Source organism: Lontra canadensis, unplaced genomic scaffold (genome assembly GCF_010015895.1).
Source record: "Lontra canadensis isolate GAN:19392208 unplaced genomic scaffold, GSC_riverotter_1.0 scaffold80, whole genome shotgun sequence".
Taxonomy (NCBI): Eukaryota; Metazoa; Chordata; class Mammalia; order Carnivora; family Mustelidae; genus Lontra; species Lontra canadensis.
Window position 1 is genome coordinate 152,613 of NW_022631074.1, and position 72,089 is coordinate 224,701.

Sequence of the window (72,089 nt, forward strand, 5' to 3'; positions counted from 1 at the left end):
ATCTTTTTTTAATATTTGTAATTTATTGTGACATATCATCTCATTTTTAAATAAAAAAATAAAGATTTCATCTATTTATTTGAGAGAGACAGCCATAGTGACAGGGGTAGCAAAAGAAAGTACAAGCAGGGAGTAGAGGGAGAAGCAGGCTCCTACTGACCAGGGAGTCCTGGACTCTATCCCAGGATCCTGGGATCATGAGCTGAGCACAAGGCAGATGCTCAACTGACTGAGCCACCCAGAAGTGCCATATCATCTCATTTTAAATAAATATTCACATTTATATCTACTTTTGTAATTTACATTCTGTATTAATTTTTCTTTAAAAAACCCAAAACCTGAATATAATCTTGTTATTAAGTTTTTAAAAAATAATAATTTAGTTCATCTAGAGCTAAAATTAATTCTGACTTCTTTTAGTAAAACTTATTTTTGTTAACAGGTAAGTAAAATTTCAAAAGATAAGGCTGGGTGGACACTTTTATATTTTATTCAATAACTTTTTAATCTCAAGGTACCCCAACAGAGGGCTATATCTCTTAATGCACAGTAACCTGGAAATTGAACCTGTGGTTTCTTATTTCATCTAAGATAAGGAATAGGGCTGTCATATATATCACCTTCAACCTGCCTTAGCACAAAGGATAAAGGTTATATCCTCTTGGAAATGAAAATGTCAAAAATCAAAGTTAGGTTCAGTTATCTCTAAAGAGAGATTTCTACAAATGGGCAATCTACAGTAGTGAAATTCACATAATAGAATAATAAATAGTTCTGTTTTTTAAATCATCACTGAAATAATCACTGAAAGGGTATATAATGCAGTATAAATTTCAGAGGAATAATTTAGAATGACAGCACATGGAATTCACTAATAAAGGAACTATTTATTCAGAGAATTATCATTTAAAATACATGGACATGACTTTCCTTTTCTGTATATACTTTTGATTAAAAGCATAAGTATAAGCATGACTACACAAAAATTTGATTCCAAAAAAACAGTAAACTATCAGTTATTTTTATCTAAGGATGTCTACAACAAACTGTAATTTTTTTTCTATTTTAATATTGAGTTAAGATTTTAAGAAATTATTCAACTGTTAGTTCACTTCAATCATGGGTCTTTTTTTGTTTTCTTAGATGGAGTCCTAGAAACAAAGGAGGTAGTGCCTGATGCCTATAAGCGCTCAATAATTTTGTCCTTTGCCTTATTGACCTTCACAAATCATTTGTATATCCAGAGTGTCCTCTTTCAATTAAGATAGTTATTTAGATACTCAGCAACCACAGCGGTTCCTGTATCTTCAGATTAGCCTAAAAATTACCACAAAATTCAAAACAAAGAAACAGAAAAAAGGAGGAGAGTTCTACAAGGTCCCTGGGTATATCAATATTTGATAGAAATAAATAAAATGAGTTGGGATGTGGAAACTTACAAACTTATGGATGCCACTGGCACAATGTGAAATACTTAAGAGTACCTGGAGTCTTGGATATTTATCTCCCTGCCTAGGATTAGCTATAATATGATTGTGGTGTTAAACCTGGTTGGTTTTTCTTTTTCCCTCCTTGATTTAATTGCTTAAGCAACAGTGGAATTTTCATATTCTTGGGGGGAATGGCTAATGAGGAGAACTTGTATTACTTCTGATCTCAAGCAACTCAATACAATAAATACTCTACTGAACATATTATATATTTCTAGATTTACACTGAAGGTTAGGAAAAAACTTCAACTAGGCATTTATAGAAATTTCATCTGCAGTCAAGAAAGTGAGGCATATTAATATTAGTAATACTATATATAATATTAAAATATTAACATGCAATGTTAATATTAACATACACAATATTAAAATGTAGTCAGAGTGTAAGTAGATGACAAAATTTTGAATTCTTTAGAAAAATTAAACTGAAGTGGGGGGATAAAAAGAAACAAATGAAAACTGGGAAGTATTACATCTCTTCTAAATAATTTTATCATTTATTATAAACATATACATATGTTTTTCATCTCTAAAATAGTCCCTTTCAAAATTACACCCTCACATTTAAATTTAAAGTTGCAGAAAAATTAACTAAGATTATTAAATATTGCTGACTTTCAGCTACAGTTTTTTAATCAAATAACTAGTCAACTCAGCTAGTTGAGTGGATTAGGATACCTGTATAATATTGTATAAAATGTACTGCAAAACTATTTAAAACAAAGTTTCTATAAGATAAGATAAACATAAATTTCCCAGGAAATATTTCTGAAACATTGATCACATATACTGATCAAGGAATGCTAAATACCGACAGAATTTTCTAAAGGAATACACTATCTAATTATTGATATTTTCATGTCTTTCTTACTTCACAACTAAATGAACAATAAGATATTTTATGTTAAGGCACATTACCTGCACTTCAACTATAATAGAAATAAAGAAAACTATACTTGTTAATATATTTGGTAGGGTGTTTTTTTTTTTTCTATGACATGTAAACAATCCTATTTCCCCAAGCAGCATTATGTTATGAGATCAGACACCTTGATATTAAGACAAATTCCGTTTGGATTCCTAAACTATTAACGGGAATTAATTCTTTACCAAATATCAGGAGAGTATTAATTATTTGGCACAAATGGATAAACTAGGGAATTTGGATATGCAGAGATGTCCTGGAAAATAAAGCCATGAAGGCATTCCAGGAACTTCCCTATGATGATTTTCTATTAGAAAATATCCCTGGGGGTGCCTGGGTGGCTGAATGGGTTAAAGCCTCTGCCTTCAGCTCAGGTCATGATCCCAGGATCCTGGGATGGAGACCCACATCAGGCTCTCTGCTCTGCAGGGAGCCTGCTTCCCCCCCCACCACCCGCCGGCCTCTCTCTGCCTGCCTCTCTGTCTACCTGTGAGCTCTGTCTGTCAAATAAATAAATGAAATCTTAAAAAAAAAAAAAAAGAAAAGAAAATAGCCTTAGTTATTGTGAATATGAAGAATTGTTAATACAAAGTATCCAAGTAAAATTTTTCTGCTACGGGATTACTCCAACTGGCCTAGAAAGGAGCAGGCTGCTTTTGCAATCTATAAATTGAGCTTCTTACCTAATAAAACCATTAACTTTAAATGCTCATTTTATTCAGGAAATGCCAAAATAAAATTAATCTCAGACTCTAGAAACAATTCATTGATTGCCTGGAAATAAGACATGATTGGTTCCCTGAACATCTCAACTGACTACAATCCTGGAGATTTATTGTATCTAATTTTAAATGTTGTCTTAAGACATTTTATTGAATATTCTAAATAGATACACATCAAGCGTATTGTTTAGTCTTTCAAATGAATAGCTTAAACAGAAATCCACCAATATATAATCTTAGTCCAGTTAATGTTCCCACAATGTATTTAAGATTATATTTGGAAAAATAATGTTTTATAGATAATTATTAGATGTATAGTTTTAGAAGAGTATATTTAAATAATAAAATAATAAAATAGTTTACAAGGAGAAATTAAGCCAATAGGTTGTTCTTCTCAGAACTTCTCAGAGGACATATTTCTTTTCTTCAACAAGTGTTTATTATTCTTTATATTTATCATTGGTAAAAATGCCTATCTCAAAATACAATATAACCCACAAAACCCCGTTTTACTTCTGTTATATGATAATTGGAGATATGAAACTTTTAAAGTATTTTTTATCATTCGAACTAATCTTACAATATTTCATTAACAGAAGCTTCTTAATCATAAAGAAGCCAAAATTATATATTAAAAAACTTGAATCACTACAGTGATAAGAAAATACTCTAACTCAAGTACAACAGAGGAGAGTTTGCATACTTTTAAACAACGGTCATCTGTATTTTTGAGGATTATTTTAGTATAAAGATGAACATACAATTATGAATTTTCTATAGCTCACCATATATGCATTGGAACACAAATTTTCCAATATAAATAATACAGTAGTCACCCATAAAATACAAATTCACCCATAAATGAATTTGTATTTTACTCAAAAAAACTTGATGATGGGGGCAGGACGCCTGGCTAGCTCAGTTGGTAGAGCAGGAAACTCTTGATCCCATGGCTGTAAGATCAAGCCCCCCAACTTGAGTGTAGAGATTATTCAAAAAATCAAAACAAAACAAAACAAAATATTAAAAAACAAAACAAAACAACAACTCAATAAGGGAAGAAGGTAAAGTTAAAACAAAACAAAACACCAAACTATAGCAAATTGGAAAAAACAAAAAACAAACTATTGGCTTAATTTCTCCTTATAAACTATTTTATTATTTAAATATACTCTTCTAAAAATATACATCTAGTAATTATCTATAAAACATTATCTTTGCAAGTATAATCTTAAATACATTGTGGGAACATTAACTGGACTAAGATTATATATTGGTGGATTCCTGTTTAAGCTATTCATTTGAAAGACTAAACAATATGCTTGATGTGTATCTATTTAGAATATTCAATAAAATGTCTTATGACAACATTTAAAATTAGAAACCAGCTACACAGTCAAAAACTACTTTCTTAAATATTTCACATATATATTTTTTTCACATATATAGTTTTCTTCTATATAGGTACACATTTGTACCCTGAACCAATCTGAATCTTAGGCATCTTTCCTAGCCCCCAAGTAAATTGTGAAACTCAGGGGAATGAATACCCAGCAGATGGCTACCTAAACATAGCACTCAAATAGTTGAGTAGTTCCTTTATATTGCCATCTGCCACGCAGTCCTCTAAGAGACTGAATTCTTTCAACTATAAAATGTTCTGCCAAGATTTCACAATGCCCATAGTCCAAATAACAGGTAAGAAGAATTTTTCAATGGATGCAAAGTCTTTAAAACATTTCTTAATACAAATTTTCTGGAAAATTATTAATGTATTTAAAATTAATTAAATGTGTCACTATGTCAAACTTTAGTAGAACAACTACGTTTATATTTACATAGCCATCTGCTAGTATTTGCATAGTCATACCTCCTGGGTTACAAAAGCTTACTCCACAAAGATCACACTGTTTGTCAGTATGCTTGCATACCTGTCAATCAGTTCTGGTCTCTAAATACCCAGAAAACCAAATGTAAAGAAGAAGAAGAAAGACGTAGTTGTCTCAATATATCAAAAGTGATTGACAATTCCAGTCAATGGTAAAACAGAGTATTTTAGATTTCTTATGACACAGGAAATTACTATACATACTTTATAATTAATTTAAAACATTATAACAATTCCTAATATTAGTTTGTGCATTTTTTTAAATGAAGGGGACACACACACTTCTTTCAGTGTGAGTTAAGTGTTAGGAAAATTGCTGACTGCTATGAAAAAGTGTTTTTGGTATCTTATTGCACCATCTACTCACAATACATATATAATTATATTTTCCTATAACACAAGTATAAATGTAAACATATGCATTTATTCAGCCCTGTGGAACTAATCCAGAATATGATTTAAAGTTCAAATTTGCAAGCTCCTGAGCAACAGCAAGTGTGTGTGTGCATGTGGGTGTGTGTGTAAAGTGCAAATACTGTAATCATTTAGTATTTTTTTTTTCTGGGAAACCTAAATAATGAAAGGATAACAAAGGATTTGCAATGGAAATTGGAAAATAATTTTAACTAGATGGTAATGAAAATTTGACATAAAAACTAGTGCAATGTAGCTTTGATATCTGTATTAGAAATGAGAATAGGTAAAAGATCAATGTAAAGAAGGTAAAATAAAACAGTATGTTGAAATCAAAGGTGGCAGGATGAGGAAAAGGAAAGCCAGCCTATAAGAAAAATTTCAGAAATCAAAAGTTTATTCTATAAATATTACTGAAAGAATAAAACTCTAAAAGACTGCTCTAGATAAGAAAAGAAAAAAAATACATTATCAGGAATGAAAAAGTGAAATGAAAAATGAAAAAGAACCATCAAAATAGAGTCTTAGAAGTTAAAAAGATTGTGAGAATATCTGATGAGAAACTTCATCCAATAAATTTCATGTTTTACATGGAAAGAACGAAGTCTAAAAAACCCAATTACCAAAATAATAGATAAAAATAGAAAAATTAAACTATTACACATCTTTTATAGAAAATTGATTTATATCTATAGACATTCCACAAAGCAATTACGATTCTGAAGACTTTACTGGTCAATTTTTCCTAACACTTGAGAAATATATATCAATTTTAAATAATTTCTTCTAGAGAATAAATAGAGTAGTTTCCACCTAACTTTATGAGATCAGGAAAAATTCAGGCCTCATAAATCAAACTTGAAAAAGGACATTAGAAATAGACAAACTTACAGGTCAATATCTCTCATAAATTAGTCACAAAAATTCTCAACAAGATAATTAAAATTTAAATCTATACACATAGAATATTAATAAAAATAAGTCAATCCCATCAATATAATAAATGAAAAAGTGCATATTTCAATAGAACTATAGACCAAAGTAAACACTTGGTCATAAAAGGAATTGTAGAAATTTAGGAATGAGTGGTACATCATTAGTTTCATACAGATATGAAAATAAAGTATAGCTAACATCACACCTAGTTGTGAAATATTGAACAGTATTCCCCTGAGTTCATGAATAAGACAAAATTTTGACTATCATTATCTCCATTCAAGTTATACTGAATGTCTGTTAAAGCAAGAACAAAGTATAAAAACTGAAAAAAATGTGTATTTAATTACATTACAAATAACATGATTTTGTAATAAAATAACTCAAAAGAATCTACAACATTTAAAAAATAATGTCAATTTAGCAAAGTCACTGAGCAATGCTATAAAAAACATTTGCCTTTCTGTATTTTAAAAGCTAACAATTTTAAAGTTGCCTTTCTTTTAAAAAAACTAGCAAAGATGAAATATAGCTGTACATTAAAACTATAAAAGAATTGGTTGACATGATACTACATAAAGAAACCCTAAAGACTCTGCCATAAAATTACTATAACTCATAAATGAGTAAGGTCACAGAATACAAAATCAATACACAGAAATTTGTTGCACTTCTATACACCAATAATGAAGCAGCAGAAAGAGAAATTAAGAAAACAATCCCATTTACAATTGCACCCAAAATAATAAAATATGTAGGAATAAACTTAATGAAACAGGTGAAATACCAGTACTCTGAAAACTATAAAATGTTGATGTAAGAAATTGAAAATGACACAAAGAAATGGAAAAACATTCCATGTTTATGGATCAGAAGAATAAATATTGTTCACATGTCTGTATCTACACATTTAAATCAATCCCTATAAAAATACCAAGAGAAATAGAAATATTTTTACATAGAAAATAGAACAATCCTAAAATTTTTATGGAACCACAAAAGACCCTGAATAGCCAAAGCAAACTTGAAAAAAGAATAGCAAAACTGGAGGCATCACAACTGTGGACTTCCAAGTTATATTACAAAGCCACAGTGATCAAACAGTATAGTACTGACATAAAAATAGATGCATAGATCAAGGAACAGAATAGAAAGCCCTGAAATAAACTCCCAATTATATGGGAGTTTATTTATATGGAAGTTTATTTAGTTAACAAAACAGGAAAAAATATCCAATAAGAAAAGTCTTTTCAACAAATGGTGTTGGAGGGGGCACCTGGGTGGCTCAGTGGGTTAAGCCTCTGCCTTCGGCTCAGGTTATGATCCCAGGGTCCTGGGACTGAGCCCCACATCAGGCTCTCTGCTGAGCGGGGAGGCTGTTTCTTCTGCTCTTTCTCTGCCTGCCTCTCTGCCTACTTGTGATCTCTGTCTGTCAAATAAATAAATAAAATCTTATTAAAAAAATGGTGTTGGTAAAACTGGACAGCTACATGAAAAAAAAAAGAAAGAAACTGGACTACTCTCTTACACCATACACAAAAATAAACTCAAAATGGACTGAGGATCTAAAAGTGAGACCTGAAACCACAGAAATCCTATATGAGAGAATAGGTAGTAATTTCCCTGACATTGGTCGTACATTTTTCTAGATATGTCTCCTGAGGCAAGAGAAACAAAAGCAAAAATAAACTAGTGGAACCACATCAAAATAAAAAAGTTCCTGCCAAGTGAAGGAAACGATCAACAAAACAAAAAGACAATCTATTGAAGTGGAAAAGATAATTTCAGATGATATATCTGATAAAGGGTTAATATCTAAAATACATGAAGAAGTTATACAAATAAACACCCCCAAAACAAATAATCCAATTAAAACTGGGTAGAAGACATGGACAGACATTTCTCCAAAGAAATACACATGGCCAACAGACACTCATCACAGAAATGCAAATCAAAATTACAATGAACTATCACTTCACACTAGCCAGAATAGCTGGAAACAACAAGTGTTGGTGAGGATATGGAGAAATAGGAAACCTCTTCACTGTTGGTGGGAATGAAAACTGATACAGTCATTCTGGAAAAGAGATTGGAGATTCCTCAAGAAGTTAAAAATAGAAATGCCCTATGATCCAGCAACTGCACTACTAGGAATTTACCCAAAGAATACAAAAATACTGATTTGAGGGGATACGTGCACCCCGATATTTATTGCGCCATTTTTTCCAATAGCCAAATAATGGTGTTCAATGACAAGTGAATGGATAAAGAGGTGGCACATATACAATGTAATATTTTCCAGCCATAAGAAAGAATAAAATCTTACCATTTGCAATAACATGGATGGACCTAAAGAGTACAATGTTAAGCAAAATAAGTCAGCCAGAGAAGAAAAATACCACATGATTTCACTCATAAGTGGAATTTAAGGAACAAAACATATAAACAAAGAGGGTTGGGGAGGAAAAAAAGAAACCAGAAAACAGAGTCTTAACTAAAGAGAACAACCAGATAATTGCCAGAGAAGGGGTGGGCAGTGGGCAGGGGGAAGGGAAAAATAGATGAATGGGTTTAAGAGTATACCTGCTTATGGTTTGTTGGAAAAAAACAGAAAGCGAGATAAACCATGAGAGAGTGTTGACTGAAAAACAAACTGAGGGTTGCAGAAAGGGAGGTGGGTGGGGGATGGGGTAACTGGGTGATGGTCATTAAGGAGGGCACGTGATGTGAGGAGCACTGGTTGTTGTACACAGCTAATGAATCACTGAACATTACATCATAAACTAATGATGCACTGTATGCTGGATAACTGAATTTAGATAAACAAATAAACAAACAAATATCCTTAAGGAATTACATTAATTCTGGAAACTCCAAGCAGAACCTTAGAGAGAATTTATGTACAATTAAAAAGAATATTTTAAATCATGAAAAAATTAGTATATTTATCTTGAGCACTAATGTATGAAATTACTGAATCATTATATTATACACCTGAAACAAATATAATACTGTATGTTAACTACATTGGAATTAAAATTAAAAAGAAGATAATAATAACAACAAAAAAAAACTATGAAATATTAGGGAAAATTGAAGAAGACCTAGAGAAAAGGAGATATATTATATTCATATATTTATGGATTAGAAAATTAAAAACCTATATTTGTCAGGTTTCTCCAGAGAAACCAAAGAAGTAAGATATATATCTTATATTTATATATATATTACATGTACCTGAGAGAAAGAGAGGGAAATGAGAGTGGGGGGAGACAGAGAGGGAGAGAGGAATGGAGGAAAAGAGGGGGAAAGGGAGAGAAAGAAAAGGAGAGGGACTTCAGGGAATTGATTCTCATGATCATGGGGGCTGGCAAGTCTAAAATCTGCAGAGTGGGTTGCTGGTCTGGAGACCCAAGGAAAAGCTGATTTGCAACACAAGTATGATGGTGGTACTGAGGCAGAATTCCCTCTAATAATATTTGATTATAAGTATCCAGTGGTAATATTCTGCATTACTTTATTCCACACGACACCATGGACTATCAGTGCCCTCCTTACTAGTAGAAATAGTCATTAGTGACTTTAAATCTAATCAGATTAGAGAACCTATTCTGGAAACCCCAGAATCAATTCAGAAAACTCATTCTGATTCTGTTCCTCTGGAACCACTCTCAGTGGTTCAATGTAAGATGTCAATTTACTTCAGATTGTTATATAGGGTCAAAATGAGTCCAAATGGAATCACCATTTTTTGTTTATTGGGATGAAAAAGATAAGGAATGTTTGGAAAGAAATTTTATCAAAGGGGAAAATAGGAAGGCATATAAGTTTTAAAACAATGAAGAATCAAGAGAAAAAATCAGTTTGAGGAAATAATGTAAGCTAAAACTGGGTCAATAGTGTGTGACCATCTGGGAATAGGTATTGAGGTGTGTAAGGTCCAATTTTAAAAAACCTAAAACAATTCAGCGTGTACATTTCAATGAAAAAAGTATAATCATAAATCTATGTTAAAAGCAAAAAGTTGTGGCTCTGAGAAGGATTGGAATAAGGAGAAAAAGATATTGGGAAAAAATAAGCCGTATTATTCTTATATTGGTGAGATATATGGTAATCAAAGTCAGAAGTGACAAAGAAGATGGATACAATTTATTGATCAGTTTGAAAAATACTGCTTAAGAAGACCTTAAAATTTTTAAACTACGTGAATGTGTATAATGAGCAAAAAAAAAAAAATCAGCTATGTCTCACCTACATTATGAGATTTTCTGGTTAGAAAATGGTAGTATATTTTATAAGGAGTCTAATTAGCTTCACATTTTAAGTAGAAGAAACTATTATTGTCCCACACTACTTAGTAATTTTAATTATTACTGTTATAATTTCTGAACACTGCACTAAATGTAGATATAAAAATACAACCTATATATGATAATAGGAATAACAAAAATATTGATGGCAAAGGTGGCACAGAAAAAAATAATAATGATAAAGATAAGAAAAATAGATTCTCACCTCATTCTAACAATCAAATTCTATGATTAAAATTTAATTGTAATGTAAAACTTAAAATCACTAGAGAAAACTGTAATAAAGGGATAGTGATATATGGTGTGTCAATATTAAAATACAAGTATTTTTAATAAAAAAATAAACAAGGTGAATTAATAGTTATATTTTAGAAAGCCTGAACTTTCTTTAAATGGGTATGAGCTCTGGACATTTAAATGTTATAGATATGTATCACAGAATAATAACAATTATGAATAGATGTAACTACATATAATTTAGGTTTCTAAATATTGAAAATATAATTAAAATACATTCAACAACAAGAAGTATTTTAATCAAATTATGACAAAATGTTGATATTCTTATTAAAATGGGCACTCACAAATAAACTGGGAAAAAAACATTTGGCAAAAGACATTAACAGTCTATTTACAAAAGAGACTATATAGATGGGTACTAATATTAGAAATATTTTCAAAACACTGAAATAAATTTTAATGCAAGTCTGCTTATTAGGAAAATGTTTGCAACTGATAAAAGTTAAAATCATACAGATTGAACAAAAATGGCATTCTTGGAACTCCTGGGTGGCTCAGTCCTTAAGCATCTGCCTTCACTTAGGTCATGATCCCAGGGTCCTGCGATCAAGCCCTGCATCAGGCTCCCTGCTCAGTGGGAAGCCTGCTTCTCCCTCTCCCACTCCCCCTACTTGTTTTTTTTTTTTTTTAATTTAGTTTTAATTTAGTTTTATTTTTTCAGTGTTCCAAGATTCATTTTTTATGTACCACACCCAGTGCCCATGCAATACGTGCCCTCCTTAACAACCACCACCATCCATTCCCCCTACTTGTATTACCTCTCTCATTCTCTCTGTCAAAATCTTTTTTTTTTTCTGTCAAAATCTTTTTTAAAAAATGGCATTCTTAGGGTGTGCTGTCAAAAGAAAACATTTCATAAAATCTTAGATCTTTTATAATAAAAATTGTAAGTCTCTTACATTTCCAACAAGATTTATATAGGGTATGTACCTTGATTATTAAAAAATATATTGGCATTATACTTAAAATTTTAAATGAAGAATATTTCCTTAGGTAATACTCTGTCAACAAATATACATATATGTAGTAAAAAATAATAAAAATGGAAACATTAAAAAGTCATATCTAGGGGTACCTGGTGGCTCAGTTGGTTAAGTGACTGACTCTTGATTTTGGCTCAGGTCAAGACTTCAGGTGATGAGATGGAGCCCAACTTTACGCTCTGCACTCAGCTGGGAGTCTGCCTGAGATTTTCTTTTCCCTTCTCCCTCTGCCTCTCCCCCTGCTTTCGTGCAGTCTCTCTCTCTAAATAAATACAATCATAAATAAATAAAATGTAAAAAAAGTACTGAAGTTATGGATAAATTATATTGTACCTTGCCATTATCATAATTATTGTTTTGTTGTTCATTGCCAGATTTACTAAGCACAGTATACCAGTTTGTCAGCTATTTTTCAAAAGATTACTATTATTATTTAAATATTTTATTTATTTATTAGAGTGAGGAAGAGACAAGAGCAGGGGGAAGGGTAGAGGGAGAGAGAAGTAGACTCCCCACTGAGAGGGAGCCTGATCCCAGGACTGGATCCTGGGATCAGGCTCATGACCTGAGCCAAAGGCAAACCCTTAACCAAATGAGTCACTCAGGTGCCCCGCTCAGCTATTTTTTTTTAAGATTTTATTTATTTATTTGACAGACAGAGATCACAAGTAGGCGGAGAGGCCGGCAGAGAGAGAGGGGGAAGCAGGATCCCTGCTGAGCAGAGCCCAATGTGGGGCTCAATCCCAGGACCCTGGGACCATGACCTGAGCTGAAAGTGGAGGCTTTAACCCTCTGAGCCATCCAGGTGCCCTCAGCTATTTTTTAATACAACATTTCATTTATATAAATTCCATGCATGATATCTATCAATCCCTATTTTGCAAATAAGGAACAGTAGGACTGAGGTAGATTTTATTCTGGGATTATCTTTTTTCAAAACCCATGCTCTTTGTCTCTGCAACTTTCTGTTTTCCTTTATTTTCCAGATATTCCACATTGGTTTGTTAAAATAGATACTGCCTATTAAATATCAAACATCTATAATGTATTACAAATGGTCCTAGACTCTCAGCACATAGTAGTAAAGAGAGAAAAATTAACTAATAAAAGGAGGAATCAGGGTGCCTGGGTGGCTCAGTGGGTTAAAGCCTCTGCCTTTGGCTAGGGTCATGATCCCGGGGTCCTGGGATTGAGCCCCAAGTTGGGCTCTCTGCTCAGTGGTGAGCCTGCTTCCCCCCCTCTTGCTCTGCCTGCCTCTCTGCCTGCTTGTGGTCTCTCTCTGTCAAATAAATAAATAAAATCTTAAAAAATAATAAAAAATAAGAAAATAAAAAAATAAAAGGAGGAATCAAAAACCACTCAGAAAATGTGAATAAATGGAATGAAAAAGGACCCAAAGAGGAAGACTAATGTGTGCAATTAATAATGATGAAGATTTTGAAAATTACAGGTATCTAAAATAATAAAAATTTGAAGAAATAAATTACAGGTTTTTTTCTACTAATAAATTGCTATTGGCCCCTTCTGACTTACCTCTACATTCTTTCACTTCAGAAAGAGGCAGGAGTTAGGTAGAATTATAATTGATCATTTCTTCAGGACTGTCAAGGATAGAAGAAACTCTAACCCCACTGGATCCAAATACTTCTATTTTTATTGATTCTTTAGGCATATTTTGATGTTCCATCAAAGAAAAGTTTTTCACTGTGACAAAAAAATAACTTCAATGAAGACCTCCCTACAAAGAGCAAATGTAAACAAAGATGAGACTTCAAGAGCAACAACAGCAACAATAAAGCGGTTAAAAAAATAAATAAATAAAGACAGAAAATGGGAGCAGAAAGAATTGTACTTACCTGCTATGGGTATTTTAAGAAAATAATGACCAAACAGATAAAAAGTAAAATAGAATACTGTAAAGCTGAGTTGTTGAGGAACATAGTACTTCACTGTTAAGACACATAGTGGTTATTGCTGCAGTGTAAATAAACCTAAAACTTTTAATATCTTATTTGTATTCAGTACTACCTGAAATGGCCCTTTTTGGGGTAAAAATAAGCACAGAATCATACTACACTTACCTAATGGGAGCCTCAATGACATTGTGCCACTGAGTTCAAGTGCCCTCACAATTTATATAGATGTTAAGGAATATTCAAACACACAGCAAGGAGTACCAATTAGTATGTTAGGAAAACATACCAACAACAACAACAACAAAATAATGAACATAGTTCCAAAATGAACTTAGACTTTAAGCAAATGTCAACCAGTAAAAATTGCTTTGATTAATAAACATCAAGGACACAACACTAAAAATCTTAGCTAAAATCAGTCACTATAGTACAGGGAAGGAAACTGGAACCTAAGCAGGTGCAAAGATTCAGATATGAAATTTTGAGACTCCTTAATTTCTCTTTCTGCTGCTTTATAATTACTGAATAGAAATGCAACAGATTTCTGTACAATGATTTTTCTATCCTGTGACTTTACTGAATTCATTTACCAGTTCTAACAGATTTTTGTGGAGTCTTTCAGGTTTTCCACATGGAGTATGATGTCATCTACAAATAGTGGAAGATTTACTTCTTCCTTAATGATTTGGATGCTTTTTATTTATTTTTGTTGTCTGGTTGCTGTACATAGGATCCAGTACTATGTTAAATAACAGTGCTAAGAGTGGACATCCCTGTCTCATTCCTCACATAGAGGAAAAGCTTTCAGTTTTTCACCACAGAGGACAATATTAGCTGTGGATTTTTCATATATGGCCTTCCTTTATGATGCTGTGGTATGTTCCCTCTAAACCTATTTTACTGGGGATTTTTATAACGGATGTTGTACTTTGCCAATTTTTTTTTTCTGTATCTATTGAAATGACTGACCACCCTTTCTTTTATTAATGTGGTGTATCATGTTGATAGATTTATGAATATTGAACCACTCTTGCATTCCAGGAATAAATAACATTTGATAGTGGTGAATGATTTTTTTAATGTACTATTGGATTCAATTTGGTAGTATTTTACTAAGAATTTTTGCATCCATGTTCATCAGGGATATTGATCTGTAGCTCTCTTTTCTGGTAGACTCTTTATCTGGTTTTCTATCAGGGTAATGCTGTCCTCACAGAATGAAATTATAAGTTTTCTTCCCTTTTCTATTTGTTGGGATAGTTTGAGAGAATAGGTGTAAAATCTTGCTTAAATGTTGTGTAGAGTTTGCCTGTGCAGCCATCTGGCCCTGGATTTTTTATTTGTCGGGAGTTTTTTGATTACTAATTCAATTTCCTTGCTGGTTACCCATCTGTTTAAGTTTTCTATATCTTTGTGTTTTAGTTTAGGTAGTTTAAAATTTTCTAGGAATTTGTCCATTTTTTCCATGTTGTCCAATTTGTTGGAATGTAGTTTTTCATAAGATCTCTTATAACTGTATTTCTGTAGCATTGGTTGTTGTTTCTTCTCTCTCATTTGTGATTTATTTCTTTGGGTCCTTTCTCTTTTCTTTTTGATATGTCTGGCTAGAAGTTTATCAATTTTAGTAATTTCTTCAAAAAATCAGATCCTGGATTAACTGATCTGTTCTACTGTTTTTTTGTTTTAGTTTCTTTATCATTTATTTCTGCTCTAATCTTTATTAATTCCTTCCCTCTGCTGGCTTTAAGTTTCATTTGTTGCTCTTTTTCTAGGTTTTTGCTTTTTTGTTGTTGGTTTTTTTGTTTGTTTGTTTGTTTGTTTTTAGGTATAAGGTTAGGTTGTTTATTTGATACTTTTCTTACTTCTTGAGTTAGGCCTTTATTGCTATACAGTTCCAATCCCATTGACAATTACACCAAAAACAGTAAGATATCTAGGAATAAACCTAACAAAAGAAGTAAAAGACCTGTACTCTGAAAACTGTAACACAGATGAAAGTAATTGAAGAGGACACAAAGAAATGGAAAAACACCCCATGTTCATGGATCAGAAGAACAAATATTGTTAAAATGTCTACACTACCCAAAACAGTCTACACATTTAATGCAATTCCTATCAACATACCACTATCATTTTTCACAGAACTAAAACAAAGAATCCTAAGATTTGTATGAAAATACAAAAGACTCCAAATAGCCAAAGTAAACTTGAAAAAGGGAAAAAAGAAAGAAGAAAGAAAGAAAGAAGAAATAAATAAATAAATAAAGAGAGAGAGAGAGAAAAAAAAAAAGCTGGTGGCATAAAAATTTCAGACTTCAAGTTATAGTACAAAGCTGTGGTGATCAAACAGTAGGTACTGTAACAAAAATAGACACATGGATCAATGCAACAGAATAGAAAACACAGAAATGAACCCACAACTATATGGTCAATTAATCTTCAACAAAACAGGAGAGAATATCCAAGGGGAAAAAGAAAATCTCTTCAACAAATGATGTTGGGAAAACTAGACAGCAAGATGCAAAAGAATGAAACTGGACTACTTTCTCACATCATATACAAAAATAAATTCTAAATGGATTAAAAACCTAAATGTGAGACCTGAAATCACAAAAATATTAGAGGAGAATTAAAGCAGTAACCTCTTTGACATTAGTTGTAAAAACTTCCTTCTAGATATGTCTCCTGAGGCCAGGGAAATAAAAGCAAAAATAAACTATTTGGACTTCATTAAAATAAAATCTTCTTCACAGTGAAAGAAACGATTACCAAAACTAAACGGTAACCTACAGAATGGGGGAATATATTTGCAAATGACATATCTGGTACACACACACACACACACACACACATACACACACACAATGGGATATTACTCAGACATCAAAGAATGAAGTCTTGCCATTTGCAAGGACATGGATGGAGGTAAAGAGTATTACATTAAGCAAAATAAGTTAGTCAGAGAAAGACAAATATCATATGATTTCATTCATACATGGAATTTAAGAAACAGAACAAATGAGAAAAGGGGTAAAAAAAGAGAGAGGCAAATCAAGAAACAGACTCTTAACTATAAAGAACAGATGACCAGAGGGGTGTGGGAGGTGGGTATGTCAAACAGGTGATTAGGACTAAGGAGTGCACTTGTGATGAACTCTGGGTGTTGTATGGAATTGTCAAATCACACTATACTGTACATCTGAAACTAATATTACACTGGATGTAATATTTCACTGGAGTTTACTTTTATTTTTTAAAAGATTTATTTTATTTATTTGAGAGAGAGAGAGAGCAGGTGCATGGCCAAGTGGAGGGAGTGGTAGAAGGAGAGCATCTTCAAGCAGACTTCCTGCGGATTCAATCTCAGGACTCAGAGATCATGACCTGAGTGGAAACCGAGAGTAGGTTACTTAACCAACTGAGCCTCTCAGGTACCCCTTCACTGGAGTTTAAATAAGAAATTTTAAAAACATAAATTTGAAAAAAAAGAAAAAAAGGAAATCCTGTGACAAACCAAAAGACCCATATTTATCTTCATTCCATAGTTTCCAAAAAGCATTGGTCTGAGTCCACAGTCTGGGCATAAGACTATCCTCTTGGCATGCAATCTTTCTTTGTTTAAGCCAATCAAAACACAACTTCCTTTATATTTTACCTAAACTGCCCTTCCCCCTACGTCTAAAAACCCTGTCGCTTCCTTTGGTGAGATTACCCTTCGTCTGTGTTTTTCCTTTGCCCAAGCAGGAATCAAATCCATTTTTTTGTTGTTGTTTTGTTTTGTTTTTAAGAATGGTTTGATCATGATTTGACAATTTGAGAGTCGTCATAGATATTAATTTGAAAAATCTTTGCCCAATAGAACCTTGGAATTTTACATATGAGCAGTATAAATTCTAGTAGCTTTTTTTTTTTTCTTTAAGTCTTTTTCATTCATGGTCCAACTTATTTTGTTTCTTTCATGTTAAATAATTAATTTAAAGGTAATCTGAATACTAATCACTATTTACCTCTCCATATACTAAAATTAGCAGAATTAATTTTGTTCACTGAGAATTCAAAGACACTACTATGATTATTCCTCTGATTTTGGCTCTTTAGAGAGTTCAACAGATGAACTTCTGTTTTACTAGTAACAGTTTTTATCTTCCTTTATGTTCATTTTATATCATCAAGTATAGTTTTGTGGTTCTATGATTTTTTCGCCTTGAGTGTTGTAATTTTTATAGGGCTAAGATGATTCTTCATCATCATTTATCCAGTCCTGAGGAATACAGCAGGTATATGGGTCTTGCAAGACTGGTATGCACTCTCTGAAGCAAACATTTTGCCAAGTCCATGTGGAGATACTCTACCCTGAGTATAAAAGATAATATTTTGATATTATTCATTTATGTTTTCTTTTTTATTGGAAAAACCACCAATTTTATTAGAGTTTTGAAAGTGCCAACTTTTGCCTTTTTGACTCTATTTTAATTGCCATACCCTCTTTCTTTAATGTCATTAAAGAAAGAATATTCATTACTTTACTATTCTCTTTCTTCTATTTTCCTTTTATTCTTTCTTTGCATTAAATTCTGGGAAGAATAATTAATTCAATTATTTTCATCCTTTCAACTTTTTAAAAAAAGATTTATTTATTTGAGAGAGTGTGCGCATGCTTGTGGTGGGGAGAGGCAGAGGGAGCGAGAGGGTATCTTAAATGGACTCCATGCTAAGGGTGGAGCCAGAAGTGGGGCTCAATCTGAGTATCCTGAGATCATGATCTCAGTGAAAACCGAAAGTTAGATGCTTAACCGACTGCACCACAGAGACACCCCTCAACTTTTTTCTAATACGGACATTCGAGGTTCACTTTTTCTCCAAGATTACTTTTAGAAGGTACTCTAAGGCTTTACGAAAATATTTAATTACTATGTATTTATTAAAAAATATTTAATTACTATTAGGTCCAGATATGTTCCAATTCTCATTATTATTTCTTCAATATCTATGCATATGGTTTTATATCTTTCATATTTTTTTAAAAATGTCTCAACTATAATCTCTGAAAATTTTTATCCTCTCTTATTTCTTTTACTCTGTATACACATGTTTTCTAAGCCTATTATTTATGTATTTTCCATTTACTTGTAGTTTTCATCTGTTTTTATGGATTTTATTAGAATTATTTCTTTCTTGCCATTTTCCAGTTAGCTAGTATTTTCTTCATCCAACTGTACTTGGCTGCTGAATGCCTTCACTGAGTTATTTTTTCAGTTCTATCTAAAAAATTGATTACTATTTTATAAAGGCTTCCAATCTTCTACAAAATTTCTCAGTATTTTATATCATTGAACATATTAAGATTATTTACTTAAGGCCTTTGTCTCGTGAACCAATTACCTAACTCTCTTATGAATCTCTTTTATTTGTGACTTCTCTCTGTTCTTCATTCATGTGGTCCTTTTCTTCTTAGACCAAGTTTGTTTTTTTTACCATATATGGTGTTAAAATTATGAAAAACTGAAGTTTGGATGATAGTTTCCCTTTTGAGAATTTATATTTTAAATATTTTACTTATTAATTTGAGAGAGAGAGAAAGAGAGCACAGAGAGGCAGAGGGAGAGGAAGAAGCAGACTCCCCACTGAGCAGGGAACCCAATGTGAGACTTGATCCTAGGATCCTGAGGTCATTACCTGAGCCAAAGGGAGACACTTAACTGACTGAGCCATCTAGCCGCTGGAGAAATTATATCTTAATCTTTCAAGCTGGTTAAGCCCTGGTATTCAAGTATACCTGAAAGCAGTTTCAGGACTGAAATTAATTGAAACTAGTTATCAGTCTTTCCATGAACTTCTCTACCTTTGCTTTGCCCTTGCTACTGAGTTTTGGCTTCTTAATTTTTCTACAGGACATACAGGGTTTCATAATTTTCTCACATTTGCAGTTACTAGACTCCAATTAAGTTTATTACTCCTATTCCTGTAAGACCTTCAAAAGTTTCAATTATATTCTTAATCTAATGACCTTATTTTGAAATTGTAAGATTCCCATCCAAGAAACACAGATTCAATCTACTTTTGCCTTTTTTAGTCTAAATATTATTCTCAAATCCTGTCATCATATTTTTCACTACTTCTTAACTTTGTGATTCCTTTGGATCAATATTTTAAAAATCTTGATCAGCTTTTTCAATTTTTAGTGGGAGCATTGATTCAAATGAACTAATATACTATTAATAGGTAGAAGAATCACTGAAACATCCATATTTTAGCTAATTTTCTCAAAGTTTTTCAGTCTGGATAAGAACACTTATCTAAAGAAATCTATGTAGAAGTGATATATGTAACTTCCAGCCTGTGTATTGACATACAAATGTTCTAATCTTGTTCTTCCTTTTTTTATCTCTTGCATAATGAAAGTTATAAAGGGCAGAAACATAAGGACAACACACCAGATGATTGTGAAGAAATGATACAGAAGGAAACTGTCCTTATTTGACTTTGCTGAGCACAGTCTGATTGTTGATCTCTAGACTGCAATGTGAATAGACAATAAACCTTTATACACGAACACCACCACATTTTGAGGTATCCCCATCGCAACATCTCGGCCTTTACTCAAACTAATACATCTAGATAAAATGTTGAGTAGGGTATTGAATATATGAACCAGGAGTTCAAAGGAGAAGTTAAGCTGGAGATAAAAATGCAAGAGCCATTCATATATAGAGAGCATCTAATGCCACAAAGCTGAATGATAACATTTAGATAGTGTATCTAGATACAGAAGAGAACCAAGGACTGAGCCACGGGACATGTTAACAGTTTAAAAAGATATGATTATGAATAAGCGAACATGTCTAAGAAAAAGAGACAAATGCAACTAAGACAGACACAAGATTGGATGCCATCTCAGCATCCAAAAATAAAAGAGTTTATTTGTTTTGTTTTTTTTCCTGCTTCTTAAAGTTACATCAATAGTATCAAATGCTGCTGACAAACTGAGTAAGAATTTATCATAAATTTAGTTTGTGGAGGTTATCAGTGTCATCCTCAAGAGCTGTTCTGATAGAATGGCATGGTGAAAACCTATTGGGCATTGACTGATGAAAGAATGTTAATGAAGAAAATGATGAGAACAAATATATGTTAATATTATTCTTTTGAAGAATATTTGTGCTAAATTGAACAGAGGAACAGGACAGATCTTGGAGGAGGAAGTAGATTCAAAGAATGATTTTGTTTAAATATGATATATCATATAAGCTTATCAAATTGATACAGAAAACAGGAAACAGTTGAAGAGCAGACTTTGTTATAATAGGGAGGTTGACTGCTTTAACAGAAAACAAAATATACTTATGGGGAGTGTAGGTATGTTAATAGATTTAGTGATGAGAATATAAGAAAAGTAATTGTTTCTACTGTTTCATGTTTTATTGTTTCTACCCTTCTAGTGAATCAAGGATAAAGATAAATATTTGACAGTAATCAGGGAGGATATATACTGGAGGCTAGAGAAGAATGGAGAAATTGTTAAGAGTAAGATAGGAGAGTGAAATGACTTAGAAACTAGAAAATATACATGAACTTCTAATCTCTTAACCCATTTGAATGTACATGGACATAAATTTCTAGTACACAGTGTGGATTTACATCTTTCTCTAGACCTGGATTAAGAAGTAATAATTTATTCAGGTTAGTAAATCAGTTGATTAATCATTAATCAGTGGAGTAAAAAGGTTGGAGAAAGGGACAAAGAAGCTATTGATGGAGTAATTCATAGTGGTGGATGGTAGAATATTAGCTAGCTAAGAAAAACAAAAACAAAATAAAACCCCAAAAAACAGTGATTTAAGGAGCATGAGGAAGAGTAAAAAGTCGTATGTCCAAAAGATTGAATAGCTTGAAAGGGTCAAGAAATGATTAGATTCAGAATCTGAGTCTGAAAACTAGATAAGGTAAAAACAAAAACAGGCATCAGTCCTTAGGATCATATTTATCAGCTTATGCCAGTGTTAGATGCAACAAGAGATTCAAATTTCAGCTGTTAGAGGGTTTGGGGTTTTTTTGGTAAAAAAATCATTACCAGTATTTCAAATTGATTGACTAGTAGTCTATAGGATGTTTTGATGAAGTATTTATCTTGTTCCATTCCTTAAAGTACTTTTTAAAAAGATTTTATTTATTTACTTGAAAGAGAGCAAAAACAGGAGAGAGCACAGAGGGAGAGGGAGAAGCAAACTCCCCACTGAGTAGTGAGTAAAATGTGGTGATGGTGGAGGGGGGTGCTCAATCCCAGGACACTCCAGGACCCTGAGATCATGATCTGAGCCAAAGGAAAGGCAGAGGCTTAACTGACTGCACCCACGCGCACCTCCTTAAAGTATTTTAATTGACATTTGAATATTGTGCAAATGTTTAAGTTCTAAACAGATGACATCTCCACAGAATAATCTTGTTTAACATTTATTTTTTTTATAAAGCCTAACTTGTTCAATTTTAGAGCTCTACTCCTTATGCTTTTAACTCTGTAATTTTCATTCAGGCGTTTGTTCTTCATTTCCTCTATATAAAATTTACAATGTACTTTTAACCTAAAAACTAATTCATTTATCTACTTGTTATGATATTCCAGGTAAAGTAATCCCAACATTCCTTTGAGGGTAACTTTTTGTTCAAGTTGGATATTATATTAGCTGGATTTTACAGTGTTTCTGTCCCTTGAGTCTGTTTTTATGTTAAACTACATCAAAGTATACTTTTATTGTAATATATAAGAGTGAATGCTAATTAAAAAGTCCTATAGACTTCTTAAAATTCTTCATTTTCTTTCAGAGATGAATAATGTGGAATTTTTCTCCTATAAAATGATGTATCCTACCTTTTGACATATTAGTATTCAGATATTTAAGACACTTTGTCACAGCATGCCTACATTCATATATCATATTACATTTTATGTGAAAATTATAATCAAGGCACTGGTATCAAGTAATTGCTCACATTAGAAATGCAAAGTATGCTTCAGATTATAAAGCTTCCTCAAATGATTGGACCAAAAGCAAACTACTCCCTTTAATACATTTCTTTATTATCTGTCAAACTATAGATCTAGCCAGTAATAAAAACTTTTGTTTTCTCAAAAAAGAATCTTCAATAACTTAATAAGTTAGTGATAAGTTTTAATGCTGTTTGGTACTTTGTCTTTGATTTTATTCTTTCCATTTCACTTCATATTTTTGGGATCTCCTACACTTGTAATCATGTCAATTAACTTTTCTATTTCTACTCTGTTTAGGTGTGTTATTGAGTTTTTTATGTTCCCTTTTAATCATAGATAGCATAATTAGGACAGATTTCAAATTTTACATAATCTCTAAATTGTAGCTGTAATTAAAATAAAAAATATTATTTTTTAAGGTATATTGGGGTAATATATTTAAGGGTACAGGATAACAGGTTTTGTGGGAAAATAGTAGAAAACAGGTGTTTCTAAGTTTAGGAAAATGTAATGATTCAGTTAACTGGGCTTATCTTTCATTGTCCTAATGCCCCTATGTTAAATGTAAATCCATTACAGTAAATACTGTGATGTCTGTGTGTTTTGTATGTGTATAAGTGTGGTGGTAAGTCTCTATCAAACAAAAGAACTATAAATACTGGCTTAGTTTGTTTTCCAATCTCTCTCTAAGCTTCCCACATGATTAAACATATCTACTTCAAGATTACATTTTTTGAATGGCTTCCTTCTTTTTTTCCCCCCAAGAAGGTTTTACAATTATGATAAAATTTTACATGCATTTTATTACTGCTCCATTTTTAAACGTAAAACATATTTCCCAGCATTTGTTACAACTGTATATTTCATTAACATCCTATTTAATTTTTAAATCATATCATTAGTGAAGTGCTAATACATTATCACCTATAAATTTTCTGAACCTACTGCTTAGAGATATATCTATTATTAACTCATATACACACACCAAATCAATTTTTAGAATAATACGTATTATAATTCAAATAATTTTTGCTAAATGAATTTTAAGAAGTTATTAAGTCAATAACAATATGTGTCTGTGACTAATTCTCTCTAATCAATTTGCAGAATCTTTAAAATACTGATCTCTCAGTTGTAATTTACCTATGTTTATAATAGCTTCCTTTATTAAAATTTTAGTGTTTTATTGATTTGGAGTCAGTTTTTAAATTTTCTTCTAGAAATTAAAGTCAATATAAGAATCTTGTTAGTATGTAATTACTACTAAGTAAATCCCCCCCAATATTTTTGGTTCTTAACATTATACCTTTAAATATCTTAACGTTATTTTTTATAATTGCATATTATTCTCTTTCACCAAAATACAATATGGGAGTTTTTATATTGAATTATAATTGACCTACATTATTATATTAGTTTCAGGTGTACAAACATAGTGATTCGATTTTGTATACATTATGAAATGATCACCAAGATAGGTTTAGTTACCACCTGTCACTATACAGAGTTGTTACAATATTACTGACTATATTCCCTATGCTGAACATTACCTCCCCTTGACTTATTTTTTATAACCGGATATAAATTCTTATCACCTATTTTACTTGCCCCCCCACCTCTGGCAATCACCAGTTTATTCTCTGTATCTATGAATCTCCACTTAAATGTTTTGTTTATTAACTGTTGATTAAGCACCCTCTTTAAACTCCTCACCAGAGTACACAGCTACACACTGATGAGTGTTAAAGTGCTCTAACACAATCCACACTTCTACTTACACTATTAGTTGTTACATACCAAGTCAGTTGTGTCTATTCCCAGAAAGCGATTTTATCAGGAATAATGTCCTGAAATTACTTAGCTCAAGTATATATTATATAAATGCATTAAACATGAATGTGAAAGAGAAGATAATGTTGATTTTATATAAACTTAGTTGAGCTCTTAGAAATGACGTATAAAGTTGAAAGGATAGATAATTTTCTGACATACTCAGGGTGGGTGAAAAGAATGAGAGTTGGGAAGGTTAGTATTACAATTCAGATTTGTGGTCACTAGATCTGTTTTGCAAATGTCAAGAATCATGACAGCCTATCTCCACTTTAAGGAAACCTAAACTAGAAAGCAAGAGATAGTATACTTTAGGCTGTAGAGAGACAGTATTTGGAGAAATGGTCTGGCTGAGTAACTCACATTTTTCACTACTTCACAGGTTGGCACTCTTTGTACTGATCAGTATTCAGATCTCTAAGGTAGATTTTCCTTTGACAAGTGGGGTGTTTGGGGGCAGAGACAAATATTTTGGATAACATCTTCATGTTTTAAGTTTTGCCTGATGCCAATACTCAGAGGGAAATCCTTATGATCTAAAGCTATTCTTCACAATATGACAAAATTCCAGATTTGGAAGTAATCTTCAAGTAATTTATTCCAACTATTTTCTCTATGCATGTGTCTAATTTAAGAATATTTTGAGAAGTGTTATTTGAATGTTTAATGTTTCATTTTGTCTGTGAATATCTCAGAAGATTTTGTGCATGAATTAACTATTGCTGACATACAGATTACTTCCAAACCTGATAACTTAAAGCAACAACAATGTAATATTTCTCAACATTCTGTGGGGTGGCTGGTTGGAGTACCTTTTGAATGTGCTGAGACTTACTCATGTGGATGCAGTCTGTAAAAAGAACAGCTGATCTAGAAGATCCATGGTGGCCCCAGTAACACCATGTGCAGAGAAGGTAGCTGTTGGCTGTGGGATGCTGGTCCTAATCACTAGTGACCTTTTAGCCTGCAGTAAACAAGACTAATTCCCTTATATATTAGTCTCGGGACAATTTTTCATGAAAATCAAGCATGAAAGCTACAAGGTCTCTTTAGATTTAAGCTCTGGAACTTGCACAACACAAATTTAACCATGTCCTAGCGTTAATGTAAATCACAAAGCCAGCATAGTTTCAAAAAATGGGAAAATAAACACCAATACTTAAGGAAGGAGCTTCAAAATATTGTAGCCTTGTTTTTTAATCTATCAAATTTGAAAGTATTTTTTTTTATTAGACACAGATATTTGTTTAAGTCTTTACCAATTACTTTGTTAAAACATTTAAGTCCTATACAGACCTAATCTAATGTGAGGCATCACAGCTCTTTGGGTGTGTAGACACAGCTCGGTGGCCATCAGGTGTGATCCACCCTCAGATACTTCACATCTGATTAACAGGGTAGTGACTCATCTTCTGAATACATTTATCCATTCTCTTTTTAATTTTTCTGAAGTTTTTAATAGTTGGCATCAAACTATTAGGCACCATGCTATTTCACTGAAGAGTCGATCATTCCAATGACATATTTCTAAAATTTTCAAACGCTACATGGATTGGCATTCTCTTTCCTAAATCCCCCCTTCCTAAGAAACACTGTGTTCAAACAGAGTCAGTGAAATAAAGTAGATATATATTAGAACAAATGTAACAGTGTCTTTTAATCTTTTGTGCCTCATTTACAAGTCATTTAGAAAGCAATACTTGCTGCAGTGAGGTTTACAACTTATGTACATGTCAGCTCTATACTGTTACAGATGAAAATCATATGTATAATACACAGTGAAAGTACTCCAGAAGATTATCTCCCATTTTACTAAGACAAATATCTACCAAAAGACATATTTAGCTAACTTATTTAAACTTTCAGAGATGCCAATAGAATAATCAAATATGTACTTAAAATATTTTATTACTTTAGAATCAAATGCTTATTATATCACATATGTAAAAACATGTCCATTCAGATATAATATTTTACTTTTTCAACTGTTTATTTGCATATTTGAATGTTTTCATGAAAATATCTCATAAGTCACTATAAAATGCCACTTTAAAAAAGATTAAAAAATAAAACTATAAAATTGAAATAATGAAACTATATAAAATAAAGGCATGGATGATTTCTCAGGATAAAAAATGAGTTGTGGATAATTTCAAACACCATGACAAAGATAAAGATTAGAAAATACAAATGCACTGGCAAGATCTTCCAAGTAGCTGAGGAAAAGAATGGTTGCCTAAAACCAACTGTACTCACAAATACTCCAAAAACAAAACAAAACTGAGGCACCTGGGTGGCTCAGTGGGTTAAAGCCTCTGCCTTTGGCTCAGGTCACGATCCCAGAGTCCTGGGATCGAGCCCCAGATCAGGCTGTCTGCTCTGCAGGGAGCCTGCTTCCTCCTCTCTGTCTGCCTCTCTGCCTACTTGTGATCTCTGTCAGTTAAATAAATAAATAAAAATTTTTAAACAAAACAAAAATGGAATACAAGTGGAAGAACAGTATGCAAATATTATATATTCTGATGAAGAAAAACACAGTATCAGAACAGAAAGGAGAGAGAAATGGGAAAAGCAGAATTAGTTTATTGATTGTTGAATAGGTAAAATATGGGTGAAAGTATACAACAGAAATGTAATGAATCAGATACTAAAAGCTTAAATAACAGGGAAATAAATGCACTTAAAAAAAAAGGAGTACATGGAAAATATATCATCATAGAAGCCAAAGGCAGGCTGCTCCAAAATGTGCCACTTTAGCATATTGATTATTTTAAATTAAAGTTACTTAAAAGTTGATGTCCCCATGAAAGCAGGAAATATATATTCCATATGAAAGGTACCCACCCTTTATCACAAGGTAGAGCGACTCTTATCTCTAGAGACAGGGAATTTTAATGCTGAGAAGGCTATATAAACAAATCTTTTTACTTTGTACTAATTTAAGGGTTTTGTTTGTTTGTTTGTTTGTTTGTTGACAGAGATCACAAGCAGGCAGAGAGGCAGGCAGAGAGAGAGAGGAAGGGAGCTGAGCAGAGAGCCTGCTGTGGGGCTCAATCCCAGGACCCTGGGATCATGACCGGAGCCTAAGGCAGAGGCTTTAACCCACTGAGCCACCCAGGCGCCCCACTTTGTACTAATTTAATATTGCAGCCACAAATTCTGTGTAGAATTCCTTATTAACAGAGGCTCTCAAAGTTAAGTTTTCTTTGTCTTGTCAATTCCTCACAACTTATTGCCCATTTGTCTAAAAAGTATGAACTGTTTGCCTTGGTCTTTTCTTTGGGTCTCAATTTCATGATTGGTCTCCATGCATACATAATAAAACCCTGCTATTTTTCACCTGTTAATCTGTCTCATGTCAATTTTCAGTCCAGCTGGAAAATGTTGGAGGGTAGAGGATATTTTTTCCTCTCTTTCACGATGATTAAAAACATATGACAAAATTGAGACTAAACACAGCAGACATATCAATAAATGTGCAAGTAGCATTGTAAGAAAAGTATTTCCAAATTGATTCATACACAGAAGATTCAACTGTTTGCTTAATATAAGAGATAAAGTAGTTAAGAAAAGGCTAAATAAGAGATTTCCAAAGATACACCAGGTGAACTGAAACAATAGAGATGCAAGGTTTGTTATTTTCTTAATGAGTCCCCTTGCTCAACTATAGACCCCAACAGTTAAAACCAGAAAGAGACAAGACTGATTAACTCATGTTCTAACTAAAACCCGTCATTTCTTATTGCATTATCTTAAGGCATTGATGAAAGTGTTTTGCAATGTCTGGAACACCCCAACCACCAGACCAGAAAAGCCCTGATAGCAAAGTGATGCCTGGAAGACCACATCCCATTCATCCCTTATGGGGTGAACACATATCAACTCCCACCCATGATCACATGCACCTACTTACTCTCTTGTACACCACCACCACCCCCAACCTCTCCTTATAAAGCCCTAGATGTCCGTCTTGTCTGCAGAGAGGTCATTTAAGTCTTGAGCCTGCTACTTTCCCTGGCTGTAGGCACCTGAAATAAATTTCTCTCTTTCTCCTTTTCAAACCCTTGTCTCTCGAGTTATTGGCTTCACTTGTGATAAGTTTATCCAAGTTCGTTCAGCAACAGTGTTGGCAAACCCAGCCAGGAGTTTTGATTTGTCCAGCCCCCCTGGGATTCCCTGGGATAGAAGAGTTGGCTGCTGCAGTGCGCTATGGCCTTCTCATTGCTTTCCTGGGTTAACAGCTGTGATAGTTATTGTTTGGTAACAATCTTGTACCAAAGTGTAATTCAAACAAAATAGCTTTATTCATGCAGATGATGCTTCTTTTAAGGCTAAAAGTGACAATTCACAATTTAGATGAGTATCTTTGTTCCAGGTAACAGAGCATGCACCTCTACTTGGCAAAAGGAAATTCAAGGACTCTTCACTATAAGACTGCCTAAGTAGACAAAATATAAATGAGATATAGAAGACATAAACAACATGAGTGATAAGTCATAACTTGAGCATATGTATCAAATATTAGAGAATATATCTTAAATGTGGAATTTCTAATCACTGTGGGAAGGATGAACTTTTCAATATTGGTGCTGTGCCACCCACATTATGCAATGTTCTGTATAATAACTGTCCTTTCCTCTACAAAATGCAAATGTTCGGGAAGAAAAAAAAACGGTGAAAAATTTCCAAATCAGGAAGCCTAAAAAAAGACATGATAACTAATACATCACGTGATCTATGATCAAATTCTAGTAAATTAGTTTGCTTCTGAGGCAATTGATGAAATTAGAACATCTTTGGACTACATAATTAATATTAATTTTCCTATTTTGATAATTACACTCTGACCAAATAAGGCATATGTAACTGACTCATTCTGAGCATATATGGAGAAAGAGAGAGAGAGGGAATGGAAAAGGAAATGTAATAAACTGTGGGAAGTTTTTCAGATTCTTTTTGCAGCTCTTTTATAAATAAAGCACTTCAAAATAAAATTTTTAAGTGAATTGTGGGATTTTTTTTCACTCAATGTATTTGCTTCCATTCATTTTGTAAAGGAGATAAAGCAAAGTGTCACAAAGATTAGAGATGAAAGTTTGAGAACAAAGGCAATGAAAATTAATTCAGGACATACAGGACAAAATGGGTTTTAAAAAGTAAAACATAAAGGAAAATGGGAAAAGAATTAATTAGAGGAAAGGAATGTGTAAATAAAAATTGAAATATAAAGGTCATGGAGGTTTTGGAAGGTAAGAAGTCAAGATTTTCATTCACATTATTTTTAAAATTATAAAGTTGTAACTTAAACATAGGCAAAATCTAACTCCACATTTTTTTCCTTATATGATTATGCAATGAAAGATAGAAAAGTAATTCACATATTCATGCAAGAAACTCTTAAACTAGAATAGATGTCCATATTGCTGCAGAAAGTGCACAAATTTGGGAGCGAGACAGATCTGCATTTGAATCCTACCCTTCCAATTTCTAGCTTTTTGAGAAATGTTAGTTCCTTTTTTACAGAAAAGAAAACTGGCTAATTTTGTTGCACTCTGTGAATTTTAAGATGCGTTTCAAAGAACACAGAAGGAATGGAAATCTGTAGTTTTTAAGAGGCTAGCTAGTTTCATTCAGTTAGCTAAGTCTTTGGCAGACCGTGATCCATATTTATCTGCATAAAAATTTCCCCCCAGAAATTCTGCTTCAATGAATGTGGAGGAGAAGCCAAGAATCTGCATATTTAACAAGCACCCCCAGATGATTCAGATCTACATTATATTTTATGAATCACTGCTTGAAAGGGAGAAGCCCCAAATTACTGCATTGGGCTAATCTTGCTCTGAAATATTAATGTTAAATGAATCCTTTCTCAAAAGTAATTTTCTATATATTTGACTAAATGGAAAAATATAGAAAGAAAATATTCTTAGAATATTTTTTTCATAATAGCATCATATTTGAATTAGGAGAAAGCTAAGTTTGCTCTTTTTATGTATCAATTATTAAAACAAAAATGTTTGCTGCAATGAGGCTGAGGTGAGGAGTCCAGGCCCAACCATCTGCCCAACGACACCCTCTCCTGTGGTCTCCAGGGTTTCAGGGAGTGTAATTTGAGATCAGACAGATGTGGTTTTCAAACCCTGCTTTTGCTACTTTCTACTTGTGTGGTATGGAGCATGCTCTATGCCCATTTCAGGTGTAAAACAAGTGTGTCAACTGGTGGGGAATGTATAAAGTCCAGAATGAACCGTGGGCAAGCAACGTCTATCTCTGATGAGGCAAACTGTCCTGTGGAAACAACCAGAAACTCTTCTAGTGACTGACCCATTATCAAAAAAAATCTATGATTTTACCTTCTGTGAGGAAGAAAACTGTTGTTTACAGAAAAAGAAAAAGGAAAAAACAAAACAAAACAAACAAAAAAAAAGTCACAACAGTGAGACTGGAAATTTCACAGATCGATTTATAAGTGGAAAGTAAACTGAAGTGGCCTATAGTTGAGAGAAAAATAAATAATGCAATAGAGAAACTGAGTCATATTAAGGTTCTTAAAGATACTTAAGTTACACAAAGGATTACTTTCAATAATAACTGGTAAGAGAAGCAGGGAAATAAATTGTGTGGTAGTGTAAAGGGAATGGATAGATAGACAGGTTCTACATTATATAACACATTACGAGTGAGCACACAAAATAATATAATATCCTTACTTATAAGAGTATTTCTAGATTTAACCACAGTTCTCATTCTATTCTAATCAAACATTATAAAAAAATTAAGTTTAATTTTAAATCTAAATATCCATTTTACCAGCTAGACCCCAAGGCCTGACTTTTACTGCTCACCTGTTTACATTCACAAACATCTGTCCCACATTTTTCCTTCAGCTCTTCTTTTCAGCTTATCTCCTAACTTGGGTAAGACTCAATGTGCATAGCATCTTGTGATGGAAATTGAAATTACCCCTCAAAAAATAAGGACTGACCATATTAAGAATTCTGGTGGCCCAGACCACTCAAACCAGTATGGACATAACCCAACTCACCCTTGCACAGATGGACCATGGAATGACAGACAGTTACTTTTATCTCATTATAATACTAAAATCTTTGCCCAAAAAGGAGCACAAGCCTCATTTACATAACATACAATGTATGTATAGGGATGTTTCCTTAAGGCACATGTGCGACCTTATGCCCGCCTCTTTATATGATAAGAAGGATCCCCTTACTAAATATTTATCCTATAACCCTAAGTAAAAGGTGCTCATTTACCCTTGTTCAGGGAGTCAGAACTTTGGAAGTAATTCCCTACGAATTCCTTATTTGCTGCAAATAAAGTTTCCTTTGTGTGAAGACTCCATCTGGTGTAGTTTCTGTCTGTAACTCACCAAGGAAAAAAATTACATTAGTTCAGTTATATCTGCACTTTCCCCTCCTTATGTTGAGAGCAGATACCCTTGGTGAATGAATATTGTTTTAAAAATTCTTTAAAACAGATAAAAATTCTACAAGTTGACATGCAAATGGCAAAATATTGTGTTAACAATACCTAACATCATTACATTTAATATGACCAGAGTAAATGCCATACATCATCAGTCCAATTTTCTAACATAATCTCTCTTTGACAGTGGTCAAAGTGACATTTTGTGGAAAAGCCTGGTAGTCATTCTCCGTGACCATATCTCCGAAAATAATAGAAGATTTTAGATGTGACACTAGTAGTAAATGCCAACTCCATAAATTCCAATCTTCTCTTTCTTAATTTGCTTTGTGCAGAGACATTAATGATATACATTTTCTTAAAACAGTTAATGTATCTTATGGATCTCTTTAATTTTCCATGAAAAATGTCCTAAAATATGAGGGAAATTATTGACCATCAAAGAAAAATAAAAATTTATTATTTTTAGTTAAAAGGTTACCAATTTTATTTTTGTGGTATCAAGGAGGAATAAATTTTCTTCTATCTAAGGTTCTTCTAGCTGGACTAAGACGCGAATTGACATGAGACAGGAGAAAACCAAATTTAGTTTCTCACTATAGGGGCCATGGGCAGGCCATCTCAAGATGGGCCACTTTGGCATGAACAATGTTTTGAATTAAAAACAATCCAAACCCAGAAAATCAGAAAAAAGTGTCACAATTGTCTGCTTGTACAGGAAGAGACCTATTAGCAGAGATTCTTCTTTATTGAAGGAACTTATCTGTGTAATAGGGAAAACTTTGTTTTCCAAACATCTCCTTTTACCTTCCTGCTAATGGTTTTTCTCCCTTTTGTATTCACCCTCTCCTTAGCTCATGTAAACATTATGTTGCTTCACTGTCTGTGGAATTTCCATCTCTGTGTATTCCCCACATATACACAAGTAAATCTGACTTTCTTCTGTTAATCTGTCTCATGTCAATTTGATTCTTAGTTCAGCTAGAAGGATCTTGAAAGGTAGAATAAATTCTTCCCCAACACCATATGAAGAATCCACACAGAGATGAAATTCCAGTCAGGCAGTAAGAGGCTTATATGACACCCTGAGCTAAGGAGAGAGGTAGGGTCTGGGGATAAAAACAAGAGGAAGACCATTATCAGGAAGGTGAGAGATGCTTGGAAAGCAAAGGTTGCCCTCATATGTAGTTAGTTCCTTCTCTTTTTGGTATAGGTTCTCCTTTCCTATGTAAATTTAGGTCATTGAGGGGGAACTAAAAAGTCTTTCCTGAATTTACTGGGTTTTGATTGTTTTTAACTGGAAAAAAAAAATATTCACACCACGTGGTCCATCTTGAGGGGTCTGCCCTTGGTCCACACAGCCAGTAGGGTAGAGTGGGAAAAAAACCTTTTCAGTTAAACAAACAATACCTAGGGGTGCCTGGGTGGTTCAGTCAGTTGAGGGCTTGACTTGGTTTCAGCTCAGGTCACAATCTCAGTGGGATTGAGCCCCACATTTGGCTCCATGCATAGTGGGGAATCTGCTCCAGATTCTCTCTCCCTCTCCTTTGTTTCCCCTCCACTTTCTCTCTCTAAAATAAATAAATAATTCCTTAAACAGATAATATCTATTTTCATAAAAATAAAATGTTTCATCTATGATTGACTACTGATTATTTATAATTTTTTGAGAAATTGCATTTGTCTGTTGAAATCATTGTATTAACAGCTATCTCATAGCATACAGTTTTACTTTTGCCCTTAAATTATAGTTAAGGTAATCAAGAAATACTGTCTACTGTAGTTTCATAATATAAAGATTTGGACATAAAATATGCTGTAGTAGAGTTAAATTTAAAGCTTAAAAATATGAAGCAGAAATAAATTAAGCATTTTAAACAGTAATTTGGTAGAACTAATACAATAGTCACATAGTTTAGCTTGACATCTTAGGTTTAATGGCTTATCACTATTTTTCAATTAAAAACTAAAATCAAATGGACTCTTCTCATGATGTATCTATTCAAATACGAACATATAACTACATGTGTAAAATGTAACTATGAAAAACTATCATTTTAGGGACAGTAAAACCTGCTTTCACTGTTTCTGCTTTGGTAAATAAATTGCCTTCTTTCTCATTTTCTCTGACTTTGACTTTGTAGTCATGCCCTCATTACCATATTCAATTAATTAGTGCGCAAAGGTAATATTCTAGTGCTCACAACTCATGGAGTTGCATTATTGACTCCAAACAAATAGGGCAGATTCTTAATGCAAGGTGAGCATTCAAAAATCATAAGAAACAAAGCAAAAAACTTCATACCTTTGTGAAAATACTAATACTGAAAATTCATTATTTGACCAAGAAGACCTCCTACAAGGACAAAGAAACAGAGGAAAAAAAAAAAAAAAGAAAAGAAAAAAGGAAAGAAAGAAATGGAAGAAAGAGTACATTGAAACTGAATGTAAAAATGAAGGTTGCATTCATTTTTATCTCACCTTGACCTGACCTGACTGAGTGGAATTAGAACAAAAATATTTATTTAGAAACTTGCCATCTTACATTCTGAGAGAAACAACAGGAGGACTGTTTTACCTTTGTAATTTTTTGTGTTTATTATGTATTTGTACACCAGTGGCAAAAGCATTTCAGTCTGTGATATTTTCTGCATATTCAAAGTTTTCTTAATTCCTTGCTGAGTTAATGCAGAAATGTTTCACAGAGTATTTACATAGCTTTGTTGGGGAAAAAAAAATGTAAACACCAATGTGGTATAAGATTTTTGAATCTTATATTGTTTTGCCTTGCCAGTAGAGTCATGTTAGTCTGCAACTTGGAAATAAAGTCCTTCCTGAAATAAGCCTTAAACCAATGTCCTATGTTTGGTCTGTAAATATAGTCAAATGCAACTGCCTATAACAGTACCCATAATCCCAATAACACAGACAGTAGATGTAATCAGCCACAGACTTACTGTCAGTCATGCCCATTTCCCCCTTTTCTGCCAATGATGAATGAACTCTTCAACACCTTTCCCATACTGCTACTACCTTAAGTGAACCTTGTAATCTTCAGTAAAATGAGTCATGTGATAATACAATAATATAGATACTTCAAAACATCCCCTTCACTGTATCCAATCACAGAATTTCTGGTTTATTCCTGATATTTTCACACTGAAATGGAAAGCACACTGGGAAGATTATGCAAATACCTCTCCTCTTTGCATCTGCTGGGTTTTGTACTCCTCAGTAGCCCCTCCTTTTGACTCTAGGGATGATGTTTCCAGAAGAACTTTTCTGCTTCTAAGTCCCTTACTTTCCCACAGGAATGTCCAAGGCTCCCCGCCCACCGTTTTTTGTCTTTGGAAATTTATTGTTAAAATATCCCAGAAGGGAGCACTTAAACTTAAAAAAATAATAATAATTATCAGGGAGAAAATCATGGATTTTTTTTTTAAAGATTTTATTTATTTATTTTACAGAGATCACAAGTAGTCAGAGAGGCAGGCAGAGAGAGAGACGGGGGGAAGCAGGTTCCCTGCTGAGCAGAGAGCCAGATGTGGGGCTCGATTCCAGGACCCTGAGATCACAACCTGAGCCGAAGGCAGAGGCTTAACCATTGAGCCACCCAGGTGCCCCAAATCATGGATATTATGCAGGTTTTAGAGGTCATCAATACCTGTCTCTTTTCCATAAGAAATTGACTTTTTTTTTTTGCAATAGTATTCTCCCAAGCTTCAATTTTCAATCTCTGAGAATTTTGCCTAAAGTTTACTGTTAATACATAAAATTGAAACAAAATAAAGCAAAAAGCCAAAACAGTAGGAGAGACTTTAAAATCAGCATGATTAAGATGCAGATTTAGATGACTCATTATTTAATTACTGTAAAAGTGTTGTACTTTTCCAATGCATTGTTCTAAATATATAACTTTACATGAAAACAGTTTAATGGCATAAAAATTAATTTCAATATATTCAAATTGGAAAAAAATAAAGCAGATTAGGGGTAGAATAATTCTTTAATCAGAGATGATTGTTGTCTAGACAATTTGAAACTGATAAAGCTATAAGTTTTAAATAGAAATTTAAATATCAAAAAATGAGCAATGCATATTTTAATTATCTAGTACTTAAAAGCTCAAAGGCATATAAGAAATCCCAGCATGTAAGTATGAGAATGCCACCTTGTGTAGCAGCAACACTTATATTTCTTTTTTTTTTTTAAGATTTTATTTATTTATTTGACAGATGGAGATCACAAGTAGGCAGAGAAGCAGGCAGAGAGAGAGAGAGGAGGAAGCAGGCTCCCTGCTGAGCAGAGAGCCCGATGCAGGGCTCGATCCCAGGACCCTGGGACCATGACCATGACCGGAGCCGAAGGCAGAGGCTTTAACCCACTGAGCCACCCAGATGCCCCAACACTCATATTTCTTAAGTACTTATTCTTATGGGCACGAGAAAAAATATGGTGGGTGGGTGGAATCTTCCACTCACTGTTGCTCTTTAATTTAAATATATGGAGAAAAGCTTAAGAAGATTAGTTACAATTTTCCTTTATTTTTTTTTCACCTTGGCTATAAACTTGTGAAAGTGACACTGTGTTGTACTCAAGAACAGATCTTGTTTAAGAAATGTTTAGCTGTTCTGCTCCTGCAGGCTGAGCGATCTCCTTCTCTCCTCAACGGCCTGGCATAAACAAAGCTTTCTGGCATATGCACGCAACTGAAACAAATTAATAACTACCCTCAATTGCACAGTAACATTGTTTTTGCACCATTCATTACTACATTAGTCCTTCAGTCATTCGGATGTCTCCCACATGTAAGGGTTTGAAAAAGTGGCCAAACGTTTCTGCCAGAGCTTCGTTCTGTTGACAAAGGCAGTAGCTTTTATATCAGAAAACTGTCAACTGTTGCAAAAACTTCAGTAGTATGATTTTGGCTAGAAAACACATTTACACACACAGCATTCAGGCAACCTTATTCCTTAATGATAGGATTGATTATCCAGTTGAAAGTCCCAGTAGGCTATTTCTTTATGACACACTTTATTTTTTTTCTATGCTTATTACACTCACATATATCATCTTTCAATTCAGCTCAATACCATTTTGGCTTTCCATTCATGAAAAGAAGAAAAGAAAGAGAGAGAGGAAGGAAGGAAAGAAGGAAGAAAGGGAGGGAGGGAGAAAGAGAGGGGTAGGAAGGAGAAGAAGGGAGGGAGGGGGGAAGAGAGGGATGGAGGGAGGGAACAAGAGATAGGGAGGGAAAAAGGAAGAACGAAATTGGAAGAAAGAGGGAAGGAAGGAGTTCTTTTTCTTTCTGGCAAAGACATTTTGTGTTCCTTCACCTCATCTACAAGTCTAATATTAGATGTTTGAGCAAAGTTGTTAGTGAAAGTGCTGGGTAAGAAAAAAAATATCTTAAAATCAACGTATCATTTATAAAAGAACACAGAATCATGTGTCTCTCTTCCAGATAGCTTAAACAAAAATCTTTGAAAACGTCATCCTTTTTTTTCTTACACTGAGCAAAATCATAAATCATATGGCTTTATAACCAGGAACAGCCTTAGAAAAGAACTTCAAAAGAGGTACAGCTCTCCATGAGAGCTTCATAAATTTGAATGCCATCTTCTTTTTGATTCTTGCTTCTTGCCACTTTCTCCCTGTTTCTCTTCTTTGTTCTTTCCTTTCAATGAAAACATGTCCCTCAACTTAGCTGAAGTCCTTTGTGTGGCACTGGTTCTGTTTGGCATGTATCTTGATTCCTACCCCTTGGTTTTCTTTAATATGATCATTATTGGATGTGATTTGATATTAATTAAACTGAATCAAGATTTTTCTAGAAGGTAACTAAGTTATGTACCCAAAGTGATTTTAATTTTCTAAATTTAAAAACAGGCAAAATAAAGATATATTCTATATCAACCTATGCCTATCATCTCCTGCTTTTACTAACTGCTCATAGCTGGGTCCAAAAAAAAGCATGGGAACCCTCTGATTTTAACTCCCAGTCAGTGTGGAGCAAATTCAATTGAGCCAGAAAAAGCTGAAGTATTCTTGTCCTTCCCCTCCCATTCTGAAAGGTCCTTTTGACCAGGTAAAACTTTGGACAAAGAGAATTAGTAAATGGATAAAAGGATATAACATGATGAGGACAGTGTGATACAAAGGGATCTTTCAGGAGACTGTACTAATTAATCATAGCCCTGTCCCAATTCAGCATTCCCAACCATCTGTGCATGTGCGTCCCAACTTCCTGATTCTCTTTCTTTGTTTCTGTCTCTCTCCTCCACCTGTACATCCTGTAACAGGATGTACAAGATCAGTCATGATTGTAGAGTTTCATCTTCTCCCTCTCTTCCCTTTGTGCTTTAAGGTCCAGCAGCATTCAATTAACTCCTTAAATGATGCTATGAATTTTATGCTTTGTTGGTGCCTAACTAAATAACAGATCTTCAGAATAGGGTGCCATTCCTAGAACATGAAGCAGGCAGGGTGGGCTCAAGTACAGATATTATTCTGTGTGTGTGTGCTGTGGCAGGGTGGAGGTAGAGAGAGGGAGGGAGGAGGTTTTAGGATCAAGGGAGAGAAGACATGAAGTAAAAGAAGATGTAAAAGTTTTTATATATGTGAAAACAGTCTTGAAAATCACAGTCAGGCCTATGACCCTCAGCCTGATCAGAATTAAGAAAGACTAGAATTAATTCCTTGACCATTTATGATGCTATCCATTCAATAAATATTTACTGAGTGTCTATTAAGTAGGGGGATATCAAGAAACAAAACATTAAAAAAATTCTTCCCCTTTTAGGGTTTATATTCTAGATGGCAGGAGACAGACAATCAATAAAAACAATAAAAAATGTAATAACATCTTTAGCAATGAATTTCCTGAGGAATCTTGAAGTGACAATATGTGTTTTGAATACAAGATTAGAAGCAGAGGAGCGGGTAAAGAATCATGAGACTAAATCGGAGACCATCGGAAGTGAATTAACTAAATGAGAGTCCATAATAAACTATATTAATGGACACAGAGATAGCTAATAGAGAATGAGTATGGCAATAAGATCTGAAAGATATAAAGAGTATATATCATCAGCAGAAAGTGGACCAATTGATTGCTTCATTGGGTAACCAAATGGTAAATCAAATGCCATCTCCTGTTAGAATCCCACCACCTGTCATAAGCACAGCTCTGCATCTAGGCCACTTCCCCAGCATCTGTCTTGTTCCAAGGGTGTGAGAATAATGCCAATTCCTGAATCTCCCTCTCCCTGACTTTTTTGTCTTTTTATGTGCTGAACTCTGCCTCACTGCCAAGTGCAGATTGTGACCGAAGTGTACTTTCAGTGTTCTGAACACAAATTTCTATCAGAAGGAAATCCTTAGAACACTATGAAGGTGAGAATTAGATAAATTTTGTCACTACTTTGTAACTATAACAAGAATTTTTATATTTTATCAAATGCTTACTTCTCTACAAACAATTTTTAATATCCATATTCATTGATTTGTTATTTAGATGTGTTTTGGGTTATGTTTTCAATTTCCTGTGTTTTCTTATTCAATGGTCAACAAATATTGCTGTCTGTATAATTGTGGCAGGTCTTAGGAGAGAAGAGTTAGCAAAAACAAAGTCTCTGACTTCATAGATTTACAGTCTGGTGAGAGAAATTGGTAATAAGCAAACATACAACATTATCATCAACAACAACAAAGCAAGTATTATGTAAGTTGGTATAAGAAATACAATAAAAAACAAAACAGGATTAGGGGAGAGAAAGCAAAGGGGGAATAATATGAACCAAGTATTCATAAAAAGCTTATCTGATAATGTTCCATTTAAGAACAGACTTGAATGAAGTGAGCCATACAGGTATCTGGGAGGAGTGCATTTCAGGACAAAACTTTGGTCTGTAGTCACTAGTAGTGTCCTCCTGGCTCAATACATTATTAATGCCTCTAGAATGGGGGCATACCGTCCAAAATGCATGACTCAATGCACTCCAAATACTCTTATTTTTTTCCTCTTTAGTTTGTACTAAATCTAGGATACCATATAAATTATTTTTCTTAAAAGTAAAATACAGAAATTTTCATTTACGATGTGAGTTAATCAAAGACAAATATATTTTTATTGTTGCATAACTTTTTTTTTAAAGATTTTATCTATTTATTTGACAGACAGAGATCACAAATAGGCAGAGAGAGAGGAAGGGAAGCAGGCTCCCTGAAGAGCAGAGAGCCCAATATGGGGCTCGATCCCAGGACTCTGGGATCATGACCCGAGCCGAAGGCAGAGGCTTCAACCCACTGAGCCACTCAGGCGCCCCAGTTGTTGCATAACTTTTAACCTTATACAACTCCTGCAAAGTGTATCCACCATCTCTAAATACTTTGTGTGGAATGCAGACACCATATAAAAAAAGTAATATTAATAATGAAAGTAATTGGGATACTCTTATTTATAACTGTACACCCCTTACACACACAAGCTAAAAGATGAAAATGTGCTTTAAGATACAAAATGAGTGTAAAATACTGAACAAATACTTAAAATCTAAAAGCCTTTATTTTATTCCATGACTCTGGGTCAATGATTTCTTTGCTCAGCATGTAGTTATTCATTACCTAGCTTAATTAACTGATGACTCCAAAAGTTAATTAACTTAATTTTTATCTTATCAAATCTAACTGTGGGGAAGTATTTATAAGGTATAGATATAGCAGAGCATGAAATTTATCATAGCACAGTTTTTACTGTTAATTCTCATTAATAGATATAAAATAGGAAACTAGTGTGACTTGTTTTATAATAACTAGTGCCATGTTACGATACATAAGCAGCAATTTTTATTAAGTATCAGATTTAGAAATTTAACTATTTCACATGTGTCAACTCTATATTATCTTAGTAAATTGTATTATTAGTTGTATTTTTGGTAATTTATGTGCGTTGGTCATTATTCAGATTGCCATTTGTCATAAAAGCAGTTTTAAGTATGATTTGTGTATATTTCTGGCACAAAATTGGTAAAGTGATTAACAGCATTGTGAAAAAAAAAGTCTCAGACAAAGTCATATAGATCATTTTACCAGTAAACAATTACAGCATGAAATTAATTCAAGCTAATAGAATTAATCCCTCCTGTAATAATGATATTAGAATAAAAATGATAATAATTGACTTACTTTCAAGAAGCTAATGTGTCTGCAAACTAATCGTATCATATCTGATAACATCTTAGAGGACATAAAATTTCCCACAATATAGAAGTCTTAACATAATTCTGAATCCAAACACAATGTGACATCAGAGGCAGCCTTCACAATAGCACAACCAAGGGCTGTGGACACAGAGAGGTCCAGGTTTAAATGTTGGGTCAACTATTTTCTATGAGTATAAAAATTGAACAAGACATCTAATCTTGGAGCTTATGGCTCCCATCTGTAAAATGGTCACCATTTTGATAATAATAGGTACACAATGCCTAACACTGGATATGTGTGTAGCAGATAATTCACTACTATCAGTTTCATTTCACAGTATTTTTTTTAAGATTTTTATTTATTTATTTCACAGAGATCACAAGTAGGCAGAGAGGCAGGCAGAGAGAGAGGAGGAAGCAGGCTACCCGCTGAGCAGAGAGACCGATGTGGGGCTTAGTCCCAGGACCCTGGGATCATGACCTGAGCTGAAGATAGAGGCTTTAACCCACTTAGCCTCCTAAGGCGCCCCCACAGTAATTTTTATCATTATAACACCCAGGTCATTATCAGTTCCCTACGCACCAAATATAATAAACATGAGGCTCACTGAAGACTTCAGCATACCCATAATGATAATAACAGAAACAACTTGTGCAAACATAGACACAATTTGTTAAGCACACTGGTAAATACTTTAAGTTATGTTCTGAAGTATCAACAAAAATCTCATAATATTTTGTGCCTTATCTGAAGACTTTTTTCAAAGAACATACAATCATGCATGTGTGAAGAAGTGGCAAAAGCAGAATTCAAATATAGTTTTCTCTGATATCAAACCTGTGTCTAAGGAAATACTAAATATAGTCATGTTGTTTTTACTATTATGTGTATGATACAAATTTTTACAAGTTATAAAAACACAGTTTTAAATAAAACAATGAAAATAATTAAACATTTTTGAATAAAAAATGAAGTACAAATTACATAGTGAGGAATAACTTTTGTTCATTGAGAACTGGTGATAGAACTTGTTTCCAATAAGCATCATCTTGCTATCTTTAATTCAGGAAAGAATTCTGTCAAAACCGGCCAAGCTGTTCTAACAGACTTGATACCATTTTGACAAACAAAGCACAGCACACCCAGAGGCATTAGGGAGCAAGACTTCCCAAAGATCATGTGTACTTTGGCCATCTGTGTATTTTAAATTTTTGAGAACAATAAATCTCACAAAATTGGATATTTTGCACAGACTTTTACGTGTTTGCACATTTTTGATAGAGTTGAACATAATTTTAAGAAACTGATATATCTCTAAAATATTTCTGTAAAATCAATTTCAAAATATAGAATCTTATTTTTCCACCAGTTTTACTGTATCACTTGATATGTTTCACTTGATATGTATCTAAAATATTTTTGCAAAATCAATTTCTGAATATAGGATCTTATATCCCACTATGTTTTCTGACACTTGATCTGCATTTCTCTGAAAAACTAGTTAGAAATTTAAAAAATATAAAAACTCACATTTAAGAAATCTAAGTTTTAAATATATGTTGGATGTCAAAACAACAGTAGTGCTCAAAAGAATTCGCAAATAGAAATGTAAGGGATAGGGAAGTGTTCTGACTTTTGTATCAAAGGTAATTTAACATTCTAAGGGAATAGCAAAATTATGAGAGAATTGAAAATAACGCAATGCCCTCAAATTTGCATATCAATTTTTTTCTTCCACATGATGCTATAGCAAATAATATACTAAATCTAATACTAATAAAAATTAGATTCTCACCATTGCTTTAAATTAATTATATGTTTTAATCTCCATAATAGCATTTTAGGTTCTTTACTCATTTTTTTAAAGATTTTATTTATTGATTTGACAGAGAGAGGCATAATAAGAGAGGGAACACAGGCAGGGGGAGTGGGAGAGGGAGAAGCAGGCTTCCATGGAGCAGGGAGGGTCTCCATGCGGGGCTTGGTCCCAGGACTCCGGGATCATGACCTGAGCCAAAGGCAGTGGCTTAATGACTGAGCCACGCAGGCACCCCAATTCTTTGAAGAACTGGACTGAAATTGATTAGTCAGGTTAACTAACTTGTCCATGGTTATATTGTTGATGCACTACAAAAATCAAATCATACATAATCTACTTGAATTTAAAACCCATGGTATTCATGGGGTGCCTGGGTGGCACAGTTCAAGTGTCTGGCTCTTGGTTTCCACTCAGGTCCTGTGTGATCGCAGGGTCTTGGGATAAAGCTGCCTGTGAGGCTCCCCACTGAGCCTGGACATTTTTTTTTTCCCTCTCTCTCTTTGCCCCTCCTGCTTCAAATAAATAAATCTCTCCCATAAATAAATAAATCTTAAAAAAATTAAACTCATGGTATTCATCACTTTCCACTAATAACTCAATATAATTCTTTGAGCTTGCTACATTCTGATTCCTGAAAAATTACAGTTTCCAGATTTTTTATAATGAAATTTCAGAGTTATGTAAGAAAAATTAAAATTTTAAGATAGTTCAAATGGAGAGGAAACAGAAATAACTTTATAATTGAATGAAACAAAAATAAGTCTTATGAATACAATTTGTCAGGGGGATGATATAAGAATTTAAAAAATATATTATTTATGAAGGTTCAACCTCTTCAGATAATCCATTTAAAAAGGTGTATTCCTTCCTTCTCCTAATGGGAAATCATATGGGGAGAAGAACCATGAATGACTATGAACTCTGGGAAAGAAACTGATGGTTTTAGGGGTGACTGGGTTTCTCAGTCATTAAGAGTCTGCCTTTAGCTCTGGTCATGGTCCCAGGATCCTGGGAGTGAGCCCTACATCGGGCTCCCTGGTCATCAAGAAGCCTGCTTTTCCCTCTCCCGCTGCCCCCTGCTTGTGCTCCCTCTCTCACTGTATCTCTCTCCCTCTCTCTCTGTCAAATAAATAAATAAATAAATAAATAAACAAACAAAATCTTTAAAAAAAACAAAAAACAAAACAGGGTTTTGGAAGTGAGTGGGGAGAGGGGATTGGTTAGCTCAGTGATAGGTATTATGGAGGGCATGTATTGCATGGAGCCCTGGGTATTATACACAAAAAATGAATCATGGGACACTAAATCAAAAACTTATGACATACTGTATGGTGACTAACATAACATAATATAAATAAATAAATAAATAAATAAATAAATAAATTGCTGTCTTCCAAGGATTAATTAACTCAGGTTCTTACTAACTGCATAAAGAATTTGTAAGGAATAATTACACTTTACACATTCATTAACCTAAACTTATATATTAGAAGCACTTTTTCATTGTACAAATAGTCAATAATTAGGAGATTCTAGTATAAAATTTCATTTCTCACCAATAAGTTACTAGGACAATTTATTCTAAAACAGATAAAGGAATGGACTCTCCCTGCCTTAGTCTTTTCTCCAAGTTCTGATCCAGAAGATCTGGTTTATTTCAAAATAAAAACAAGGGACACCTGAGTATCTCAGCTGGTAAGGATTGAATTCTTGATTTTAGCTCAGGTCATGATCAGAGTAGTGAGATCTAGCCCTGTGTCAGGCTCCAAGCTGGGCGTGGCACCTGCTTAAGAGTTTCCTACTCTCTCCCCCTTTGCCATCTCCCACCCCACCCACCACGGGACTCCCTATTATTCTCTCTCTTAAAATAGATAGATAGATAGATAGATAGATAGATAGATGATAGACATAATATATATAAACAACAGAAATAGAAACAAGGTATTTAAAAAATAAAACAGGTCTATGTGTTTTTGGGATTTGATGAAGATGAACTTGTAAGTGAAAAAAGGGTTGGTTTACCACATATATCATGAGCTGTTTGTTCATGATCTATTAGCATTTGGGTTGCATCCTCAGTTAGATTTATTTTATGATCTTGAGAAACCTGACACTAAAAATATAGTACAGGTTTTGCAAAAGGTATTAATACTTACAAGAACACTGGAATGATATAAACATAATAACACTTTCATAACACATGTGTATTATCCATTCTTCCCATACCAAATATGTATCAGGTTTGAGGAATTCAATAAAGAACAAACCAATTTCCATGTCCTCACCTTACTTATAATTTATAAAGAATTAATTTTAAGGGCAACGTAATTTCAGATAATAAATTCATTTTTTTAAATTATTAATACCTTATGGAGCAAATAGGGCATAAGCTAAACTTTGAAATACGTTCCTGATTTGACTATTTAGAAGGATTATAAAGCATCCTGGCCATAAGCAAAGTTGGGGAAAGAGGAACAAGGTCATAGTATTATTGAGAGTAAGGAACCAGGTAACAAAAAAGGCCTCAATTTATTTTCTATATTTAAAGCATGGTTCTTAAACTTAACTCAATTGTAGCATTGAGAATATTAAATTAATTTAAACAAATAAATATTACTAAGATACTACTTTGAAATGGGAGCTATTTAACAGAAGCTTGTCTTCTTTCTTCCATAGGATGAAATATTGTAGAGAATGATATAAAAACAGGCTCAGACTGTTAAGGGCATTTGGAAAACTGTCCAAGAACTTCTTCTAAAAACAATACTGAAAACCAAATAAAATGAAATAAAATAAAATAAAAACAATATTGAAGTTGTGTAGGTTCTTGATATGTGATAATTAAGATAGTCTAACAGATGCCAAATGTGCAGCCGAAAGTTTAGTTTTATGAATATAGATCCTGGAATGATGGTAAAATATATAGAGAGATATCTCTAGAAGAACTGTAAAAAGATAACTACAAACAATTCAGCAAGAGTTAATGACACAAAAATATTTGAATTATATATTAAATTAATTTGCAGGTATGGATTTTTGTATTTATTGGAATGTTTAATCTGCTTTAAAGATGTAAAAATTTTGATATTTAAATATTTATCTTTGACTAATGTCAGGTAAGAGTGGGTACAATACAGGCATAATAATCTCCATCCAGGCAGTTTTCTTAACCATCAAGCTCAAGACAACGTCTTCCAGGATGCCTTTCCAACTTCAAAATGTAAATGAAAGCTGGAGAAGAAAATTTGTTAAGAAAAAAACCTAAAAGGCCAAAAATGATTTGAAGAAATTAGCAGTGACTCTTGTCATTACACGTCAATACTGGCTTTTACAGTTATCGGCGACTCACAAACATTCATTTGCCTGGTTCCTTTTATGTGCCTTTGCAAAACTGTGCAAGTTTTTATGACTGCAATCAGTGCTGCTATAGAAAAGAAGAAAGCATAGAGATTTAGATTTGAATATGGAACACTGTATTTGGCATTAAAAATATCGAGTAGGGTATTTATTACCTGTGTGGATTTTGGCAAACCACTTAAATTCTTTTAAGATGATTTAAAATGATCACCTGACACCTGTCAGAATGGCTAAAATCAAAATGGCAAGAAATAACAAGTGTTGGCAAGGATGTGGAGAAAAAGGAACCCTCGTGCACTGTTGGTGAGAATATAAATTTGTGCAGCCAATGTGGAAAACAGTATGGAGATGCCTCAAATAATTAAAAATAGAAATACCATATAATCCAGTAATTCTGCTATGGGGTCTCTACCCTAGGAAACCAAAAACAGTGATTAGAAAAGATAAACGCACCCGTGTTCATTGCGGTTTTTTGTTTTGTTTTGTTTTGTTTTATAATAGCCAAGATACTGAAGCAACCCAAGTGTCCATCCACAGATAAATGAATAAAGAAGATGTGGTATGTAAACACAATGGAATATTACTCAGCCATAAAATAGAAAGAGATCTTGCTATTTGTGACAACATAAATTGACCTAGAGGGTATTAATGTTAAGTGAAATAAGTCAGTCAGAAAGACAAATATCATATGATTTCACTTACATATGGAATCTAAAAAACAAATGAGCAAACAGAAAAACAGACAAACTAAAAAACAGATTTTCAAATATAGAGAACTGCTGGCTGCCAGAGTGGAAGTGGGTGGGGGGTGAATACAACAGATAAAGAGGATCAAGAGGTACAAACTTGTGATTATAGAATAAGTCACAGAGATGAAAATACAGCATAGGGAACACAGTCAATAAAACTGTAATATATCATTGTATCCTGACAGATGGTGACCACACTTATCATGGTGAGCACTGAGTAATGCATAGAATTGTTGAATCAATATGTTATAAACTTGAAACTGTCACAATATCATATATTAATTATACCTTAATAAAAATATAAATAAAATGATTTTCTAATTTTAGAGTGAGATAACTCATAGTATTATTCATTAATGTCAAATGAAATAATGGAATAATGTCAGACTTATTACTTGATAAAAAAGTATTCTGTTATAATTTCTATTTTAAGTAAGGTTACTTAACAAAGAAAATTGATAGTCTTATAAACACAATTACTGATGAGTGCACGATGTTTAACATGAACACCTAACTATACATGTAAGTCTCTGTGAACATAATTATTTCCTTGATTTTAAACATTTCAGAGTCCAAATTTATATTTCAATAAATATTAAGAACCTTGAGAGTATATACCACATTTTTATTCTGATCTCAAAATTCTAGAAATGCTATACACATTGTTTATGTTAAAAAACAGAAAAATAAATGCATGGATGAAAAGTTGTTTTCAAAAGACAACTGCAAATATCTAATAGCAAATTTATATTAATTTTACATTAGAGCATATGAATGACTGAAATATTTTGCCAATATACATAACATAAACATAAAACTAAAAATAATCATTAAAAGTTTAAATTATTTATATCTTATTTTTCTAATTGTAGCACTATATTATTTAAGGCTAGCTTATTACAGGGATGTTGACTCACTGTAACTTGGCTTTATAGGCTTATAAGGAGAACTACTTTATTTTTACTTACATTTTATTTATATTTTTCCTAACAAAGAATCCTTGGGTCTGTTTGTGAGATTATTTCTAACAAGAGCAACTCTCAGCAAACAGTAAACCTAATCAGAAAAGAAACTCTTGCTATAGTTCCATAAGCTATATTGAAACACTTTGTATCACTGCTTGCTATATAATCCTCTTGCACCTGCATATCAAGGATATATTCTTTACAGAAGTATATGGATTAATAAAAAAGTCATTAATAGTATCTTCTGTATGCTTCCTTGTTCCAAAAGACTTCAGTAAGAGATATTTTTTGTTATTACTTAGAACCTTTCCAAAAGGCATACAGGTAACAGCAATCTTAGAGATAAGAAAACTAATTCAAAAGGATTAAAACTTCACCAATATGAGGTCAAATATTTGCTTGAAAAGTGAAAAGTCAAAATGTTCAATTGGTGGTTTTGCTAGGTCAGCTGTAAAGGTAGTGAACAAGCAAGTCTTCAATAAACTGTTTTTGAGAAAAGAGCTTTTCTTGATGAACACTATTTTAAATCATGACATCACAGAAGGACAACAGATCACAGAAACATAAAAGAGTGAAATGGCAGCATCCTCCAAGGAGAGCAAGGAGAGCTCCTCAGAATTAATAAAAAGGCAACCATGGACTTGTAGTGTCTACTTTGGATATATTGTGATTTCAATAACCACACCTAAAGAATTTTTTAGCAATTATATATTTAAGTGAATGTTTCACTCAGCATGTATTCTTTCACACCTGTTTAAAGTTTTGAATCAGCATGACAAATTTATCTTGAAAGAAATTTTTTTAATTCATTGTTGGCATTCCTGGACACAGGTTATTGTTTTCAGTGAAGCCATTTTATGTCATCTTTCCCCAGAGTTTAACTCCGCAGTTGATGGTCCTGAGTTGAATCACTCAGCATCTTCTAGTCTTACTTCACCAAGTTAGAGGAGTCATAAACTCTTTTTTTTTTTTTTAAGATTTATTATTTTATTATTTGAGTGTGAGAAAGAGAGAGAGAGAGAGAGAGTATAAGCAGGAAGGGCAGAAAGAGAGGGAGAGACAATCTCAAGCAGATTCCATGCTGACCTCAGAGCCCAAGGCAGAGCAGACCTGAACTGAGACTGAGAGTCAGACAGTTAAGTGACTGTACCACCAGAGTCATAGACTCTTAAAACTAGAAGGGAAAATGCATACTATCTTCTCCCACAACCTTGTCTTCTCTAGTTAATAGCAGAATGTTTTTCCAAACTACTTTTGAATACCTTCCAAGTACAAAATTCTGCATTTACCAAACTGTATTAAAGAGATATTTTTGATGCTGAGTTGAGATTTGTTTTTGTATCTTCTTTTTATTGTTTCTATTTCTTATCCTTGGTAAAAAGAAGTATAAAATTTTGCTCTACATGCCTCAATATCTGAATATTGCTCTGATGGCTTTCCTTCCCCAAAATCTTATCTTTAACCTATCTGTATTAATAAGGCATATTTTTCAGTTGCATCACCACTCTTGTTATTTGGTAAATAAGCTTGAATTTCCAGGCACCTGGGTGGCTCAGTCTCTAGGCATCTGCCTTCAGCTCAGGTCATGATCTCAGTGTCCTGGGATCAAGCCCTGCATTGGCTCCCTGCTTGGCGGGAGGTATGCTTTCCCTCTCCTAGTCCCCCTGCTTGTGTTCCCTCTCTTGCTGTCTTTCTCTGTCAAATAAATAAATGAAAAATTTAAAAAAATCTTAAAAAAATAAGCTTGAATTTCTTAAATTGTATTTACCCTGTCAAAAACTTAACATAATGATTCAGATAAGGTTTAATGTCATTTTAAGAATGCAGACCTATCAGCCTCTTACTCTGGATTTAACTGTCAGTGTCAACAACAACATTGTATTTAATGATTATATTTCAATTTTAGATCATATAAAATTTATGATTAATTAAAAGTTTAATAAACACTTTCCAGATAGCTGCTAGAGATGAACAGGATTCTCTTTGTGAAGTTTAATCTTGCTATATTTTGAACTTTGTTTCTAAAAAGTGATGAACTTTTTATTCATGTATTTCCTCCATTTTTTATTAATATAGTTAAAAAGCGTATGAATGTGCTTGGTATGTGTTACAGGTAGAAATAGAATATGGTAGGGTTAAAAGCAGAGATGTGAATACAATTATTAAAATTTTCCCTCCTAGTGTGAAGAGTTACAACTATATACCACTGTATCTGTCCCACACAGAATAGTAGTGATTCAGTTTACTTTTTCACTTTTTGTTTTCTTCATAAACTCAGTTCTGTGATTCTTTACCCAACCAGAATTTGGATTCTACCTCATGTTCAGTGTTTTGTCCCAAGAAAGGCCTGTCCTTTACTAGGAAACACTGGAGCATCTGTGTGTATTCAGTGGCCCATGGTCATTTTTTTATTTGTTCTTTTCTCTGTCGCAATCCTCAGTTATCGATTCCCTTTGGCTATAGCAATACTTATTTAAAGGACTTTAAATATTGCCACATGCTTATAATTATTGTAAAGCTTCAATATTCCATATTCCTTTTCCCTATCTTTATGATCTATAATGTATTTATAATTTCTCTAAAGATTTTATTTATTTGAGACAGAGAGAGATAGCATGAGCATGGGGAAGGGGCTGAGGGAGCGGAGGAAGCAAACTTCTGGCCAAGGAGGGAGCCCAACGGCAGGCTTGATCCCAGGATCCTGAGATCATGACCTGAGCCAAAGGCAGATATTTAACCTTCTGAGCCACCAGGGGGACCCTATATTCATAATTTTTATAATTGTATACTCTATTGATACATTACTCTTTGTAGTTAGATATCCTTTTTTTTTTTCATTCTATTTTGCAACACTTTAACTCTGATAAAAAAGAGCTAAAAATGATGGGTCTCAAGCTTCCACACATTCTTTGTGATCACAGAAAACACATTAGTTATAGACACCCATTATTTCTTATTTCTATTTGGAGGATATGAATTATAAACACTATTTAGTCCCAAAATGACCCCCATAGCTCAGGTGGTAGAGTATAGAAATGAAATCAATAGCTGACTTTGTACTTCCCTTGATAACCTCCTCTTTTTTTATTTATTTATTTGAGAGAGAGACAGTGAGAGAGAGCATGAGCGAGGAGAAGGTCAGAGGGAGAAGCAGACTCCCCGTGGACCTGGGAGCCCGATGCGGGACTCAATCCCGGGACTCCAGGATCATGACCTGAGCTGAAGGCAGTCATCCAACCAACTGAGCCACCCAGGTGTCCCGATAACCTCCTCTTTTTAATAAATACCTCAGAAACCACCCTAGATTTAGGTTGCTTTGATTCTAGAGAGATGCTATTGGTATACTTTCTTCCCATTCCTAAGAATCATTTTTACTGTAGGTCGTGGCAAATTATATTACTTCTTATAAAATTTACCCAAGCCTCCAACTGCAAATAGCAAATGTGCAGAAGAACTCAAATATTTGAGATGATCATTCATCTTTTCCAGTTTTTTTGCTTTCTGGCCAAAGAGAATTTTGAACACCTCTGCCTTCCTCTGAGCATGGAAAATTTTATATTTTTGACATGTTGCCACAACATTTTCATTATACTACCTAGTAAAATGTGTGCTTATCTCGTGCCAGGCACTGTGCTAGGATTTTACCTCAACAATCTCATCTAAAAATCCAAGTTAACAAATGATTTGATTTCTATTTGTATTCCAATTTTACTGTTGAAACTTAGAGGAGACATGTAGTTATCCAATGGATACACAACTATCAAGCTGTAGAGTTGGATTCTGGAGTTAGCCTTTCTCTTTTCAGTTCTCTAGCTTTTATTCACTTATTTCTGAGTGAAGTAACTTTTTTTTTTCTTTAAGATTTATTCATTCATTTGAGTGAGAGAGAGAGAGAGTGAGCTGAGGAGGGGCAATGGGAGAAAGAGAGAGAGACTCTCAAGCAGACTCCCAACTGAGTGCAAAGACTGACACGGGACTCTATCTCATGATTCTGAGATCATGACCTGAGCCAAAATCAAAAGTTCAATGCTCTCAGCTAACTAAGCCACCCTGGGCACCCCTGAATGAAGTACTTTTAAGAAGTTCACACATTTCCTGGGAATTGAGTATATTCTACTTTCTGGTATAAGTGTTTGTGTCAATATAAAGACACTTATTTGCAAATAAGTAATTTTGCTTTTTTTAGTATGTTTTGTTTGTATTGTTTCATTTTCAGTAGCAAGCACTTTAGGAAAAGTGCTATCATCCTCTTAAAACCAACATATAAGTATTCACATAAATTTCAGAGCAGGTAGGAAGTGGTGGTCTCAGAGAACTTGCTAGATGTATTCCCCGGTGTTTATTCAGTATTTTAAAAGATTAATCACCTATAAAGCCTGCAGACATACTTTGGTTTTGTGGGACCTCCTAAGAAGGATAAAACAGTGTTTCAGATCAGCTCAGTAGTTTAAAGATTTAAGAACATCATCATCACAGGCGCCTCAGTGGGTTAAGCCTCTGCCTTTGGCTCAGGTTATGGTCTCAGGGTTCTGGGATTGAGGACCACATTGGGCTCTCTGCTCAGTGGGGAGTCTGCTTCCCCCTCTCCCTATGCCTGCCTCTCTGCCTACTCTTGATCTCTCTCTGTCAAATAAATAAATAAAATCTTAAAAAAGGAAAAAAAAAAAACATCGTCTGGTTAAAAAGCAGAGTCCTGTATCCTTTCTACTCTGGCAATATTTAGAGCAGCATGTTCCAATGGATGCTATGTAATTTTAACAGGTCTCTTTAAAAAGACAGAGGGAAGAATGTTGGAAAATAAATATATTTAGTCAATTATGTACTAATCATGATTCATTTTTTGTATCTTTATCAGAACTTTTAACTGTTCTGTTACTTTGTCAGACCCTTTAACTGTTCTGTTCACTATGTTAACAGTGAACAAAGAAAAGAGTAAAAACACATGCAGTGTTTCCATAATATATTTGACCATGGGGCTACTGTTCTATTGAATACATTTTGGACATGCAGTTTTAAAGAAAAAGATGTTCTAAAAATGCATTTGGGTTGAGTCACCTTCAAAAGAAAACAGAAACAAATCAGAATTTGAAATGAAAAAAATAATCACTCCTAGATTTACAAAACAATTTTAAAAATGAGAATAAAAGTTGAAGACAGTATTGCCATAAGGTCCATTTCTAGATTAAACTATGACACTTGATGGTTAGAAGTATACAATTTCTGTGCTTCAAGAAAGAAGAAGGTGACTTGACCATCTCAACTAAACTGACAGGTTATTTAAAAAAAAAGTCTGTGTATTTTAAGCATTTTATACTGATTAAATAGACAGAAGAAATGAGAACACTGGTGATAAGCAAAAAGATATTCAACATAAAGGCAAATCTAAAATCTAAATGAAAGATCCCATACAACTGGCATAGACAAATTTTGCCTGTCAATTTTGTCAAAGGCTATCCTGATTTTGCAAGTAAAATTAATATCATACTAACTGTGTACTGCTAAGTAAAAACTGTAAAAACTAATATGATTTGAGTGTCATTTGAAAAATATTAATACCAAAATGTCCCTTTCATTGATAACATCCTTGACTCTCAAATTTCACAATGAACTCACTTAAAAGTAACCCTAAAGATTTTTTTATGGTGTTAAATTTTACAATATTTAATATTCTATTCTTACACACTTCTTCCTTGTTGAATGTCCATGGATTGTTTGCAGTGTATCATTTTGTAACTTAACTAGAATGCTCTTTACATCCAAATCACAGGTCAAAATTTTTTTAGGAAAATATATATTAGATTTCAGTGTTTGAAAAGTAATGAGTGTCTCATACCATTAGCTCACTTTTACTTGGCAAAGATTTTTTGTTGCTGTTGTTAAACAAAAGAAATGACAATTTTTCTGTCAGAATTTAACTAACCAGAAGGGGGAAATACAGTGACCCAAATAGTATAGTTTTCCAGCCAGCTGAACTAAAAAGTACAGTAATTAGACAGAAGTTTTATAACTAAAATTCCCTATTATCTATAAAGGTATGCAGATTGAGCATAATTAACCATGAAGCTAAATTATTGGGGCCTGGAAAGAAGAAAATGCATATCCATCAGTTTTCTTCTATCTACCCTGATCCAGACAGAGCCTGCATGCAAGACAAAAATAGAAATTCTATTCCAAATTGCCAAAGTAACTGTTTGCCATACAGTTTCGATTAGTGTAAAATGATCCAATTAATGTACCCCACAAAGGACTAAGAACAAATACCAATATTAAACACAGCTACAGAAAGAGATCTTTGAAGTGGCTGTTTTGAACAGACTATTAACAACATGAAATTTAGCTGAAATGTAACCAACCAGATGCTAGTGCTTGAATACAGCAAATAAACAAGATTGCTTTGTTAGTAGAAAGGTAGCATAAATATCCCCTCTATGTCACGTAGTGCTGCCAAAAGACTTAAGGAAGATTTTCTCTAGGTCTTTTAAAAGTATTCTTATTTCTGTTAAATTAATTGGTTAATTAGCTAATTCTAATTTAATTTTAGTTGGTGGTACTGAGTGAATATTGGTAGACGAATAAAGTCCATATAACCTAGGCCTTTTAACTTTCAGAAAACAGAAAGAGGAAAAGAAGCATGCAAACACAAATATACAACCATAGACACTGCTTCTGTGGGAATAAGAATGAAAGGTGTTTCTCTTCCTTTATTCAAATTATTTCTTTTAGATATCTGCAGTAAAGATTTCACTTTGTAATCAATGAAAACATCTCATTTAGAAATGAATCCTTGAGCACAGGGACATTTAGAGCAATGAAGTTACTATATGTGACACTATAATAGTAGATATGTAGCATTATACATTTGCCAAAACCCACAGGATGTGAAATACAAAAAGAGTTTTAGGTAAAGAGTTAATGTAAACAAGGGACTTTAGTTAATAATTAATAATAACAATAATAATAATAATGTAACAATATTGTTCACTGATTGCAGCAAACATGCAGATTATTAAAAATGTTAATAATAAAAGAAATAGAGGATGAGTGAGGAGGTATATTGGAACTCTGTATTTTCTGCAAACCTGAAACTACTCAAAATAATAAAATCTATTATTAAATAAAAATTTAATCCTTGCTAGTTAATATGCACTCTGGTGCTTATTACACAATATGGGCAGACTCAGTATACAATCTGGATTATGTGGCTTCCCTGACTGTTGCACTGCTTAGAACTTCATGAATGTGGGTAGCTCAGACCAAAAACTCTCAAAAGCTCTTCTCAGAAATACTAGACTTTATTAGGTATTTCAACATTCATTTTCTTTGTCTTAAATTTCAAAATATGTTTATCAAGGCATTTTTTTAACATTTGTGAGATCTATAACCTTTGCTATGAACTGCATTGTGTACCCTCCCTCCAAATTCATATGTTGAAGCCCTAACCCCAATGAGATTGTATCTGAAGATGGGGCTTTTAGGAGGTAATCAGGTATAGGTAAGGTCATGAGGGACCCTCATGATTGGATTAGTGTCCCTATAAGAGAGTTGCTCTCTCTGCCATATGGGAACACAGCAAGAAGGAGGCCTTCTGCAAGCCAGGAGAAAGCTGTCACCAGAACATGACTATGTTGGCACCATGATCTCAGCTTTTTGGACTCCAGAACTGTGACAAAATAAATTTCTATTCTTTAAGCCACCCTGCCTAATGTATTTTATGATGCCAGCACTAAGAGACTAAGACAACATTCCACTGAGTTTATGGTATGTCAGAGGGAAGTAGTGGAAAGGGCATGGAGGTAGAATTCAATATATTGTCACACACACTATCTTTTTAAATAAATCAACTCTGGAACATGACCATTTATTTTATCTTCTTAAACCTGAGTATTTCGGTGTTTAAAATAAAATTTCGGTGTTTAAAATAAAAGGGTTACATTGACCAATCTATCTCTAGTCTCGTCTCTTCAAGATGGAACTGCTAGATAAATGAAACAATTATTTTTGAATTTCAGATAAACAACGAATGAACAACAACAAATAATGCACTATGTAGGGCATGATTATACTAAAAATTTGTTATTACTCTGAAAATCTAATTTAAGTGGTGATCTGTTTTTTGTTGTTGTTGCTATTGGTTTTTCTCATTTGGTTTCTTTTTGGAAGTCCTAATCCAAGTATAATGGTAGTAGATGAGTGTTTCTGCAAATTTGTAAGAAGGACCTGGAAGGTTTGACAAAACATAAGAGTGCTGAGATACACCCCCAGATTCACTAAATCTAAGGAGAGGCCCAAGAATTTGCATTTCTACTAAGTTCCAAGTGATACTGATGCTGAGGAAACTTTGGATTTAGATAGGGCTCATGATCTTTAATATCCCTTTAAACTTTTAATCTCCATTAATCCATATTTTTCCACCTGTGAATAATAGTTTATTAAAATCATTAAATCACCATTTAAGATAATTTCAATTCTTTATCTGTAAATTTTTGTCAACATATTTCATAACAAAGTAGAATATTTTAGAATAACTTAAAGTAATTATAATGACCCTCACCTAAAAAGAGTACAATTAATATTCTGTACACATTTTTGCTAATATTTTCTTCAAGTTAGGCCCAGTACCATATTAAATATGCTTTATAAATAAATGCTGTGTTATCTATAACCTTGACACAATCTTACTTTTTCTCCTTTCCTTTGAAAACAAACTCTCTAATGAACTTTGGAGTTATACACCTTCTGTAGTTCAAATAACTGCTGAAGAAACAAATAGCTTTGGTGATAAAATAGCCTTAAGCTATTTTGCCTTTTCAGTAGATTTGTACTGAAATACCGTATGTCTATTAAAAAGTTTCTGTATCGCTTCCTGTTTCTCATGAAACTTATAAGTTGGTCTTATCCTAACCCTTTACTTCACAGCCTTTTTTAGGATCTTCTACATGTCTTAGACATGCCCATGAGAAATACATCTTGTGTATTGCGGCTCACTATCAACTTCTAATCCAAGATCTTTGTCCATGTAAAAACATGTGAGTCACAGAAAGAAGCTCCAACTTTATCGAGAAGGCAAACACACTAATATGCTTGTTTCTCTTCAAATAAAATTAGTATCTTTTTGTATGGAATTTCCCACCTCCCGTGGCCATCACAGATACAAGATATAGGCAAATACTTTGTATTAAAACCTACTTCTCAAACCTATGCAACAAGTATGTTTATGAACTTACTTTGTTTCTCTATTCAATATTTATATATGACTGATATTTATCCCTCCCTGAATCCTCAGGTTTGGCTTGTTAATGTTTACTCTTTTGATTTTCAGTTCTCCTGACCCCACCTTCCTGCAATTTCCAAATATATGTTTGTGCTTTTCCATGTTAATTTCCTCTCTAGGAAATTGAGCAGTAATAGCTGAACAGACTTCCAGCCATAACTAGTCCACCTACCTTGCATGTTTTCCCTAGTCCCATACTTTTCCAAATTCCCTGGTAATAATGTAGAGATCACTGATACCACCTATCATTGTCCTAGGTTTCACAATGATAAGTACTAACTTCCATTACAAAACTAAAGAGTTCTTTTCAGAAAATTTACCTCTACCAATCCATAAATATAGCCATGGGTATCCATATGGGCTACTCATAGTTGATTGTTTGAATTCTGAGTCTTGCAAGAACATTCATTCAAAACATTATTGTAGCATATAAATATATGCATATATGTGCATTCATACACATATACACACATATGTATATACACATGCATACATATATACACGTATATACTATGCATATGAGTGTACATGTATTTATATATAGCTTTATGTAATAGTCTTTATGAGATATATGATTAAAATATATAATAGCTGATACATGTAAATATTATCACTCTGGATAAATATCTGACCAAGGAGAAGTAAGAATATTTACATATCATTTCTCTGAAATTTCAGAGATTTGTAAGTTACAGTATGTAGGAGCTATGTTTCAAGGGCAAATAAAACTACATAATGTGATGATATACCTTATATAATGTTTCTTCTAAAATAGTTTCTATATCTGAGTTTAAGCATAGAGTAAGGAGTCAACAGTACAACCATCCCAGGATGTCAGTAAAAAAGAAAAAGAAATAGTAAAAATACTTCTTTGGGGATAAAGTGAGGTTCTAGAAACAAGTGAGAAATGGCAGGAATGATAGAAGTTTCTGAGAAGTTGCCTGCCCTATGAACTGGAAAGCAGAGATCAAGAGTTCACCTTCTTCTTACGAATAATCATGCAATGGGGGGAAATAAGTCTATCAATAGGAGCACTGGGAAATTCATCTTGTTTGTAGCCATTAACTGAATTGTTTAATGGCAATGATTTTTCAATACTATCAAAGTTAAAACAGTTGGCAATAGTGGAGCATGAACAGGCACCAAAAAATTGATTTAAAAACACTATTATTTTATCCCCAACAAAACCCTCTAAGGAATATACAGTCTTAGCCTTATTTTCTAGATTAAAAAAGGAAGACTCAGAGAGGCTAATTAAAGTTTCTAAGGCTACATGTTGGGAAAGAAGCGCATAGAGTCTCAGAATTTAGATCTTGCCACCTTAACTTCTATGCTAAATAGCTAAATGGGAAGAGTTGAACCACTGCTTCTAAATACTGTATGACATAAATTTGTTATTGTATCACTGGAAAATTCTTTTAATTTTCTGCTTAAATTAAGATGTGAATAGACAGAAAATTTTCTTCTGACCACGTTTTGTTTTTCTTTTTATGCTATCTATCACCATTTATTGGAACACAGAAGCATTTCTAAGGATATGTCAAGGAAAAAAAAAATCCAACACCCAGCGCCAGGATCAAACTACAATGAATCTAACAACAGACTTTACCACATAGTTTTAAAGGTCATTTGTGTGCTCACAAAATACAAGTTTAAAAAGGTTAGATTCCATGAAGCTTTAAATAGCGAATCAAAGTTTTGTTTGCATTAGCTTTATTCACGGTGACTTCTATTCTTCCATTTCACTATAAACCTCTTCAGGAAATTTCTTCTTAGTTTTCTTTCATAAGAAAGCCCAAAGCAAAGTACCAGAGAAATATTTAAAAATTCATTCATACTCCAAAATAAGTTATTTGTGTATAGCCTAATTCAACCCATTGAAGGAAGTTTATTATAATCAATATTGATCTAAAAATATGCTATCTAGAATAAATATTCAAAAGTTATTAATTTCATGTTATTATTGTTATTAGTCTAAAGACACTTGCTAATTTATTTTTTCCAATTGATAGCATGGAACTGATTTTTCTCTTTTCTTATAAAGTACTTATTTGTTGACCTTATCAACACACAATCTTATTGACTTCAAAGTGATTTTCCATTTCTTTGATTTGAAAATTATCCCATATATTACTCCGAGCGAAATAAGTAAATCAGAGAAAGACAATTATCATATGATATCCCTGATATGAAGAATTTGAGAGGCAATGTGGGGAGTTTGGGGGATAGGGAAGGAAAAAATGAAACAAGATGGGATCGGGAGGGATACAAACCATAACAGACTCTTAATCTCACAAAACAAATGAGGGTTGCCTGGGGTGGGGGGGTAGGGAGAGGGTGGTTGGCTTATGGACGTTGGGGAGGGTATGTACCATGGTGAGTACTGTGAAATGTGTAAGCCTAACGATTCACAGATCTGTACCCCTGGGGCTAATAATATATCATATGTTAATAAAAAAAATTTTTAAGTAAAAGAAATGAAAATTATCCCATAATTAAGGCAAAATCTTCTTTAATTTCTGTGAAAGATCTGTGTGGTTTCAGAAAGCCAAAAGTACATCAGTTGTGATGCTGACAAGATCACCCCATTCTTAACCAATTTTATCTCTGTGGTCAAAATGTTGTCTATATTCATGGATTAATCCCTAAGATCCTTTAAAGGAAAAAATAAAAAACTTGAAATATTGTTGGAAACCCAGATGATTTGCAGTTGGAGCGACATAGAAGACTGGCAGAACCAGTTTTAATAACTGGTTTTCCATTCCATTTCCACTTAACCTGTTTGCAAAAAATGTGATGAAAAAATGATCTGAAAGATCAAAGTAGGATTATTACTTTTCAGCAAAGCAGAAACAACAAAAAATAATATGATATGTACCCAAGTGAATTTAAGAAGATCAGAGGGAATGGTTAGTCTCTGGTCATCTGTTGCACACTGGGAAAAATTAAAACTGTAATTTTTTAAATTTTTAAAAAGAATTTATTTATTTATCTGACAGAGAAAGAGATCACAAGTAGGCAGAGAGGCAGGCAGAAAGAGAGAGGGAAGCAGGCTCCCTGCTGAGCAGAGAACCTGAAGAGGGGCTCAACCCCATGACCCTGAGATCATGACCTGAGCCGAAGGCAGAGGCTTAAACCACTGAGCCACCCAGGTACCCCTAAAACTTTGCAATTTTTAATAAAGATTAACATGAACAGCTCTACAAAAAGATATGTGTGAATATCTCAGACCTGGGCAACAGAAAATAGTCCTGGACATTTTCTTCAGTGAGTACGTTGAGAGTAAATGCATTTCCTTCACCTTTCTGGATGTCAGATAGATGATAATTTTAGTTTCTTGTGTATCTTCAGGCTATATAGCCATTAAACAAGATTAACCTACAGGTACCCTTTTCTAAAATGTGATATGAACCAGAATTCAGTATGATGCAAAGTCTCACAAAATAAGGTAAATAAATTTATTTTAACAAGTACCTCCATCCCTTAAAACACCATGTAAAACTGGGTGGCACATATAAGGAGTGAAATTACACAGCACTTTCAGATTCAAAATTCTGAGTTGATGGTGAGGTAGATAAAACTATCCATTTTAGATTCCTATTGTTTTATTTTATTTGTATAACTTTCTTTGGGAAAGTGATTTAAAAAGCAAACTCAAGGACAGCATCAGAGAACACAGTTAAATCAAAATGCATTTTATTCACTAATCTGCCCTTGAGTTATGCCTCATTTATGACAATATAATAAAAAATAGTACAAAGTAAATTACTAAATGAAAGTAAAATTAATTTGACCACATCTATATAGTTTTTTCTAATAGATTGTTGGAGGAACAGGAAGTTGTAAACTAGGATTCAGAGAACACACAGAAGGCTGTTTCTCTTGCAGACTTCTTTTACAGAATTACTATAGTGCATTCTCTGCTTCCCTAAATCCGAAATTTAGCAAACTCTTTTGTTCCTGAGGAAAGCGTTTATACTTTCTTCAACCAGATGATTTACCTTACTCCTAAGATAGACTAGATCTGTCAGCTATTTTTTTTTTGTTATTTAATTGTAAAAAGTAGTTTGCTTTTAAAAGTAAACATGCACATTAAATTGAAATGTGATCATTTATATTAAAGGTCTGTAATGTCCAGCACATGTCACTTATACAATCATATATAGACAAGTAGAGGAGTGGCTGCTGCTAAAGTCAGAGTTAAAGCAAAACTGAAGTAGGAATTTCTATTATTTTTTTCCACTTCATAAAACCTACACATTATATAGCTTCTCCTTTCATATGTCACTCAACTATTCATTAAATTTCAAAGGAAATCGACATCACTGAAATTATCAATGTCATCGTTTTATGTTTCTCCAAGACCAAGTAAAGAAGAATCTAGTGAACATTCTAATTTAGATGACAACAATTTAAATTCGCAATATAATAAATATGTTAAAGGAACCAAAGAAAATGGAGCCAATCTCAAAATATGTAAAATTGCAAATATACAGCAAACATATGAAACATGTAACAACCTGCTGCCGTCGGGTTGGGTCAGAATTCAGAGTGCCTTAAAATAAAAACTATCAAAGTTCACTGATGTTTTAAATAGCACCAAGATATTCAGAATTGAAATAGATTTGCTTTCTTCAGGGCTTCATTGCTCACAAGGCAAAAGGGATAGCTGAATTCAACTATTAAATGCCTCAGATTCACTGTAGGAAAGAAAACATGCATAAAACCATAGGATTCATACTTATACATATAAGCAGATATTAGCCCTTTGTCAGCCCTCCCTTTTGCCTATTGCTCTTTAGAGTAAAAGGGCTAGCGATTTCTTATCTCTAGTCAATGCTCCCTTAACCCATCTTTGTGGGACAGGAATTTCTTTCTCTATAACCAGTCAGTCCCTCGGTTTTATATTTCTCCTTTTAGATATAACAGATCAGAGTGGTAATTACTAAGCGTACAGAGTGAGCAGCAGATGTTTGGATAAGTGAAAACGCAGAAGCAGAACTGCTTGTGATGTGATATAGAAGGGCTGTGTTGATACTAACAAAAATTAGTCAGGAAAGGTGGTAGGCTAGAGTAAATCTAAATACCGAAGGAATTTTCCGAGTTGTGATTTGGGGTACAGGGAATGAATTAGTCTGCTTGCCACAGACTGGGTGCCTTAAGCAAAATAAATTTTTTTTTCTTACAGCTCTGGTGGCTGGAAAGTGCAAGTTCAAGGTTCCAGCAGAGTTTGGCTTCTGGTAAAGACTTTTTCTGGTAAAGACAAATCAGATGACTGATTCTCTTTCCTAAGTGTGTAGGTACAGAGAGTCAGATGACAAGCCCTCTGTTGTCTCTCTACAAGGACATTAATCCTATGAGATAAGTTTCCCCATTATGATCTTATTTAACCTAATTATTGCCTTAGAGATCCCATCTCCCAATATAGCCACAGTGAGGGCCATAGCTTCAACAGACAAATTTTGGGGAGACGCAAACTTTGGCACATAATAGGGAGTGAAACTTTAAGTGGCAACAGCACGTACTAGTGTAGGAAATACTCTGCCTACAAATACCTAGCAGCATGGCAAATATGGACCTTTATCTCATTATTACTTCCTGGAGATGGAGACGACAGTAGCAGTGTGAATGTGAGTTTCAGAATGAGTCTTAGAATAATCCCTGAGAGGACAGATGTTACTTGCTTCTTGCTTATATAATTTAAAAAAATTATTTGGTTCTCTACACTGTTTAGTCACTTCTGTTGCTGATTTCATAAGAAAAAACTGAGTTAGAGACTTCAGAGGAGAGAAGAACAAGAAGGAAAGCTGTCTGTTGAATTTATAATGTCTTTATAGGGAAATCAGGAAAATGACTATTAGGAAATACAAAAACAAAATACACTTCATAACAAGGCACACTAGCAGTAATTAGAACTTGAGGCAGAAACAAATCCCTCACCATTTTATCCAAAGTTTTATTAACATTTTTTATTTGCAGTCTTACATATATTGATGTTGCTAAAAGCCTTAAGTATTTTTCGCGCCTCTTCTTTCACATTCATCGAGTTGGCAAGTATGCCATTCCTCTTGTACTCTCATCATGGACTGTGGTTCTGATTAACTAAGTTTTGGTTCTTGGATTGTTTGTGGGTATCTCTGAGAGTATTTTGTCCTAGATTAAGGGAGAGTGAAAACTTAATTGAACAATACAGATCAGTTTAGAATAACATGTGTTCCTTGATTGTTTGGCTTTCTATTTTATTAAAATATATTACGCATTTTTCATGTTGCATATTCCTTCTATTCCATTTCTTTTGAAGATGTCTGGGCAATGTTGTCTGCCAAGATTCAGTATTTCTCACTAAAAAAAGTTAGAATGTCAGTCTACATTAAATTCTTAGCATGATGCATCACTATAATGCCTTGTGTTCTTGGGGATCTTAACAATTAATGATATTGGATGTAATTCATCTTGCCCAATAGTTGTGACATATTTTATTCAGTTTGTCACAATTATATTTTTGTCTCATCAAATAGTGGAATACAGTGACCATTTTGTATGTTTGTTAAAAGTTACAAATTGGTATACTTTAATTCTGCAAGGAAAAAAAAAAAGGAAAAAGGGGAAGAGGAAAAAAAAGGAAGAAAAAAAAGAGGGAGGGGGAAATAGCATTGTTTACTATTGAAGAGATTTGATTTTATTCAATCCTAGACTTCAAGAACTGAACTACAAGAAGCGCCATTGTCCTGTGTTGAAAATTATGTTAAGCACCTAGAATGATTTAAATTACTACTGAGTCTTCTATATTTTTGCAGAAATTATGTAATTGTCAGCAATTTGCTGTCTCGAAAACAAAACAAAACAAAAACAAAGCAAACAAACAAACAAACAAACAAAAACATTTTCCAGAAAATCCCAGATGAATCAATGATAACTTTTTGAGGGGAACTTGACCTCTCCTTAAGAAGAGAGCTAGAACTATGGACACTGGAAATGTCAGGGTGAATTTGAAGTATGTAAAAACTTTCACTGAATCAGAAAGAATACTCAGCTTGGCTGGATACCAAACTAGGGTGCCTTGTCTCAAATCAGTTCTTTCTTAAGCCCTGGAAAAAAAGTGAAAATGTACATCAAGACAAAACAAACTTTCACATAACTTCAGGGAATTCAAATATTCTTGAAGTTTATGTATGGGCCTCAACATGAAAATATTCTGGGTTTATCTAGAAATAGAAACCTTAGGAAAATAAAAAATGTGTATTTCTCTTCACTATTTTTAAATTAAGATTTTTGTATTATCACAAATAAGCTTCTGCTTTTGGTTATTTTTATACACTCAAACACTAGCATACACAAATTCAAGTATGCCCACACATTTGCACACACACACACACACACACACACACAGAGCCAATCTAAAGTATGAAACTATCAGAAAGCATCCACATACATTGGACCCACTATATATATATTCATAGAACCAATACAAAAAAAATAGAAAAAGCTTTTTAATAAGTCATTTTAATAAGCACTCATGCCCTTCTCATTGTGTTTTTGTATGTGCATATGTGTGTTTTGGATAACAATTTTTGTAGATTTTAAAAAATGTCTTGCCTCTAACTATCCATTCCCCATCTAAGATGCTGAAATGTAGAATAATATGTGTAGATTGTAATAAAAAGAAAAAAAAGAAATGTCTTAGATATTTATTAGCCAAAATTTCTGCCCTTTGTTACATGTATGCACACTTCCTATTGAATGTAATGAGTTATCAAAGTGTTATTGCATTGTATTTGAAGTTTCTGCTCTGTCTTTTCTGTGTTTAGCTTACTAACATCAGCAATAACAGTGTAGATACTGCCTCAGTAAGAGCTAGCAATTGGTACTTTCATTATACGTACGCTGTGCTATGAATAATATGTGTCAGAGCAATCAGAGTTATTTCTAACTAATGAACATTGAATACAAATCACTTGAACATTTAAACAATTGTTTTCATTCTTTAGATCATAAACATCTAGGATAAAATAAAATGTACTGAGGAAACTTCATGTAATAAATGTACACACTATTATGCTGCATGATCCTGAATGTAAAAAATGTGAGATTCATTATAATTGCTGTGGGTTAAATTCAGATATTGATACTCAGTGCCAATAAAGTTTGGATGCTTATTTACATAAAAGTAAAATAAAATAATAAAATAAAATAAAATGCACATAAACTGTATCATGACTCTGAAACAATTTAAAGTGCTTAAATATTTTACTCAGCTATGGATATAATAAAACCTTGTTAAAAGTAGATGCTAGAGGGATGCCTGGGTGGCTCAGTTGGTTAAGCAGCTGCCTTCAGCTCAGGTCATGATCCCAGCGTCCTGGGATCGAGTCCCACATTGGGCTCCTTGCTCGGGCAGGGAGCCTGCTTCTCCCTCTGCCTCTGCCTGCCATTCTGTCTGCCTGTGCTCGCTCTCTCTCCCTCTCTCACTTTGGCAAATAAATGAATAAAATCTTAAAAAAAATAAAAGTAGATGCTAGATACTCTACCCATATGTGTATAGGTGTAATCAAGAAAAAAGATCCTCATTTAAAATTTTGAAAATCCTTTTTTTAAGTTGCCTTTCTGTATCTCTTTAAAATGAAAATGAATTCATAATGCTTGCAAAAGTAAAAGGAGACAGGGAGGAAGGGAGGGAGGGAAAGAACAGGGAGGAAGGAAGAAGGGTAGGAAGGAAGGAAATAAGAAAAAAAGGAAACAAGGGAAGGATGGGGGCAATTGAGTGGCTCAGTGGGTTAAGCCTCTGCCTTTGGCTCAGGTCATGATCTCAGGGTCCTGGAATCAAGCCCCGCATCAGACTCTCTGGAAGTCTGCTTCCCCCTTTCTCTCTGCCTGCCTCTCTGCCTACTTGTGATCTCTCTCTCTGTCAAATAAATAAATAAAATCTTTAAAAAAAAAATAAGGGAAGGAGGGAGGTAAAAGTATAAAGAAAACAAGGTATTAAAAAAAAGCAGACCTTAATTCTACCAGTTAGTTGATTTCTTATGAAAGAACAATACACTTAAAACTTGAGGATGGTTGAACTTTTCCTTAAAATTAGTGGTTTATAGAAAAAGACCTGTCTCTTCAGTGAAAAGACTGAGGTCCCTTGAGGAAGAGGGAATTCTACTTCCAGACTGCCTTTGGACTCAAGCTGAAAAATCAGCTCTCCCAGGTCTCCAGCCTGTCAATTTACCCTGCAGAATTTGGGTTTGCCAGTCTCTATAATTACTGAGTCAATTCTTTAAAATAAATCTTTGTATGTACAGATATAGATTATATTGATTCTGCTTCTCTAAAACTCTTGACTAATACACAAGTATTTCTGCATGTTATACCCAATAAATTCATCTGGCGAATTCATAACACAGCCAATTCAAAAATTCAAAAAATAGTAAAATAATAATCAGATGACTAAATAAGCATTTCAAAGGATACATTCAAAATTTGTCCTATGATTATTCTTCATATTATTTACCTCTTAATTTTTTTATCATTTTACCACATTTATTTCATCTGAGTTTTTTCCACTTTGCTGAAGGATTTTACTATTTTTTTATTTCTGATATTATTATATTATTTTAAAATTTTTCAGTGTTTCAAGATTCACTGTCTATGCACTACACCCAGTGCTCCATGAAATATATGCCCTCCTTAATACCCACCACCAGGCTCACCCAACCCCCATCCCCTTACTCTCCAAAGTCCTGAGTTTGTTTCTCAGAGTCCACAGTCTTTCATGGTTCATCTCCCCCCCTCACCCGGATTTCCCAATTCATTTTTTCTTTCTTTTTCCTAATGTCCTCCATGCTATACCTTATGCTCCACAAGTAAGTGAAACCATATGATAACTGACTTTCTCTGCTTGACTTATTTCAATCAGCATAATCTCCTCCAGTCCCATCCATGTTGATACAAAACTTGGGTATTTATCCAATCTGATGGAAGCATAATACTCCATTGTATATATGGACCATATCTTCTTTATACATTTGTCCATTGAAGGACATCTTGGTTCTTTCCACAGTTTGGCAACTGTGGCCATTGCTGCTATGAACATTGGGGTACAGATGGCCCTTCTTTTCACTACTTCTGTGTCTTTGGAGTAAATACCCAGTAGTGCAATTGCAGGGTCATAGGGTAGCTCTATTTTTAGTTTCTTAAGGAATCTTCACACTGTTTTCCAAAGTGGCTGCACCAACTTGCATTCCCACCAACAGTGTCAGAGGGTTCCCCTTTCTCCACATCCTCTCCAACACTTGTTGTTTCCTGTCTCATTAATTTTGGCCATTCTAACTGGTATAAAGTGATATCTCAATGTAGTTTTGATTTGAATTTCCCTGATGGCTAATGATGATGAATATTTTTTTTCATGTGTCTGTTAGCCTGTTAGTCTTCTTTGGAGAACTGTCTGTTCATGTCCTCTGATGCTTTTTTGGCATGATTATCTGTTTTGTGGGTGTTGAGTTTGAGGAGTTCTTTATAGATCTTGGATATCAGCCCTTTGTCTGTAGTGTCATTTGAAAAGATCTTCTCCCTTTCTGTGGGTTGCCTCTTTGTTTTGTTGACTATTTCCTTTGCTGTGCAGAAGTTTTTGATCTTGATGCAATCCCAAAAGCTCATTTTCAATTTTGTTTCTTTTGCCTTTGGAAACATGTCTTCAAGGATGTTGCTATGGCTGCTGTCGAAGAGGTTACTGTCTATGTTCTCCTCTAGGATTCTGATGAATTTCTGCCTCAAATTGAGGTCTTTCATCCATTTCGAGTTTATCTTTGTGTATGAATTTCATTCTTTTACACATAGTTGTCCAACTTTCCCAGCACCATTTGTTGAAGAGACTGTCTTTTTTCCACTGGATATTTTTCCTGCTTTGTCTAAGATTAATTGACCACAGAGTTGAGGGTCCATATGTGGTCTCTCTACTCTGTTCCACTGGTTTATATGTCTTTTTTTGTGCCAGTACCATGCTATCTTGGTAATCACAGCTTTGTAGTAAAGCTTGAAATCAGGCAACATGATGCCCCCAGTTTTGTTTTTGTTTTTCAACATTTCCTTAGCTATTCAGGTCTTTTCTGGTTTCAGACAAGTTTAAGGATTGTTTGTTCCAGCACTTTGAAAAATGGTGGTGGAATTTTAATTGGGATAGTACTGAAAGTATAGACTATTCTGGACAGTATATACATTTTAACAATGTTTATTCTTCTGATCCCATGAAGAAGAAGAGAAATAATTAAGATTAGAGCAGAGTTCAATGAGTTAGAAATTAGAGGTACAGTAGAACACATCAACAAAACTAGGAGCTGGTTCTTTGAAAGAATTAATAAGATCAATAAACCACTGGCCAAACTAATCCAAAAGAAAAGAGAGAGGACCCAAATTAATAAAATTATGAATGAAAGGGGAGAGATCATGACTAACACCAAGGAAATAGAAACAATCATCAGAAATTGTTATCAACAGTATATGCCAATAAGTTAAGCAAGCAAGAAGAAATGCATACATTCCTGAAAACCTATAAACATCCAAGAGTGAAACAGGAAGAAATTGACAGTCTAAAATATTTTTTGATTGTAGACTTTACTTTATTCTTCCCAATCATACCTTTATATTTCTTAATATGGTATATATTAAGTTATGATACATATATTCATACCTTTATATTTCTTAAATATTTTGTAAAATTTTTCTATATTAATTTGTTCTATATTACTCACTTTGTTTTATGTGACAGAATACGCATATATTTCACTACATAAAATACACATGAAATGATGAATATTCAGCCATAGGAATTCAGCAAAATAAATAACAAAGCTATTTTTTTTCCCAGTTTTTACTTTTGAAGCAGAAAAATCTTAACAGATACATTCACAAATTCAGAACTAATTAAAAACTGTATAAAGTTTTCCATCTTTATATTTCAAACAATATGAAATCACAGTTATTTATCTATGGTAAACTGTAAAAACTGTAATGCAGTATAACTTAACTAATGGAATTACATTTATATTAAATAAATATGAAAAGTTTAAAAACTGTATTTCACCTAGGCTCAATCACGTTTTGATAGATCATCTCTTTAATATTTAAGACATTAAAAATATTGGTATTAAAGAACAAACAAAAAAATGTTTTAAACATTATATTTCTTAGCACTACAATGGTAAAGTAACAGAAGTCACAATTTACATAACTAAATACTTTAAGAGAAAAATTTATTCCTTCAAAAAACATTCTTCAAAGAGCCTAGTGAATATACTTATAAACTTGCAGTGCTATAGCATTAATGGTAATTAATATAATAAAAGTCATATTGTTTGAACAATATGTCTGCTATTTTTGAGATGCAATTATAAAAGAAATTTGAAGATGTATTAAAGGACCAGTAGAGAGAGAGACCAATAAGTCATGTAAGGAATTTCTTCTCTAATTTCCATATGTCTTATAAATTTTCCCTTTAGCTCTAGGAAAGTTTAATTAAGATATTTAGTCACATATTAAACCTTAAATTTAGAAACTAAGTAAGTGACTGAATATTTTCCTAGCTGCATTATCTCAACATCATCAATGGTCTCTCTTTAAAGACCAAAAGGAACATAGCTGCAGTTGCAATAGTGAACTACCCACACACTAGAATGAACTGTCCAGCATCCCAGCTAGAGAGTATTTGAATAAACTTACTCTAAGTTTTGGACTTATTTTCTGTGATTTTCAGGAGCATTTAGGAAGCAGATATTTGTTCTTTGATTGGATTGGTTTTACTATCAGGAAGTGGGGGCAATTCCGTGATCGTGATTAAATCACATAATTGTGTGACTCCAGGGAGACTAAAACTGTAATTAGTAGAGACAAGAGTCACTCATTCTAGTCAGAATAGGGAGAAGCTTGGTTATTTTTATGGTGTGGACAATGCTCATTGTCTGTGTTCAGACAGGCATAGAGAATGGTCTTGTTTTTATCTTGAACAATTATGTTCAGAGTAACTTTACAGATGTTGATATTCTGTGAAATTGTTCATGTGCAACAGAAGAACACTGAGTCTACCTGTCATATCTCAGATATCAAGGGCTACTTTTCTATTTCTCACTAATCTGTGAAAGATTTCTCTTAATTTATATATCTCTATCTATTGTCAGTCTCTTGTTTTCACTTTTAATCTTATTCTTTTCTCATTCAGCATTTACAGTGATTTTAAAACACATTCTGATCATTACCATTTCTTATATAATCCTTCAATGGCACCTTTCTGCCTTCAGAATGTGGTCCAACCTCTTTAACAAGGATTAGAAATGTCCTCAGTGCCTTTGCGCAGCCAGTTTTAGAGGTTTTACTGTATCACCCTGACCTAGCCAACACTTTGATGTAGAAAACTGTCATTTACTCATTTTATGAAAAGGGTGAAGCAAATAAATATATTCTTAAGCTTCTCTTTCTAAACAGATTGTTATTCTTAAACCCTTCATGTGAACCCTCCAGTACAAAAGACAGTACACCTGTGTGTTGTGTTTGTGTACATGCATGCACACACATTATCATCCTATCTTCCTCCAACTGTTATATAATTATTTTGTTTATTCGAAGGTAACATTCTTTCTTTTAACTTAGAAAATTAGCTCATTATTTACAATGGATTAGAATGCTTCACTGCTGTTACTTCTGTTCTATTGTCCCATCCCTCCTCCAAACTGGATATTCTAACTCATCATTCATAGCTTAGCTTAGAAGTTACCCCCATTTATTTGTGGAATGAGCTAACATAACAGATCTCTTTCTTCTATTAATTTGGAAGCTCATTGAGATTCCATGACATTTATGCCTTTGTATTTTTAATATACAGAACTTCATTTGGTCTGTAGGAGGTGTGGTTAATAAAGTTACCTTCATATCGGTAACAATTTAGAATATCTTTTTAAAAAATTTTTTGAAGATTTTATTTTTATTTATTTGCCAGAGACAGGAGGAGAGCACAAGCACAAGCAGGGGGAGCAGTAGGCAGAGGGAGAAGCAGGATCCTTGCTGAACAAGAAGTCAGATGAAGGACTCCATCCCAGGACCCTGGGATCACAACCTGAGCTGAAGGCAGATACTTAATAGCTACCCAGGCATGCCTGGAGACTTTTAAACTGAAATTATTTTCACCTTTTTTCCAACCTATGGTTATTAACATATATCATGGAGGGATGTACAGTAATTATACTTTTAATTATTGATTTAACCTACCTGTTCAATGTAACATTGAAATAGAGGAAAATTAATGTATCCAAGTATGTTCTGTACTTGCACTCATTAACCATCATCAATTACTGATATTTTCTGAGTTAATGATAATCAGGGATCAAGGCTATTTTATTTTTGTTCACATTAGCTTCCTCTCCTTTTGAAATATAAACACATAAACCTACATCATAAAAAAAAAAACAGGGAAATTTTCAACAACAAATTAAGCCAACCCCACACAAAAGAAGGGAAATAATCAAGATTAGAGCAGAGATCAATGAGATAGAAACTAGACATACAGTAGAACACTTCAACGAAACTAGAAGCTATTTTTTTGAAAGAA